Below are 72,089 nucleotides of genomic sequence, written 5' to 3'. Positions count from 1 at the left end.
TTCCGTGGATTTTGAGGGATGGTCGAGTCGAGCCGTACTTGAAGCTCGAAGGGCTCTTGGTGCAGATCGGCTTTTGACCATTGCCATCAAGTATGGAGGGGCTGGTCCGTTCTTGGCTTTGTAGGCCAGCGTCAGGGTTTTGAATCTGATGCGGGCAGCAGCTACAGGAAGACAGTGGAGAGAACGCAGCAGTGGAGTGACATGGTTGAATTTAGGGACATTGAAGACTAATGCATCCATGCATCGATACTGGGAGTTCTCATGAAAGGATTGATATACTCCATATTTCCAATTCCTACCGACTAGCTATGACTCCCCATCACATGCTGCAACCAGCACTGGGTGGGTGAAGGCCAGCATTTGCTTCCAAGTCACATGAACTGCTGCTAACATGTTACTGGACAGCTGAACACGCTTGCTGCCAGTTTGGTTACATCAGGTAACAAATGTCTGCGCTGGCTAGTATGGTGCCTAGCGATGGCCTAACCTATAATCTCACAGAGATCCTCAAGCAAGTTATTCTCTTAGGCTCTCTGGGACACCAGGACCAAAGAGACCAAATGCTTAATCGCCTGCAGGTTTATTTAAAGGAAAATATCATAGTGACAATATTAGCATCACTGCTAACAAACCTTTTAGGTGTTTGAGGCACCTTTATGCCAAAAGAGTGACATTTTGACCAATATGTGCTTTTAACAGTGGTTTTGGGGTGGAAACCAAACATCTGGCCACATACTTCTTTAGGCACAAACTGCTCTTTATAGGAAGGAAGGAAGACACTGATGAACATGAAGCCGAGTGCAGAGGCTAAATCCACCCAAAGCTTCAACAAAGAACCTCTGCAGGTGCTTTTGTTACTTAATCGAAAAAGGATCAAGGTGTCCCCAAACATTTGCCAGACAGGTTATGTGTGAGCCAGCGCTTGTGAATGTACGAGTATGTGTGTGTGTGAGGTCAAACGAGTGTGTGCGCATGTGTGCGCGTGTGTGAGAGAGTAGTTGTTTATCTAAAGCCTGGCGCGGTGTGCAGGTGATAATTACAGAGCAGGACAGGATGAGGATTAGCGCTGGCAGCGAGAGCAAGACTTATCAGGGCACTACACACACATACACACACACACTTCCTCCTCATACTCGGCTAAGATCAGCTCCTCTTCTCCTGTTTCAAGCTTCTCAACTTGCCCAATCTTAAAGTGACACTGAAATGCAGTTCTCTCATCACCAATAAACAGGAGGAGGCGGAGCTGGAGATCCACAGAGATGATGATTGGTAAACAAACTAACAACTGACAAATGAATAAGTAAATACACAGATCAGCCATAACATTAGTACCACACACTTCACTGACAAGTGAAGTGGAAAACAATGTGGCTTCATCTGTCAAGTGATGGACAAATTAGGCAGTCAGTGAACTGTCGGTTCTTGAAGGTAAAGAAGGTGTTAAAAGCAGGAAAAATGGGCAAGCATAAGAACCTGACCCACTTGGACAAAAGCAGATTGTGATGGCTAGACGACTAGGCCAGAACATCTCCAAAAAACATCATGCAGGTCTGCTCTGATATGTAGTGATCAGTACCTACCAAAATTGGTTCAAGAAACTACAACCAGTGAACCAGCTACAGGGTCATGGACACTTAAGGCTCATTGATGTGATCCATGAAGGCCCCACCTCACAAGGATCTGCTGCTAACGTCTTTGTCCCAGATATCACAGGACACCTTCAGAGGTCTTGTGGAGTCCATGCTTCGAATGCTCAGATCTGTTGTGGGAGCACAAGGGAAACTTGCTTAATATTAGACAGATGGTACTAATGTTATGGCTGATTACCACCCACCTCATCTCCAACTCCCTATCTCATGCCAGAATATTGGCATATATAGAGCACAACCATCATTCCAGATAACACAGTCCACTGCTCCACAGCTCAATGCTGAGAGGATTTATACCCCTCTAGCCCACGCCTGGCATTAGGCAGCATAGTGCCAATAGGTTCATGTTTATCCGCTCCAGAGAGTCCTATTCTATTGGCAATACTTGTCTATAGGTACTAGACAAGCTGCATGTGGGCTAATTTGCACACTAGTTTCTGCAATTGGTAAGGTATGGGTAAAGTAGCTGAATGAATGGGTGTCCGCAAACATTTGGACATATAGTGTATGTTCACGGGACCCAGCTGCCTATCTTTGCCTTGGGCAATGACTTCTCCTTGTGAGTACAGTATAGCACCCTCCCTTCCTCTATTACATGATCTAATTTTCCAAATCTGATGCTCTGGAGTTGCAACCATCATGCCAATGTGATATACACCATACGTTGGTGGTGTGACTTTGTGGATTGAGATCTTCACATGACCACGTCCATTTACTAGTAACTAATAACTTTCACACTCATTAGACATGATTAGGTTATATGACACAGTAATTACACGGTAGCTTCCACAGTCATCCAGAGAGAGAGAGAGGGAGAGAAAGAGAGAGGGAACGATGCAAAGGAGGTCTGTTGAAAACTGGGTAGCTGTGTAGGTGGTGCAACGCCCCGTTAGCTTACAGGAAACACACCCACACACCTACACCTCTGCACCTGCACGCATGTGGGTACACACTCCCGAAGTCTTGTCACAAACTGATGGTACAGAGCTCTGACCAGCCCCATTTTTATTTCAGCCGGATTTACAGTACCAGCAACTTCCCTAAATAACCATTCCTCCCCCAGATGACCCTACTGATGACCTCAATGCCCTTATTCTCATTATATTAAAAATTGATCACTCAGTTCTCAGTAGTTTGATGACAGAAGTTTTCTTCCTTAGTTTTGCACGGGTTCGATACTTGGGCTCGGCAATGGCTGCCCACTCCTCTGGGCAGGTGCGCTAACTGTCACTGTGTGTTCGATCACTAGTGTGTATGTGTGTGTTCACTGCACAGACGGGTTGAAGGTGGATTTAAACTGACTTAAAAATCCTATTAAGGCCAGCAATTTCAAGTTCAATCATCAAGGTCATCAGAAGGGTCATCTGTTGGAAGGAATGGTTAATTAGGGAAGTTGCTGGTACTGTAAGTTCGACTGAAATAAAAACAGGGCTGGTCATCCACAAGCTGATGGTGTTTACAGGCTCTCTTTAATTGGTCTCACCCAACACGATTTTGTTTGAGAGATTTTATTCAGATGTCAATAAATGAATGTGAACACTAGTGAAGCTTCTCAGGTGACATGAACTCATGTGAACCTACCCCAGTGACATGGACTCACTCGACCAGTCCGTGTTCGCAACAACCAAGCTGATGGACCGGCTGTGTCTCAGCAACTAGAACTTTTTCACAAACATCCAGAAGGATTAGTGTGTCCTCTGTTTCGTCTCATGTGGTGCCGCATCTCCAAAAGCAGCTTAAACTGAGGTAAGGACATCCGAGCTGTGTGCGAAAGCACTCATCGAGATTCATTCACCAAAGGAGGAAGCGTGAGGAAACATTCTACTATTGCTGTTCCAACATGGAAAATAGTCTGGCTCATATCACCAGTTGTCTGTGTCACGTTTGTTTGTAATAACATTCATTGTTACACATAGTCCACAAACTTTTAATAAGTTACCACACACTTGTCCACTCTTATACAGATTGGTTAGGCCTTCAGGAGATGGACTGAAGGCTTTTTGCTATGGTTTGGTTTCCAGTGGGACTATTTTTAAAGGCAAAGTGCTAGCCATTCTGAAGGTTCAAGACATCACTGAATTTCATACTGCGAGACAAATAAAATCATCTCTTTAATGTATTCAATATACAAATTAATTTTCAGTTTGAGAATATTGTAAGTATATTATAAAATAATTTTAAGATAAATTAAACTATTAGAATTATCTGCCAAGTCATGTTCACCAGCACTAAGGTACAGTGCTACCGAAATATCAGCTCTGTATGTTAATGTTGCCAGTAAAATTCTAAACACATTATAAAATCACCATGAACGCTGGTATGAGGACGGAAATAACTAAAATGTAATAATAATAATAATAATAATAATAATAATATATAATAATATAATTTATTCTGATTCTGGTTTCTGATGTGCATAAACAGAACTAAAACAATGAATGGACTGGCTTATTAGGAAAGTGCCCAGCCAATCATGTCCATGTGGGATCTGTATGGGTAGCCCAACTGGGAACCAGAAGGTTTTGTCCTTGGGTTCCACATTAGCCGTACAATACACATGGGGCCTAGATTTGAAGCCCAGCTGGGTCCCAAAAAACAACACCTGTACAAACCCACTCAGAGTCCATGCCCACCTGGAACCCACCTAGCCAACATTCCATTCATGTGAGCGTCTGCTAAATTCTGTACATGTAAATGTAAATTCCAGATCATTTTTGGATGATTTCGATTGGCCCATTCAAGATAAAAATGGCAAAAATGGAAATAAAGGGTTTTTTTGTGATAGCAACATTACAAAACATGCTGGAGTATGGGTTCTAAGGGCTGAGCGGTCTAATGAACTAGCACTATGGCCCGTGGCAGGTTCTAATTCCGAGCCATGCCGCTTTGCCATCAGTGGAGCTCTCTCCTCCTCTTAAGTGATGTTCGCTGGCACAGGTGTCTGTTAGCTGGTGCAGCGGAGCTGGGGACCCAGCACTGTCCTCCGAGTGTGTCGGCTGCCCGACAATGCTGCATGAGTGGCAGTTTGAAAAGAGTCGGTGGCCGGCTTCACATGTATTAGAGGAGACGTGTTAAGTTCTTACCTTCCTAGTGTCGGGAGCATTGCTACTGCTAGGGGTAGCTATGAAGGGGTGGGTTAATTGGCAGCACCAAAGTGGGAGAAAAACAGGGAAAAATGATATTATAAAAACATTATAATTACACATAAACATACAAAACGTGTTAATTGTATATTAAATAAAAACTATTAATTGTATATTAAATCCCATATACATGAATATTTGATATATTAATAATTCATAATTAAGTATTATAATAACGTATTATATGATCTAATTTAGAACTGATTTTTACAAAAGTATTGAACAACTGTGTAAATCATAAATGATAAAGGTATTACTGAATTTTCTGTCCCAGCTTCTTGGTCAGTTTCTACCCGGAAGACCACAACACTGCACCGGTCAGTTTCTGACCACCATCATGTAGTTTTGGGTTTCATTAAAATCTGTTTGGTTTGATTTGATCACTTTGAGATGATTCAGGTTCATTTTTGCGGCACTGAATACACTGATTCCACAAGCTGTTTACACAGCAGTGAAAGCTTTGTAAAGCCAAACCTGTCTTGGCTGATCTACCTGGCTGTCTTGGGATTAATAGAGGGGTTGGGGGTGGGAGGGGGGGGTGCTATTTTGATATCTGACCAAACTCTACTTTGACTGTGACTGACTGAGATCAGAAGCTCGAGGGAGTTTATGCAAGTTCAGCATTTCTCTCATCACTCGGGTACATTAGTGATGCCTGACTGCAAATTCTTTCACTTTAATACTGTCTCTCTCTCTCTCTCTCTCTCTCTCTTTCTCTCTCTCTCTCTCTCTCTCTCTCTCTCTCTCTCTATCTATCTATCTCTCCATGTTATTTACTCACCCCCACAAACTATCAAGATACATTCGAGAAACACATGTTCTCTCTCCCACGCAATCACTCTCTTTCACTCGTTTTAGTATCTCTCTCACACACACACACACACACACACACACACACACACACACACACACACTCTCTCTCTCTCTCTGTCTCTCTGTGTTGTATTGGTTTCAGTAAGCTGGCCCTGTTGTCATGCTTGAAGACTCGCTTCCAGCACAGTTTATTTTACCGAATGCCGCCCTGCCGAGCAGGTTCAGCATTGCGTGTGTGTCCACAGCAATTTGCAGAGTGGGTGTGCATGTGTGTGCGTGTGTGGGGGTGTGTGTGGATGTGAGCTACAAGACATTGTAAAAGTGTGTGTGTGTGTGTGTGTTCAGGACATTAGGAGCACGCACATATACACCGCCCTAGTGTGAGTATGTTATGAAATAGCACCTGGAACATTCTGTAAATCATTGTGCATGAATGTGTGTGTGTGTGTGTGTGAGGAAGGGTTTCACAATATGCATAATATTTGTTAACCTCCTTTTCGGATTTTATGGTTCTAATAGTAACAGCTGATACGCATATTGTATCCTTTAGACATTTGACAAGCCAACAAACTCATTCTGGATAGGTTAGACTACCATGTTGCTCCCCTCAAGGCATGTGAAGCAGTAGCTGCCACTGTAGCTTGTCAAAGTGCCACTAACACAATGTCTTCGGAGCTCAACATGCTTGAAGGAGAACACTAACTCCAATTCCTTTAAACCAGGTAAAGCCCCTGGGAGCACTTAGATTTTTTTGTAAAATATTAAACTTGGGTGTCGAGTAAAGCGCTCAGTGAAGTTTCAATAGAAAACACAGAGCGTTTCTTTAGCTTTTTAAACTGGGGGTGTTTAAAGTAATACGCAGATACAAGTTCTAGAGTGGCTGCCCCAACGTCCCTCCCATCTCTCAATGACACGAGCACTGGGAGAAAAGAAAGCATGCAGTTCTTCACAGTCACTGTAACTATTAACTATTAACTATCCATTAAATAAACTAACCTAGATAAGCATAGTACTGAGTGATGGAGAGAGATGGAGAGAGAGAAGGCCGTGTATCCCACCCTGGGACTCCAGGCCTTGGATGGCTGTGGCATGTCTGGAATCTGTAATCTGCGGTTGAAGCAACTCACTACTGACTGCACAGATGATAACGTCTACAACACTAAAATGACTGCAACCTGAAAGCTTAAACCCATGTTTGACATCAGACAAATCTGATCTAATGAAACAACACTAATACATAATGTCATATAGGAGCTGTGTGGAAATGGAGTGGTGGTTGTGTCCATCCTCAGTGAGGGTGGCACATCCATCAACCCCAATGAAAAAAAAATATATTCCTCAGGTCTACCAGTGGTTGGTCTCAAAATTAGTGAGGCACATCCATAAGTCCCATGGTACATGTTCAAAGTGTGGTGTGTCTGACTGAATCCAGTGGGAGTGAATGAGTGAGGAACCGGAGCTGTGAAGTAAAGGCTTGTTTACAAACGTACCTGGCAGAAGGGTTGAAATGCAATTAGTACAAAGTACAACTCCCTCTTTCCCTGCCCATCCTCCACTCACCGCAGGCTTGCATGACAGCAAGTAGTTCACTGTGGTTAGCTTATCACCTTGCGTGTGTGTCAGTGTGTGTGTGGTGTGTGTGTGTGTGAGTGTGTGTGTATGTGTGTGCTTGGCTGGTTGGAGTTTCTCAGACGCTTTGTGATATATTGCCTTCCTTTGTGCTGCAACGATAAAAGGCTGGGGTGGAGATACGGAGAGGAAAGAGATAATGCATCTCTCCTAAGCACGACATCGCTCTCTCTCCCAGCTACTGTCTGTCTTCCCCTCTCTCTCTCTCCCTCTCTCTCCCTCTCTCTCTCTCTCTCTCATTCATCTCACTTGAAATCAAAGTAGCTTTAATGGCCTGACAGTAAAAAGCTGCAAGATGTGGTTGAACTGTAAGATCACAGGAAACATGATACATATCACAATATTTACTGTTGCAGAAGTTTGTAAACAAAGTATGTAACGAACTCAACACACCAGCTAAACGATTCAAAATGAATACTTTTGGTACATAATTAAAAAAATTAATTTAATTCAGTTTTTGCACAAATGAGCTACAGTGAACCAGATAAGGCAGATACGTGTTAGTGTGCAGTTCATGCTGCTTGTTTTTGTTGTTGTTTACATTCCCCCTGTAATTGGCCACACTAATGACTATGTGTAAACTAGTATATAATCTATTTTGCCTGTTGAGTAACATTATTTATATATATAAATATATATATATTATATATATATATATATATATATATATATATATATATATATATATATATATATATATAAATGCCAAGAGAGTAAATGTATTAATGTTTATTCGAGAGGTTTGAGAGGTATTTGCACCCTAACACATACACTTTGCCACGGCCCCACAACTTAGGCCTACTTTAAACCCCCCAGCCACGAGGACCAAGAAGAAACAAAGAAGAAGATATATGGATAAATTAGAAATACAAAACAGTGTGTTATTCTGTAACGCTTTGCTGATTTTTTTATACAATATCACAAGGCATAATATTGCGATATTTGGATGTTCTTACACCTCTTTAATCCTGTGCTGATAAAATGTCAGTGTCTATAAAGAGTCAATACAGCAGAACTACATTGTCAGCACAACAACAGTACACCAATGTGGCACAGCGTGAGGCTGCATGGCATTGGTGCTGATGCTGTGTAGGTACTGTATTGATGCTGTACTGACACTGTACTGTACTAATGTGCTGATTCTTTAATGATGCTGTCCCGACACTGTGCTGATGCCGTGCTGATACTGTGCTGATGCTATACTGATACTGTGCTGATGCCGTGCTGATGCTGTGCTGATGCTGTACTGATACTGTGCTGATGCTGTGCTGATGCTGTGCTGATGCTATACTGATACTGTGCTGATGCCATGCTGATACTGTGCTGATACTATGCTGATGCTGTGCTGATGCTATACTGATACTGTGCTGATACTATGCTGATGCTGTGCTGATGCTATACTGATACTGTGCTGATACTATGCTGATGCTGTGCTGATGCCATACTGATACTTTGCTGATGCCATGCTGATACTGTGCTGATACTATGCTGATGCTGTGCTGATGCTGTACTGATACTTTACTGTACTAATGTGCAGATTCTTTAATGATGCTGTCCCGACACTGTGCTGATGCCGTGCTGATACTGTGCTGATACTATGCTGATGCTGTGCTGATGCTGTGCTGATACGGTACCGATGCTGTGCTGATACTATGCTGATGCTATACTGATACTGTGCTGATACAGTACTGATGCTGTGCTGATGCTGTACTGATACTGTGCTGATACTATGCTGATGCTATACTGATACTGTGCTGATACAGTACTGATGCTGTGCTGATACGGTACCGATGCTGTGCTAAAACTGCACCGATACTGTGCTGATTGATTTTTCCTACAAATTAAATCACTCATGGGTGGAGTAAACTAGAGTAAATGGCACACTGAAATAAAAAAATATTGAGTTTACATGATTCAGCTACATCAGTTCCATGTGAACGGCATGTGCTACATCAACACACTTTCTTTGAATAAGTACTTTATTTAAAAGACTGTAAACCGACTGTATTTCACTTGCGTTTTTACAGCCCTGTGTCCCAGGTTCTCCTGAAACATCTCCGGTGTGACTTACAGGAAACGGTTTGATGATCTGTTACATGACCAGAAAGCAGCACTTTCAGTTTGATTACTATTACATAAATGCAAAGTGTGTCTGGATGTGTGTGTGCGTGTGTATATTTCACCCACATTTCTCCTTCCCTGTCCTGTGTGATAAAGATCTTCTCTCGGTTATTTAACCTGAACAGGAAGTCTCTGATGATGGATAGGTGACCTGGTCCAGTTCAGACTGAACAGTGTTAAATGGTGAACTGCTGATTAATACAGAGTCAGTACTCTATGTGTGTGTGTGTGTGTGTGTGTGTGTGTACATTTATATTGCTTTGTAAGAAAACCACACTACACACCCTTTAAATCGTATAAAAGCTCATATTATCCATCTGCTTTAAGCTTCAGTTCTGAATGTAATAATAATTAATAATTAATAATTATTTCATTGTTTAATAAACATAATCCCCTGTTAAACTCCACAGGTAGTTCCAGACTTGTAGCCCTCACTCCTGTAACGCAAGACTTCAGTGCCAGTTTCCACTGTTTTTTGTATCAGTACTGTAGAATAATCTTTAGCATGTAGTAAACGTCTCCCCTAAAGACCCCCATCTAACAGATGATTCTTTAGAGTTTAAGAACCTCGCATGTAATGTAAAGGCTCTGAGGAATCCTATATTGGTAAAGAACCTTCAGATTATGACAACGTGTAAAAGGTTATTTACACGTACATTAAAAGTGGTTCTTTAGGGAAATAAATGTGAAAATGCTCAATGAACCATTTCATCAGTTACATTTATAAACATTACATTTATCAGTTTGGTTGTTGATCAATTTAAATAAATAAAAACAAAGCTGTAAAAATATGAGATGTCTCCATAATGATGAACAGCGCTATGCTGGTGCTTAAAAGGAAGAGTGAAGCTATAATAACAGTAGTTTACAAAATGCCCTGTATTTCAAACGTGACTGTCAGATCCTGGGGTTAGAGAACTGGACAGAATGATTATATATGTATAATATGTAAATAGATCAAATTTAAGGATCAAATGTGGTATCTGTCATTAATAAAGTATTTACGTTAATCTCACAATACTAGAAATATCTGTATTTTTAAATGTATTTAAATCAACATTATATCAATTACAGCATACAAAATAACAAAATCAATACTATGACACATGATTCCAAACTTTTGAATGGTAGTCTACTTTTATTATGCTGCCCCTTACTTATTATATGATGTTTGTCTGCCCCCTGCTGGGTAATTACAGGCAAAACTGTTGGCTGTTTCTGAACTCCCTCCTCATTGCCCGAGACCTGCCAGTGACCCTAGTGGATCAACAACTGCCTGCTCTGCCAAACTCTGAGAAGACCTTGACATCAAAGCACCCTGACATCCCAAATGCATCATAGCACAAAGGAGATTCTTGAAGGGTCAAGAGCAGGCCTTACACTGAACACTCTCTCAGCCAGTTAAGATGACCGTAAGACTAAACCCACAGACTCTCTGGGTTAGGCAGAAGTCTGGCTTGTGAGTTCATTATGTCCTGGTTTGGGGTGTGATGAATTAATGCAAATTCATATTTGGATTTGATTTGTTTTTCATGAAAGTCTAATATTGGAAACCTGAAAATGGCATTGTGGAGATTAGCCAGACCAGGGGCTGGATTTACAAAAGCTCTCCTAGGAAAAGGATCTTTAAATAAATATTAAGACATTCTCCAATATTCTCGTTAGAAAGTCTTAATTATTTTCTTAAGATCTTCATAAGACACTCGTTGTTGCCAATTTTAACATAGACTTTATTTCACAGCTTATCATAAATACTGCAGAATTACATTTTGAATTTTCCAATTTTCAGTTAGACTCGTGCAGTGGAGGCAAAATGTAGGAAAAACTGAATCAATCTAAGTGTTCAAACATTTTCAGAAATCAAGAGCTAGAAGTGAATTATCCTCATGTAGAAGCTAACAGTACTTTAATAAGAAACTCCACATTTAATCCTGTTAAATTCAGCTATTCAAACTGATCATTTTAGAGGCTGACCTTCTGACCTCTGACCTTACAGTCTTACACGCTCTGATGGTGCACAAAAGGAGACCAGCCAGAAAGGAGGTGCAGTAGTCAGGTCTTGAAATAACAAGAGACTGAACGAGCACCTGGGTGACCTCTCCGGAGAGGAAAGGTTGAATTCTCTGGATGCTGAAAAGGAGAAATCTGCTTGACCGAGTCAGATTTGCAGCAATATGTTTTGAGAACGATAACTGATCATCCATGACTCCACCAAGGCTCCGTGCTTCTGCAGATGGAGTGACCACTGAGTTCTCGATGGAGATGGCAAGATCATGGTGAAATCCAGCAGTTCCGGGGATGTACAGCAGTTCGGTCTTGCTGGGGTTGAGTTTGAGGTGATTAGCTGTCATCCAAGACGAGACGCCAGCGAAATGCTGAGCTTCTGAGATGCAGGTTGAAACCTGAATCTGTGTCAGAAAGAACACATAGTTTTTGGAGAATATCAGTTGTTACTAGAATCTTAAGTGAAAAGTTAAGTAAGTAGTTCTTAATATTATTAAAATATGAAGTTAAGAAGAAAAGCACATCTAAGAAGAATTTCTCTCTTAAGACACTTTTGAATCCAGGTTAGCAGTGAAACAAGACCACAGTCCAAACATTTACACTGCCCAAATTTACTGAGAGTGGAAATAGAGGGTATGAACTGACCTCACGTTCCCGGTGAAACACTCGCTCCCTTTAGTCTGACTGACTGGCAAAACGTTCTGCAGGCAGCAGCGTTTATTAGGAACTCGGCCAAACCAGGAATGAAACCAGTGATTATCTGCTCAAGTTAAAGGCAGCTGGACTCGACAGCAACCCATCCAACTTGCCAAAGAACAACATTGCAAAGCGATGTGCAGACAGGAACGTTCAGATAACTGAGGCTCAAATCACACCCGTTTAGAGGCTAAAACCTCACATCTGAAGAGCACAGAGTGGAGTGAACAGTCTTAGGAGTGTTTTCCACTGTTTTCAGGGTCATTTAGTAGAGATGTTTTAGCGTACAAATTCAGCGACATGCTAAGTTCAAGAAAAAGGGGACTCTTATTTGAACTATGTCACTGAATTCGTAGCTACAGTGGCTTGGTTTTTCCCTGTCTGCTTTCAGAGTGTTTACATTCGTTTCTAGCTGTACTTTGATGAACAAATGGTAAAGTTGTTATTTTGGCTCAGCATGAAATATGCTGAATGTCTGCTAGCTAAAGAGATGTAGCTGGCTTAGCTTTTAGCCTAGCATCCCTGGCATCCTTTTCACTAGTGGGCTGGGTGTGTATACATTTTTGGGAGGCTAAAAGGCTTTTCACTAGTGTGCTGGGTGTGTATACATTTTTGGGAGGCTAAAAGTGTGTGTGAGTTGTAAAAGCTGAGTTGTATAGCTAAGCTGTTTGGGGGATTTGTCATTGGCCTGTTTTACAGCTTTGTTTTGGTTATGCTAGATTTCCTCTTTAATGAGGGTCCGACAGTGTCTGAGGTTCACGGTTTGTCACTATCATATAAGTAGGGTCATCAGACCCCCCCCCCCTTTTTTTTGGGGGGGGGGGGTCTTAAAAAAAGTGCCCAGCCAGGAATATTCCACTGTGCAAAATGTCCAGAGAGAGAGAGAGAGAGAGAGAGAGAGAGAGATAGGTTGTTGATGTATTTTTTTTAGGAAAGGACATATTGTAAATGAACATATGTGCATTTAATAATGTAGCTAATAATGTAGTTAAGTCCCTCCCACCCTCCCACTCACACATTGCTATGGCCCTACAAGTTATTTATTTATTAATTTATTTTTAATGCACACAATACAGTGTATAATGTTTTAAAAAATCGCTTAGTATTGCTTAGTATCGATACAATGCGCATTATACCATTTCACCCTCAGGGGGGCGCTCGCCGCTTAACCTTTTAATAACGCATCTGAGTTTGTACAACCGACAGGTGGCGCACCTCACCAGTGCTAAATGAGACCTTAAACCATGTGTTCATCCATGCAGAAGTGTGCAGCACAGAGTCAGACCTGAACATTTCACCTAGTTAATAAAGCTGTGCACTGTCTGCTTAAAAAAAAAAATCAAATTAATCAATAACAATTAGCAGCACACAAACAGAACACCACCACCACCACCACCACCACCGTGTTGAGTGTGTATGGGTAATTAAAGACCCCAGACACCAAAGAATAGCCTGTTTAAACCTTAAACCCACTACATCACCCTTCCACACATGCATCGCAGCAAACGCCACTGACATGCTTTCGGGTGTGCGCATGCGTGAACGGAGCGCCTGTGACACCGGGCTCTGGCATGTCGAGGGTTTGCGCATGCGCGCTCAGCGCCTGAACGGAACGGAGACCATTTCCTCCTCTGCGGGCCTGGGCGGCGGAGTCGGTGCCTTTTCGGGCTCTTCAGTCTGTGGATGTTACTGCAACCGAGCCCTGGTCCACGAAGCCGTGTTCAGAAACATTTAGCCACCATTCCTGAAGACATAGTCCACGGTGAGTTGCAGTAACCGAGCGACGTGTCGGCCTTTGCCGTAGCTGGCGGTAACGGCACCGTTACCGTTACTGGCTGTGTTTTGAGTCAAGCCAGTGAAGCTGCTGCTGCTGTAGCTCCAGTATGCGACAACATACCGACCCGAAAAGCAGCGCAATTGTTCACAGTTCTGGCAGTTAGTGTGTTTATGCCCTTTCTAGCCACACTTTTGCCCATTATTGGCGGTTGTTGGTTTAATAGACTAAGACTTTCTGTCAGTAGTCAGCGCCGTGTTATGGTTTATTAGCCTGCTAGCTAGCTAACCACTTCCCTCCGCTTCCCACGAGCGGTATTTGACAGATTTTGTTGAGGTTGCTCTGCCACATTTATGGTGAATATTTGAGTTTATCTTTAGCAAACGGACAAAAACGTGTAGTTTCTTTTTAACCACAGTCGGGGACTCGAAAGGTAGGTAGGTAGCTAGCTTGCTAATGGCACTGTTGTTTCTTTGGTATCTAACTATAGCTAAATAAAATAAATCAGCTCAGATTTGTCAGGTTTATGATTTGCCCAGAGCAGCAAGACTGGAAGGGTGTGCATAAAACTTGCAGTGCTGCTGAATGTGCTGTGTGTGCATGTGTGTGTGTGTGTGCGCGCGCGCAGGTTTGGATAGACCGAGGCGTGGCTGGACTCAGCAGCTCGGTCCTGATCGGTGCAGAACCACCTAAGCCCTAAATCTATAATCTGTGCTTTCCTATATTTCTGCAGCTGTTTAGCCAGTGCTAGATATCTGTTTACATGCATCATCACGTTAGCTGTTAACCTGCTGTGCAGTGCATTGTATCCAGTGTCAGGTATTGCCCTGCATTAAACATGCTTCAGTATTCAGTATCAGTGCTTCAGGTGAGCTTTTGACCCCTGTCCCAGGTCGCCCTTACCCCAGGACACCTTTCTAAGTCACACACACACAAATTGAAGGCATTTCTTCAACCTGCTTTGCAGTTGAACCATTAATTAATAATCGGCTGAAGTCCATCAGGTGATGTTTTTAGTAACTAATTTTTTTTTTAAAAATTACAGACAAACATGGACGGAAATGAAGCGAGAAATTCGTAGAGTTGGTCTTGTGTGGAAAGAGAGGGATTCAGTTTTGGCATGCTGGAATCCCTGGAGGATTTAGAGGAGCCAGACAGCAACATGTGAAGGGTCCGTATGTTGTGTCTGAGCCGGCGTGTCCTTATGCCAAGCCCCCCAGGCCCCACCTGGTGCATGTAGACTAGGCCCAGTTATGGATCAGGTTGAGTGGTTCTTCTACGGCGATGCACAGAGATTGGGAAATACATATTAGTTTAGTAAAGACGCAACGGATGTGGTTTCTTATAGCTGGTTTATGAGATGAAATACACAGAGGTTGAAGCCACATAGGTCCTCTCAGTATTCCTCAAAATGCAGCATAAGGCTCACATGTCTGAACATTAGCACTTTATTATAAGTATTAACTTCAAGCTGAATGTAAGAGGTGAAATGCAGTCAGGTTTTGCTTTTGCTTACAAAAATATCTAAGGCTGTTCAGATGCTTTTTTTTGCCCCGATGCAATATGAGCACCGCGATGCTGAGTATCAGCCGATTCTGATCTGATCTATCTTTTTCTACATATAATACAGCAAAACTGTTTAGGTAAGATGTGCTTCTAATAAAAACCGGGCATCCTGCAGTAGATAAATTTTAAACTAACAGCAGAAAATAGACAAACGTCTGGAGGAGAAGCAGCCCAACACAGTCAAAGCACTAAAACTGCAGACGTTACCTTTTCATGTGCCACTAGATTATACCAGATTATAAACTGGTGTTACCTTCTAAATGTACCGCACTGTCCGAATAATGTTCATTGATGGCTCTGTTAGAAGGGTACAAAGAAAACACTGAATTTGTAATCAGATTGTTTTGGGAGATTTGCATCCCTTCTACCGCTCTGCACAGTTCTCTCATTTTACACAGTTTATTTACAGTCTGTTCCAGCTTCAGTATCACTGTGTTTACTGAGGTTACAGTACATAATCGTGAATACATTCAACCATGATGTCAGCAACACTTTTGAAATTGCTTTCTGCAGCTATAAAATATGCCACAGTGACGAAAGGTCATCTAAGAAACTTTGCGCGAGTGACTTATTCATGCAAATTCGTTCTACATATAGCTCCTGACTGCTGCACGCCCTGCAGAAGCCAGAGCTTGCTGTCAATATCCAGGCTGTGGAGGCGCTTGAGTGATGTGTGGATAAGGAAGCGAAGTCCAGGCTAGAGGCCCCAGCAGGGCAGATCATGTCTAAGCACTGCGGTCATTGACGAACCTCTTCTTTATATGTTGAAGTCTTTTCATAAGGAGGCTTTGATGGACCTCGTTAGGCTGTCTCTGTCATTTCTGTTAGTAATTAGAAAGTCTTCTGGTTATTTTGTTTATTTATCAAGTGGTTTTTATTAAAGACTATAAAGTAGAAGGTTAATTGCACTGTATGAAACCATGCATAGGCTTTTTAGGGATTCCAAGTTGCTTATAACATTGGAAGCATTTTAAATACTTTATTCTTTAGGCTGTTTAAAACTTATAATTATTAATTTGATAAGTATAATAATTTCATTTAAAAGTCTTAAGCAAAAATGCACAAAATTGGCTTTGTCCTGGCTGTTTCTTTTAATAGTAATAGAGTTTAATTGTGAAAATTGTGGCACGATCAGGGCCTGACTGGTGTATCGATATCTGGCATTGACCGGTAGTGTCAGTTGACATATACGACCTGTGGTTTGAGATATATATAACCGGCAGTTTTGTGACCTCCCTAGAACAGAGCAAAACCTTAGGCAGTTGTGCTACTGGAGAACTCTATCAATAACTCTTATCAATATCTGTCAGTAGACCTGAATGTCATTATTGTTTTAGGCCGGCAATTTCCCTACACCGGTATAATTGGCTAGCCCTGAAGAAAGCAAGTTCTGCATGCTTGCTAGGCCTTTTTTTCTCTTTATTTTTGCATCTTTAATTCGGGGGATTGGAAGAAATGCATGTCTTCTGTAGACTGAAAATAGGCCTGACGTTTTGGTGAACATGAGTGGATTGTATGGCTAAAACTGGGCTCACCACAACATCCAATACACTCTGTGGCCGGCTTCACCCATTCTTTTCTTTTTATTGGAGAGCTGAAAAAGGCTTACGGATGCATTTTAAATGACAGCCCTGTCTCTGCAGAACATCGAACCTTACATGTACGATATTGATTCAGTAGGCCTGTCTTCTAGTATCTTTTTGCAGGGTATTAAAAGCACCAGATGACCTCTACCACAGAAACACCTCGCACACTTTTTGTGAGGTGATTGGCAGAGGTCTGAGAGCTGCATCAGAAATGGAAAAAAGATTTGAGACAGAAAGCCCCGGGAATGTATATATAAAGGGCAAAAACAAGGCAGAAAATGTATCTGCCTTTTACTATTGTTTCTTGTTCCCTTCTGAATTTGACATGTTTCTTTGTTTGATTCACATACAGTCGACACTTGTTAGTAGTGCCTTTGCAAACCCTGTAGAAGTGCTTTGGAGGATTCTGTGACAAAAGAACCCACTGGATTGTTCTGTAAAACTTGGTGAATCAACTGGATGACAACTAAACCGGACAGCATAGTTAAAAAAAATAATAATAATAATAATTATAATATAATTTATGACACATTAATGACTATATGTGACATACTCATGATATTAATGCATGAAAATGCCTTAAGTTTTTTTTGTTTGTTTGTTTTAAATGGGAACCCCCATTATTTTGGGCCAAATTATATTTAGTAAATGCAAAAATAAGATTATAGACTGTAAAATAAGAATTTGGAAGTAAACAAATTGCTGCATAGATTCAAACGTTTACTGCAAAAAGGCTCAATACCGTAAATCTTGGATGCACCGAAACCATGCTTTTTTTGTATCTTATCCCTAAAAAAAGTGGAAAGTGCTGTTAATATTAAACTATTAATAATAATGTAAAAATTCTATTAAATGTCTGTTTAATGGTAATAACTACTTATGACTGGCTTTTACTGGTTGTTTTAATGTTTGGTTTCAAAACAAAATAGACAAACAAAAATGTTCTTTGTAAAAACGAGAAATATCAGGTGTCGGTAGAGCTGTATTCAATATGACGGTATTTTAGTGTATCGTGATATTTTGTTATCGTGGTAGACAGTGTTCTTTTCTAAGCACATTAAGGGTATCATCAGTGCTTAAAGGACACTGATTAACTGCACATTACGTTGCAAAGAATGTATTTAGTCATTTTTAATTAAATGCAGTGGAGCTGTTTGAAGTTTTAAAGAATTTAAAGTGTTAGTGTATCTTAATTAATATCATGCATCGTGAAAATGGCTTATTGAGATATTATTAAAACCATATCACCCAGCCCTAGGGGTCAGTAAGCTTCATGGTATCGGTGCTCTCTCTATTGCTGATACCGATACAGTATCAGTATGGGTGCAACGTTACAGTAAACCGTCTGATCAGAATTAATCAAGGTGAACACAAGGACACATTTATGACTTGACTGTGATATTGATGCTGCCTACATTATAATAATCAATGCTAACATATAATAAACATTTGATATATTTCTTGGCTATAGTTGAAAATGTGTGTTTGTTCCTGTAGTTTGGTGTTCTTCGTCTGGACCAGAGGTATTCAGGTATAGACCTTGAACCCAGTTTCCATGGCTGCTAATGCTGGTAGATTCGTTCACCCACACGGATGCTTACTAAAAACAGACCGTTTGACCTCCTGACAACATGAACACAATGTTTTAGGTCTCTGTAAATGGGGCTTTAAGAAGATGCTCTTGGTGTCTGTGGTTTTATGTAGACCTGTAGTATCTTTGTGAAAGTGCTGTGGTTGTTTCTTGTGATGAGCTGCTTTAGGTCTTCGGTGTGTCCGACGTGGCTGATGACCGACTGTTTGGGTTCTCAGTGATGTTAGATTTGAGTACATAATGTTAGAAAGCACACACACTAGTTCATTTCTGTTTATTATTAGAGGTGAAACAGTTTGAACAGAGTTGAACTGCAGAGTTAATCAGATTAGAGTATCCAGGGACTGTCATGAAATATTCATTTTTGTTCATTCCACACTCTTCACACTTTTTTTTTTCTGTGCTGTGCAAAGTCTTCACATCGACGGGGCCCTAATCCCACTGAGTGTAATTGTGCGGATGGGCTGAGCTGATCCCAGATCACACATCTTTGGTTGAATTGTGGAGCTTTGTGTTAGTGCTCAACCCCCTTTATAAAATGTCAGAACATTCCAGAAACCTCCTCAGCCTGTGCTCTGGATCTGTCGTTTTATGTACATCAGGGTGTTTGTTGTTGGATCAGTTTGAGTTTGTTGCTCTCTGAAGTGTACCTGGAGGCAGGGCTTTATTTTAAGCGCAGTGTGTCTTATGTAAGTGGTCTTAGATCCTGGAGCAGCTCTAGGTGTGAATGATTACATGATATCCGTCATCCTCTGCTTTTGGATGGTTGGAAACTTTGCCCACACAGCCAAACCTGGGCTCACAGTGTCTTCTTCTGTTCACAGTGTGGTTTAACCAGCCTCATCACTGTTCTCCTCCTGTTCCTCCTGTTCCTCTCATATACTTTGGCCAAGGTGGGCAGTGCTGGAACAATCAAGAGTAGGGTTCTTCAGTTTCAGTACTGGGGGCCAGTGTTCTTGCACGGTTTGTTGGTTTCCTCTAGGTACTCCAGTTTCCTTCCACCTCCCAAAAATAGTCTTGGCTCCTATTGGTTATGCTAAATTGTGAATGGATGTGTGGTTCCCTGTGATGGACTGGCACTCTGTCCTGGAGGTATTCTCACCTTCTCGCCAATGATTTCGGGTAGGGTGTGGAAGACACAGCATCTCTGACCTGGATGAAGCAGATAAAAAGAAGGATGGATGGATGGATGCTACTGTACCATATTAAGATGGATAAACATATATAAGACAAATAAGCTCTGTTCTGATTGGCTGGCCTATGTTTTATTCAAGAAGCACCTAGAGATGAATACAGCACTCCTGAGAGCTATGGTGACAATGAGAGGGGCTAAGCGGTGGTAGGGTGAATGGGTGTCGATATTGACCCTATAATAAACTCGTTGCAGCATAGCATTTGGCTCTATTTAGGCTAGAATTAGGTGATAGGATGTTCTTCTACCATGTAGCACCATGGAAGTCAGTACTCTAGCACACCAGACAACTGCATGGATCATAATTGCTATGGTTTTACACCAATTACAGAGATCCTGTAAACGATAAGTATGTGTGTTTTAAGTTAGCCTTCATAAGCAGAGGTCGACTGATGATTGGCACGCTCCCCTCACTCTTGCACATGCACACAACTTGCACACACAGTTCCGTCGGTGGGTTTAGTCTGCACAGTTGTTGCAGCACTGCAGAAGTTCAGTGTAGCCAAATAATGGGATTTGTCCATGCAGCACGAAACCTTCTCGAAAACGGCAGCCAGCCATTTGAATGCTAGTGCTAAAAGTGCAGAGCTTGGCCTTTAATATCTCTCTCATTATACGAGAGGAAGTTTGCAGTAACTGTCAATATGTGTGTCTTTTAGTTATTAAAGCAATGATTACGTGAAAAATCTAATTTTTACAGTCCATCAGCCAAGACATGTTGGGTGTCCAGATTCTGCTTCTTCAGTTGTGCACTGGAGCTACGAGGCTTGCGTTGCTTACAATGGTGACCCATATCTTTTCTGGTAGTACCTGCCCACTCACGTCAATCAGTCTGTTCAAACCACATCCAGGTCTTCACTTGAAATGGAGACTTGTCATTGTGGTAATAAACACGTTGTGAGCATAATGAAGATTTGATAATGTGTATTGTTCACGGTTAAACCTAAACTGTCTCCTAAACCTCACTGATGAGTCTACAGCTGGACATTGTTTGACCAGGTTAAGGCGAGCAAGTGGTCCTGAAAATTTACTGAAAAGATTTGGGTGAGTTTTGACTTGTAGTGTTTGTTAGCGATGTTAGTCTTGGTGCTGCAACACTAATTTACAGATGCAAATTTAATTCACCGAATTTGACTGAACTGTATCTCTGGCAGTTTTTAGAGTCGTTTAAAACAGAACAATTTTATAAAAATAACAATTACATTCGCAGATTAAAATAGTTTTAAGGCTCATTTCTTTATGAACTCAAAACCAAAGGATAGAAATCAAGCAGAGCAGTTATCCCAGCACTGGATGGTTAAACTGTAATGGGCACTGTAGTTACAATGTAGACACCCAAATTGTTATTTTTAGACCAAATTAAAATATATTAATAAATAGACATTTGGGCATCAAAAGAAACATGTCATTTTATTACAAATTGAAAACTTATTTATTACATATTTAATGTTTCAAACAAAAAAAATATATACCTAACGATTAAGCGGTATGACCAAAAATGTGTATCATAGCAAGATTTCGGCAGTTTCACAGTAAATTATGGTATGTTAATTGACTGATTGCATTTTAAATATTGGTTTGTAGCTTATTCTAATGAAGGATACATTAAAAAATACAGAGTACATTTTCATTTTATCATGAATGTAAGGAAGACTTTGAGTACAACTGCTTTGGACAGTTTGTCCAATGAAATGACACTGTATGAAGAAATCTGTGCATGAAACAGACTCATGATGTGTTTTAGAAAACAGTAAGCCTGACTTTGTAGGTTGACAGTGGCTTATTTTAATATAAATGCACATATTTAACAAGTGTATATCAGATATTTTAATGTACACAACAGAACTGAATACATTGGTAAATCAGTCCTTTTTGCAGTGTTATTAAAACCAGCAACATTAATGCAATCTTGCACTTAGTCTGCTGTTGCTGTTGCTGCTGCTGCTGTTGTTGTTTCTATAAAGAAATCTCTAACACAGATTTTCCTTGTATTTAATCAGGTGAAGAACCATTTAGTACTGAAGTGTACTGTTCGAAAGTTTGGAGGGTTAGATCCATCAGCATTAAGTTATTCTACATGTGCACTTGTCGACCATTACCATGATGTAACATATGCAGCATATTATCATGGAGGATTTGAGCCATATCACCCACTCCTCCTCTTAAGCTCTTAGGCTGTTAGCATGAATCCGCAAGTGTCCATTTTAGCTGCATGTGATTATTGTATTGAGACAAGAGTGTTCTGTCCCCAGTGAGTCCGGCAGTGGCTGAAAGCCATAACTCTTTCTTCCTGCTCTTTCTGTCTCTCTGTGTGTTTGTGTGTGTGTGTGTGCGCGCAAACCCACAATAACCAGCGTGCATGTCTGCGAGTGTGTGTCCAGCAGAATGGGGGTATTGTGAGTTGATGGTGGGGGCAAGATATCCAACGGATGCCTCCATCTGGCCAGCGCCTGGCCTACCATACTGGCCACTCGAGCGTTTGTTCTGTGGTCATGCGGGAACACGTGTTTGCTAAAGCAATATGGTAAAAAATTAAAGAAGCAGTTTGGTGAGAATTAATTGTGCATGATTTTTCTTTTAAGCCTGATACAGTTGATCAGCTAAGACATTTTTGATATCTGATGCTTGCTTCTTGAGTTTAAAATGAGAGGCTAGGCTAATATTGCTAACACACACTGTACTTGGACTGTCACCAATCTCATCTCTGTAAATACAATATATATATATATATATATATATATATATATATATATAGTATATATTTATGTATAAATATGTGTGTGTGTGTGTGTGTATATATATATATGTATGTGTATATATATATATATATATATACACAGTGAGTCCAAGAAGTATTTGATCCCTTGCTGATTTTCTTCGTTGGCCCACTAATAAAGACATGATCATTCTATACTTTTAATGGTAGATGTATTCTTACATGGAGAGACAGAATATTAAAAAGAAAATCCAGAAAATAAATCTAAGGAATATATATTAATTGATTTGTATTTCATGGAGTGAAATAAGTATTTGATCCCTTAGTATTCATTAGCAGTTCTGGCTTTTACAGACCAGTTAGACACTCCCAATCAACTTGTTACCTGACCTGAAGCCACCTGTTCTCACTAATCACTTGTGTGAAAAACACCTGTCCACAGAATCAGACAGATCACACAGATTTCAAGTCTCCAACATGGGTAAAACCAAAGAGCTGTCACAGGACCTCAGAGTCAGAATTGTTGACCTTCACAAAGCTGGAATGGGCTACAAAAAGATTAGTAAGGTGTTGGATGTGAAAGTAACAACTATTGGTGCAATTATCAGAAAGTTTAAAGAGTATAACATGACAATCAACAGACCTCGGCCCGGTGCTCCAAAGAAGATTTCGCCTCGTGGGGTGGCAATGATGCTGAGAACAGTCAGAAATCGTCCTGCAACCACTCGGCAGGAGTTAGCAAATGACCTGAAGGCAGCTGGGACCACAGTTTGCAAGGAAACAATTGGCAACACTTTGCGCAACAATGGATTCACATCCTGCAGTGCCCGAAAGGTACCCCTGCTGAAGAGAGCACATGTGGAGGCGCGCCTCAAGTATGCCAATGATCATTTGAAAGATGAACCAAGTTATTGGGAGAAGGTTTTGTGGTCAGACGAGACCAAAATTGAACTTTTTGGCCTCAACTCCACCCGCCATGTGTGGAGGAAGAAAAATGCTGCCTATGACCCCAAGAACACTGTGCCCACCGTCAAGCATGGAGGTGGAAGCATAATGTTTTGGGGGTGTTTCTCTGCCAAGGGTACAGGGCTACTTCACCGCATCACTGGGAAGATGGATGGAGCCATGTACCGCACAATCCTGAGGGACAACCTCCTCCCCTCTGCCAGGGATCTGAAAATGGGCCGTGGTTGGGTCTTCCAACATGATAACGACCCTAAACATACAGCAAAGGCAACAAAGGATTGGCTCAAGAAAAATCACATTAAGGTCATGGAGTGGCCCAGCCAGTCGCCAGACCTCAATCCGATCGAAAATCTATGGAGGGAGCTGAAGGTCAGAGTTGCCAAGCGACAGCCCACCAACCTTCATGATTTAGAGAGGATCTGCAAAGAAGAGTGGGCCAAAATTCCCCCTGGTGTGTGTGCTAAACTTGTGGTTAACTACAACAAACGTCTCACCGCTGTGCTTGCAAACAAAGGCTTTGCCACTAAGTATTGAGTGTGTTTGGCAAGAGGGATCAAATACTTATTTTCCTCATTGAAATACAAATTAATTAAAATATATTCTTTAAAATTATATTCTGGATTTTTGTCTTGATATTCTGTCTCTCCATGTTAGAATATATCTACCATTAAAAGTGCAGAAGGATAGTGTCTTTATTAGTGGGCAAACAAAGAAAATCAGCAAGGGATCAAATACTTCTTGGACTCACTGTATATATATATATATATATATATATATATATATATATATATATATATATATATGTGTATATATGTATATATATATATATATATATATATATATATATATATATGTATATATATATATATATATGTATATGTGTGTATATATATATATATATGTATATGTGTGTATATATATATATATATGTATATGTATATGTGTGTGTGTGTATATATATATATATATATATATATATATATATATATATATATGTATATATATGCATACATACACACACACACACACATTGTAGACCATTGAAGACCAGGGTGAAAGGGGGGTATTAAAGTATACAGAGAAACAGTCTGTAATTACAGAACTAGAGTGCTCCTATATGGTCGGTGGAGCTGATGAAATGGGATTAGTCATGTATGGATTATCTGTGTTCCAAGTATTGCTAAACTCTTTGGTGAAATTGTTATTAACAAAACCGCTAATGTTCACCCTTCCCCTCCAGATCCAGAGCCTGTTTGGCCGGATACAGATGTTTTATCAGAATTTACCAGCTGATGTTAAATGATATCACTGTGATAGCTGATGTGAACTAAACTCGGAGCATTTTTCTGTGAACTCCTGTGAGGGCTGACTTACAGTAAAATACTTTACTGTTGTTGGCAGTGCTAATGAAACAGAGTCGAGCGGACGAATGAATTTATAGAGGCTGCATGGCATTCCCTGGTTTGACTGGTATCACAAGAAAAGTGAAGTAACTGGTTTTTCGGTACTGAAGTATTCTTATACATTGAAAATATAGCTAATATTGCTGTCAGAAAAACACTTTTGAAAAAACACAAAATGGCCACATTACAAAAGGAATCACTAATAAATATTGTAGAACAAAATCGTATTTCAGGTAATTTTAGAGCATTTCAATTGGTCCATCTTTCAAGAAATATAGACACAATGAATATACTCAAAATACTGCTTTTACAAATTTTACTGGTATGTTTCTTACTTCTCTGAATTGATATTCCCTGTTGCTGATGCAGTTATTTAGATTAGGGCTACAGTGTTGAACAATGATAAGACACTGAAAAATGGGCTGTTGTTCAACAGTCAACATATACGATTCTTATTATTAACTTTGTAATTTTGGCGAACAATATATTTGCCCTGGTGGCCTCACTGGCCACTGAAAATATCTGCCAACCTCTGCTGCTACGCTGAAGATAGCATCTGTACTGCCTTTGAGGTTTAGGCTGACCGATGTTCTCATAAGTTCGGCTGCACGCTCTTTGTGTGTCGCAAGAAGATTAACCTGCTAAATTAACTTCTTAGGATTTAGGTAAGAGCTGCTAGTTAGAGAAGTTGGACCACTGACCTTAGCTCTGATGTTAGTTTCATTATTTGAAATTGCCAATGCCTTCTCAATATTACAGTCTTAGAATTGCATGAAGGTGTATTTGCAAAAATAACAATACTTTTTCTTCACTGTGGGTTTAGGCTGCTCTTTACACTTCCCCCAAGAAATGCGTAGTGTGTGCACTGTGAGGTAATTTATCATGATAAAGATAACATAGTTATAATGCCTACCTCTAGATATGGGTATATTGTATAAGACTGCATATATATATTTTTAATTTTTTTAATAATTTTTTATTTATTTTTTTTTAAATACATTATTTTTGGCCCTGTCATTTTCAAGCTGCAGGCCAGGAAACTTTTGGAGTTATTGGGTGAGTTGTGTGTGTGTGTGTGTGTGTGTGTGTGTGTGTGTGTGTGTGTTTTCTGTTTCCTGTGCTGCTCCTTCAGAGCCTATGAGAATAGTGGCCTTATTACAATACAGGGCTGTTCACAAACCCCTGTGTGTGTAAATGGGAAGTGGAAGTGACCGATACACCCTGCACCTGTATGTAAAAAAAAAACAAAAGAAGAAGAAGAAGAAGAATAAAAAAAGGACACAGCTGAGCTGCACTATATGAACGCAATACTGCTTTTCTACAAGGGATGCACCAATATCATCTTTTGCAGTACTGATCCCTGATCTTCAAGCATCTGCTGATACAGAATACTGATACCAATACCTCTATAATCGAACCTGACTGCTCGACAGTAGCCTGTAAATCCTGATATTTTAGTTAGGCTGTTCACATTATCTCTTTAATGTGACACTAGTGAGGACGAGCCCAATGCACGACCCCCCAGTCGCGTTTTTCAGAACATGGCGCAGTTCTGATATGGGCCTCTTTATGAGGTCTGTTACTTCACTATCCTGCCACTGAAAACCTCCCTCACTGCTGGCGTCCATTTTCCTTTGTCCTCAGTGAACATCTAGTTGGATTGACGTCGAGGTCACATGAACATGATCTGGCTGTTCAGACTGCGTCGCTTTGCTGCATATCGATTATGTGTCAGATTTCAGTACCACATATGGAAGTCAGAACAGACCCAAAACAGAACTGAAAATGTTCAGTTTAGTGTTTTTGACATTCATACTCCCACACAGAACACGTCTGTGTCCCATATGAGATCGGATTTGGGCATTTTTTTTCAGCAAGGGTTTCTTTCTTGCACAGCTCCTATGAACTTCTCCAGTCTGTTTCTGGTGGTAGATGCTGTACTTTGACATGGGCCGTGGAAAGGCCCTGCGCTGACAATTTAGCGTTGTTGGAGATTTCTTAACAAATGTACGTATCTTGTGGTCTGCTCTTGGGCTGAACTGTCTAGAATGGCCTGAACTGGCCATGTTCACAGTTGATTCACAGTTGACCTCTGAACAGTTAGAAACCAGCTGTTCCACGATTTTTGTTTTATTTCACTGAATGTTTGAAGTGGCTAAAAAAAAACTTATTATTATTTTTGTCAGGAAATTGTGATGTTTGAGGAACCTACTGAAAAACCAAAACCCTTTGGATGTGAATGTGTGATTGGTCAGTATTCTCACAGTATAAAACCAGTAATAAATCATTTGTTAGAAGCTCATTTGCGCTATTAGAGCTATTAGAGCTATCTGCTATTGAAATACTGGCAGACAGTACATTGTGCTGCCTTAAGAAAAGCTAAGCTTTGGATTAAATGGTTTCATAGATTATATTAATATTTAAATTCTGTATAGGCAGACTTAAGCCTGTGCTGCCAACTTAATTCTGATTATTTCGACGCAGTAACTTCTTATCAACTTCGTAATGAATAATAAATGATAACTTTAACTGTGAGTGGCTGCTGCCGAGCCATTATAGCTGCACGTTGGCTGTGTTTGCTGAGGTTTTTTAAGGTTAGTAAAGCAGTGTGTTCAGGACAGGGTGTGGTATTCAAATTTTTGGTCCCCTGTCTGAAACACCTCATTTGAATAATCAAGTTCTAGATAACTCTTCAACAGTGTCTACTGGGGTGTGTTTCCTTCTCTCCGGGCAAGGCGTGGATCAGAGGAGTGGGATGAACTGACGTTGCCTTTACATGCCCACCCAATCCCTCAGTCTCACCTTTGCTCAGGTACGCTGCAGTGTCTGAACTGTTAATACAGGACCCTAGGTTCTGTTACTGGAGAAAGGCTGGAGTGTGTAAAGTGTGAACACCATGACCAACACCTGCACCTCTCAGACATGTGGTGTTCCTGAGGAGTGTCAGACATGTGGTGTTCCTGAGGAGTGTCAGACATGTGGTGTTTCTGAGGAGTGTTTTGTGTGTGTTTTGATTAAACAAAGCATTCGCATGATCCGAGAACTGTAAATACTTTTAGTCTAAATAGTGCAGGTCAGTATTGGACTTCTTGAACTTGAGGCTTATTGTTATTTTGAATCTAGCATAAATGATTCATTTTCTGCTGTGAAACTAATAAATGCAGTTATCAAACTGGAGTATGTTGCCTTGTTGGGGACGGGGTTTTTTTGTGTGTTGTTTTTTGTAATTTCACAAATGTTTTCTGCATTTTCCCATCAGAATAAATAGTGACATTTATGCAGTTTTATGTTGTGGACATTTTGTGTGCACCGCTCTCGTGTGCAGTAGCAATACCCTTGCACCCATGTGGAATGCCAAAGCAACCTCGTAGCTACCACCTGGGATACCCCAGAGCTGCAACCGGGGATACAAAAAAAACTTAGACTAGAAACTAGTCTTGTAACATCAAGGCAACCACTGGTTTCTTTTGGCTCGTGTCAAAGTTTATTAAAATTGTGTACCCCGAGGCTGCACTTTTACAGATGATCCATAGCATGAGACCGTCAGAAGCCTCCCTTTTTGCTTATTCAGCTAGTATAACTAGTATGAATGTCCTGTGTTTGCACTAGATGTGAAATTATGAGGTTTATTTTTGAAGTGCATCCCAATTTCCCAGTCGTCTGTTTAAGCCTGTATCATTTTATCTTGATAATTCTGCAGATTAATGTTGTCAAATTAGCTCGAGAGAGGTCAGCAAGGTTGCTGCACTCCATTTGTACACAGAACACAGCATTTGAAAGGGAAATGTTTACACTGAATTAAGAGCGTTTCAGTTTGCGTAGGTCCTCCAGTATCAAATGGCCTCCGATAAGAAGCGAAATAAACAGCATAAATCACGAAATGGAAATAAGAATGCAAACCAAACCGTGTGTCTTCATTTGTGTCACATCAGCCCATAGCTGTTGCTACACTGAAGGCCTCGACAGTCAGTAAAGAACCTGCGCTCTTGGTGCCGCGGAAGCTGCTTACATCAGGATGGCACAAAAGACTCGTGTCCTCTGTTGCGTGTCGAAGCTTCTGATGGATGGCGGCACCTCGAGCACAGCCACACATCTGCAGCACCATCACTCTGGTGTGTGAGTGGAGTGCAGTTATATTCGTGTGAAGCATGAAGGAGTCTCATATGGACACGGGCTGAGTGTTAAGGGGGTATGGTCCAGGTGGTCCAGCGGACTAAGGCGCTGTCGCTATGATAAGATGCATGCTGGTTTGAATCCCTAGCCATCAGCAGCCAAGGGAGCACAGTTGGCCTTGCTCTCTCTCCATTCTGCGGTGCTGGCCGGCACTGGCTTCTGCGGGCTGGTGCGTCTGAGCCAGGTATGCGGCGCTTCCCTCCAAGAACATTGGTTTCCCGATGGTGTTGCATCTGCGGTGGCCCAGTTTACTAGAGGCAGTCCAAATTGGGAAGGAAATGGGTGAAAAATCTGATCAGATTGACATAAAAAAAATATATCACTAATACAAACGTACCACCAAATAATTTAAGACTGAAAGCTACAATTACCTTTAAGTCTCATTTGTTTGTGTTTTTGCTGAATTAAATTTTTTATAGGAAACTAATTAAAGGGTTTACTTTTGTTAAATTTGATTGCTTCTACTTTGCACATCCTTGGTTTTAAGTTTTGATGGGAAAAATATATTGTATTGATCTTTTTTATGAACAGAAAAGTTAATTAAAACGATGAATCTTTTAATGAGGTATTCATCTTCATCTTTAGTTAGCAAATGGATAAAAAAACCTCAAATTACAAGCTAAATTTAAAGGCTCAACTCTACATAAGAGCAATTTGGTAACTGAGCAATAATCAATAGAATCAGAAGAATGCATCGTTGCAGCCCTGCAGTCAAACCACTTTTTTCTGGTATGTGCAGAGCACTGTGCACAGAATTTATGCGCTCTGCTTGCGTGAAATAACCCTTTTATACAGTGCTGTGAAGACACTATGATTGCATATTACCCTAACCTGTGTTCACTGGTTCTCTCAGTTTCGAATGTGCTGTTAAATACTAAGGAACACCAGTAAAGCAGAACGTCACTGTGACACTTCTTTTTAACCAGCTGGGAGTTATGGGTGTTATTATTATTCCATTCCTGGCTCTATGACTGCAGCACAAAAGAGACACAAAGGGTCGTAACGGGATCAGGCTTGTTGTGGTCTATTCCCTGTTCCCTATCCTTATCCCTAAATGCTACTCCTTGTAGAAATGGTGGTGCTTCTGTGTACATCTCAGCATCTAGTACGTATACTTTCCTTAAAAGACTTATTCAGGAATTCAGTTTGCTTTTCCTCAGCCTAGCAGGCAAAGCGTGTTCTGCAGAACCAGAATCATTCTACAGTGTATTTTCTGTTACTTCCGAACACACCTGTGGTATAAATGTTTAACGGTAATAAATCTAAATAAATGGTTTAGTGTGTTTACCTTGAACAGCATTACTTCACTTGTTTAACGAAGCTACTAGTCAACTGTAAATTGAATAAAACTGCCCCTTTACTCCAGTACTAATTTTTAATGGTTAATAAAGTAGTGGTTCTAATTGGTCAGAACTAACCACGAAGATCTGTGAGTGTGAGGAGGATGAGGAGTTTCCTGTGTGCTGTTTGGGGTTCTTCTCTGGCCGTATTAAGCAGAAAATCCTCACATCTCTGCAGCGCTCTGCGGCCCTCGGGGGCTTTGAGCGGCTCTTTTTACAACATTAACCTTGGAGCGAGCATGAGGCAGCTGCACTACTGGGCTTGATTTTTTTCACTGGATGTGTGTGGGAACTCTCGCTGTGATTGTCTAAGGATTGTGCTTTCTTTTTTTAATGGATTAATTTAGCTTTTAAGCTTATGAATCGTCAGGTGAATGCCTTTTAGAAAAGGTGTGATTCGAGGAACAGTTCTGATAGACCTGCTTATTTGTGACCTGAGGTGTGGAAGTATGATGGTATTTTGAGTGTGAATTGCGTTGCTGAGATGTTGTTGTTCCATCATTTGGCTCGAAAAGAAGCTTTCTTGAAATATATCAAGGCCCATAAATAAATGGGTATGTATTAAAGAAGTGCAGTATATTGTTTATTATTGTGATAAGAGCTGGCGGTAAAGGATAACCGAATCTCTGTGAGATCCTGGTGCTAGCTGTGGGCAGAGTTTTTGGAGAGCCTGGCTGTTTCCTACTCCTGCCATTATACCAAAAATATGACTGCAGAGTGCAGGCGCCCACGTGCAAGTCCTCAATGAATGGGGAAGTGAATGAAGCTAAACAGCTCAAAAGTAGAGACGGCATATCAAAATTGATGTTTTTAAAGATGAAATTACAGTTCTTCACAGAAGCTTTGTAAGAACCCATGCATTTTAGACTGCATCAGCAGCCGCCTCTAGCATCTGACATACGTAGAAAAGACCTGGAATGGCAGTCCCTCACTACTCAAGATCTGTCCCAAGTGTCTTATGGTCCTCACGTGCATGTGAGAATGTGGACTACTGGGTCACAAAGATGTGGGGTGTCCTATTTATCATTTTGCCGATGGAAAGGGTGCTCACAAGGACCCTCATAGTGGTCTCTGGCATTTACACAAAATTCCTTGAGCTACAGGTGAGAACCAGTCCCAAAGAGGGATTTGTTTATGGCGGTATGGAAGTATTGGATGGAGCACCGACTATCATTCCCGAGAGCATAGTCCTACCACTGCTTCACACCTCAATGCTGGGGGGCTTTATACCCCTCTAGCCCATGCCTGGTACTAGGTATGATGCCAGTAGGTTAGAATAGGCTCCTGTGAAAAGAATAGGACTGTTTGATTGGCAGTACTTCTCTACAGGGGCTAGACAGGATGTGCGTGTGCATCTGTGTCAGCAGTGGGTTGCAATTTAAAGTAGCTGAATGTATTCATTAGAAGGAGTGTCCATAAATATTTGGACATAAATTGTGGGGCACCTCAAATATCGAATAACATGTCTGATGAGTTTCTTTAGTTGTTTTTTTTGTTGTTGTTGTTTTTTTTGTTTTCTTTCCCAGGCCCGTCTTTAACTGCCTCACGTCACATCAGTGGTTCACCAATATGGTTGATATATTGCAAGATGCATCTCAGTATGGTGTTTTATCCAGCCCTAAGATTTAGAAACAGTGTGGTTTACTGGTGTACCTGGTATTAACCTCTGTTTCCAAGTTCAGGTGAATTTTCAACTCAAGGCGTAGGACCTTTTTATTTTCTCGCTTTTTCGCCCTCTTGCTCGGCCTCGCACGCTTCTGCGTTCCTTTTTCTCTTCCTTCCTTTTTTGACGTTTGTTTTAATCTCTTGATTTCTGTTGTGAACCGCAGCTGCTGATGAACTTGCAAAGCTGCATATCTGCTTTTGCACCAGCTTTGCAGAGATCCAAACTGCTGTACAAAGAACAAATCAAGAATTCTCTCCCTCTGTCTCACTCGCGCTCTCGCTCTCACTCCCCCTCGCTCTTTCGCTCTGAATAGCGCTTGCATCTCAGATGAGTTCATGCTGATGACATGAATTCATCAGGGTCGTGTTGCCTGAGGCTCTTTCTAGCAGAGGTAGAAGCTTGATAACTTGGAAATGGGCTTGATGTGAGTGATGCGGCAGAGCCGGAGCACAAATGAGCCAGATTTAAGGACCTGATAAAGCTGAGCTTCACAAAAACCATACTATAGAGCTCTTAGTAAAACGCAGTTCTTTCAGAATTTGCTGCACTGCACTCCTGAAAATAAAGGTGCTGCGAAGGGTTCGTTAAGCAGTGGCATAGAGCAACCACTTGAGCAAGATGCTGGGGGGCTTTATACCTCTCTAGCCCATTACTGGTATTAGGTATGATGCCAGTAGGTTCACGTTTATCTGCTCCAGAGAAAAGAATAGGACTTTTCGATTGGCAGTGCTTCTCTGCAGGGACTCACCTCAAATACCTAATAACATGTCTGATGAGTTTCTGTCTGATGAGTTTCTTTGGTGGTTGTTGTACAAGTGTGGGGAACCTTTTAAGGACCTAATGAATCTTCACACCTTTGTGTAAAGGTTCCTCACACTCACACTTCTCTGTTACAAAAATGGTTCAGGGAGCTGAAAGTGTATCATCTACGGCATCACTCAAACAATTTGTAGCACATTTATTATCAGACCATCATTTTCTGGTACTGACGCTCTGAGGACTACATTTTGCCACAAAGCTAACAAGTATCTGTGCGCCTCAGAGGGGATGTATTCTTAGGCAAGCTGAGGTGGTGCGAAGGCCTTCTGTTGCATTAATGAGTGTGTCAAGTCAGTAGCAAGAGCACCTTGACCCTGTGTTAGCATCGGTACCGTGCACCTCGCCCAGCATCGCTACTGTCCCGCCGGCAGCCACCATTAGCTTAGCTACCACGCCGCGTCACACGGCCTCACCCAGCATCGCTACTGTGGTGTTAGTCACGAGCCATGTTCATGAGGTCCTTCGGCTTTCACATCTAAACACTAGTAAATATATGGTCTACATCTTAAGGCTCTGAGGGTAAGGCTCGGGTTCTTTACCAGGCAGGGTCTCATGAAATGGTACATGCCACAGGTCATTTTCTGCCACAGAACCTTTTTCACAAAAAATTGCAGATATTTTGGTCCCAAACTTCCCATTAAAGAAATTCTATGCAGCTAATGGTGCGCCGGCAAGACTAGGCTGTGCTGTTTTTCTTGTTTTTATAAGTGTACATCCAGTTTAAAAACAGCAATTGTGCTTTTTTGGTTAGTAAACCTGTGTTTTTTGCAAGATGCTTTTAACAATATCTCAATCATTATAATAAAATAATGTCAAGACCAATCTCAAATACCTATACCATGTTTACATTTATGTTCTGGCTTGCTTTTTTACCGTTACAGAAGAGAAGATGAACGTGTTGTGTGTTTTGTCAGATTTTTGATTCATTAGATCAGTAATGATTTAATTTAACTAGTTCATATTAAAGGGATCAGCAGTATTGTTTTATGTTGGCTGCGTTAAGCCTTTCTTTTGTGTTTTGCTGTTTCCAATGCTTCACAGCCTCTCACTGACAGTCCTATTAATGACTAATGTTTATGCTTTCGAGCAGAGAATCTCTCTTGCTCTCTCGCTCTCTCACTCTATCATTTCCTTCTCCTCTTTGATTGCATCCATTTATGTTTTATTATTTAGTTGTCGCTTCCATTTATTTGTAATAATGGCAGTGCATGTGTGCGCAGATGAAAGCAAGAGATTTGCTGGGAAGCATCACTAAAAGGATTGGTTTATTAGAGTAAGAGGTAGGAGTGGGCGATTATGGAGGAAAACAGAACATCACTATACTTCAGGGTTCTTCTGTTTTAGCCCAGGAGGGCTGATCTTCAGCACAGTTTGGGGAGCTTACTGTGCAAGAAAATCGCCTGAACATCAAGGGCCAGAACTGAAAAACCATGCAATACCTATTCCTTTTATACAGGTTTCTATAGGACATGATATATAAATTACAAGATTTAGTTTTGGGGTGGATAGAAAGCATCAGCAAACTAGTGAAGCCTTTTTTTCTGCCCTCTCCCCTTGACCCTGACCCTGTTTACACCTGCTCACGTCATGTGACCGGTATCTGTATTGTGTCTGGATTAGATTTGAGCCACATGCGTTTACACTTGGTAGTCAAATGTGTCTCCGGTTAGCCAGCCTGAAATCAAGTTGCTGCGTGGGACGGTTCGGTCGTCGAGTGGCAATTACTGCTGGTGTTTCGTTTGTTACGGGAAGGGATTTTGGTTGTCGAAGGCATCTTGGAAAGAGTGATGCCGTAATGTGATGGATTTGTCTGTTTTAAATGTGTTTTGGGTGTGTTTACACTTTGTCTAAGACTCCACAGCGTCACCATGAGTTGAACGTTTCTAACAACGAACATGGCGACGGTGAAGGACATCGTGATCATGTACTTACCACAAAAAGACGGAAGGAGGCAGCGGTGTAAACGGCTGTAAATGGTGTAAAAAAAGAAAAGTTTCGTTTCTGTTGTCTTCTGTTGTCTTTGTCATGTTTCGCTTGAAATATTGGCTACACTGCCTCCACGATTACTAATGGTACTGCTCCGTTCCGTTCATATCGCTGAGTAAGATTTCAGAAAGAACATGACAAATACCGACGCAATGAAGGCAGAATATATCCCTATGTTTAACATATGAGCCTTTACAAGCAATGTTTCATCCCAGAGTGCTTTTTGAATGAGACTGCCAATCAGAATGAAGGGTTTAACTGCTTTCGTCGTACATAAATGCGCACAAGTGACGTAAGAGGACATCAGTAAAAGAAAGAGGAATATAAAGGATGGCCCTAAGGTACTGGCGACACCCGTAACATGCACACAGTTTAGTGTGACAGCGACATTGTGTTGTTAGATCACTCAATGTAACAGTTAAAGCATGAGCATAGAAGATTGAGTCCAGACTCAATCTTTGAACCCCCTCGGGTCAGAAGCCGGGGATAAAGGCAAGAATATACGCCTGGTGTTGCAGGTTTTAACATTAGAACAGAATGCTGAGAAGCCGATTATCCGCACCATGTCGACTGCGTTTGTAGAAACGCTGCGCAGCTCTGTAATGGAAGACTGTTGTAGCTTTGTTAATTATTCACGTTTTTATAGCACTGGGGAAGTGTGCCACAGGGATGGCAACTTTATAATTCATGGTTGCTGTCACAGCAGTTTGGGCTAGCAGCTAATGTTGGCATGCTAGCATTTCAAATTGTGTGGCATTTGCTCATTCAGTGCTTCTGCTGAAATTTAGAGGTTTAATAAGAGGTGTGACACCACCTCCTCCTCCTCTTCCTTCTCCACACCCTTTGCTGTTCCTGTTCTTTTCCTTGGTCTGGAGTGCAGCTGGCACTTTCCCTGACTAATGACAGCTCCTTTAGTAAGCTAGGCTGAAGGCCGCTCTTGCCTCTTTACACACTGTAGCTCACACAGCAGCCCGTCATCATTCTGCTCATCGTGTGGAGCACAACACCCCTAACGTCACTTCCTGCAGAATCTTGCAACGATTCAATTTTAATATTGCTGGAATATATATCTACACCGTATGGACAAAAGTATTGGGACACTCTTAAGCCTCATTAAATCATTGAATTTGGTTGTTTCATGCAGTCCCATTTGGTGTAGCCATGCAGTCTGCCTTTGCACACATTAGTGAAAGAATGAGTCTTTCTAAAGAGCTCATTGAATTTCTTCCCTCCTAGATCTTCCACCATCAGCTAAGAGTGGTATTATTATTGAACAGTGGAAGCGTTTAGGAGGACCCACAGAAAGCAGCTCAGCCCCCCAAGTGTCAGACCACGTAAAGTTACAGAGCTGGGTCGGGGCCGAGTGCTGAGCTCAGAGCATTGCATTGCAGAAAAGTCCCCAACGCTCAGCTGACTCAATAACTGCAGAGCTCCAAATCCAGCCCAAAGCAAACCAGGACTAAATTCTTGCTTGGTCCAGACCAGGGGAACCAGACTACAGGTATTAACACACACTTTGTTTTTAGAGCTTCTGTGCTGTTGAGAACCAGCCTGAATGTGTCAGGCTAAACATCACTGTGATTATAAATGCAGGGAAATCTGTGATGATCAGCCGTTCGCCACAGATTCAGTAGAACGAGGCTGGCTTGAAAACCACTCAAGTTTCCCTTTAACATATTATGGATATTCCTTTTTAAAGAAGCTTGGCCGCGCCTTTTTCTTCATTTTTCTATGGCTGCTCTCTCATTGTAGTGCTCTCTTGATTTTCTCTCACACACCACGGTGGCGCATGGCTATTCACTCTCTCAAATCCCTTGTCACGGCTCATTCGCTTAACCCAGTCTATTTACGGAGCTCCTTCGTCACACACTCCAGCATTCCTCTCTTCTCCTTTGACAACTTGCATTCTTTTATTTTTTCATTCTTACATCCCCTATTTTTTTCTGACTCTGGCCGCAGCTCTCGGACTGTCTGCCCCTCTTTTCTTCTCAGCAAGAATTTCCGTTGTAATGTCTGCATGCGTCCCTCTCTCGCGCCCCCCCACACCTCCTCCTTCTCCCCTCAATTCAACTCTCTACAGGCAACCCGCACACACAAAAGGATCAGAAATGTATGCCAGCATGGAAATTAATGCTTGTGTGAACGTGTATAGAATATCCTTGTGTGTGATATAAATAGAAGAAGATGAGCTGCCTGCTGCCGGTGCTGAGGCGCTCCAGCTTTGTGTGTGGTTGATTGGGTTTGTTGGGATGTGCTGAATCTGCCGTGTTTTCATCGCCGCCACCATCGTCGTCGTCTTCTTCGCCTTTAAAACTGCAGACTATACCTCCTTCACAAGGTGATGCCTTCATCACTCAAGTCACTTTTGTGTGCGTCATAAGAGAGGAAACCCACACCAACAGGATCTCAGCAGTGCAATCATAATTTAGTTGTGTATGAAGACAAAGGCATATACGCCAATATACCAGTGAGCCATATCATTAGCACCACTAACTGGTGAAGTGCAGAACTTTTGGATTGTCTTCATCTACAGTGGCATCTGTCAAGGTGTGGAAATGCTGGTATGCAGTGGTCAGTACCTTCCAAATGTGGTCCAAGAAAGGACAACCTGTGAACCAGTGACAATTTACAGGACTTAAAGTATCTGCTGCTAGGTGTGTCTTGGTGCCACATACCACAAAACGCCTTCAGAGGTCTTAAATTCCTCAAATGGTGAGTTCTGTTGTGACTGTACAAGTGGGGCCTCAATATTCTAATTTCACCAAAAGGAAAAGTCATCCATTCAGAGTCAGCACCAGAATGCTTCATTTCCAAATTGAAAACATTCCCCTGCCCCCCCGTGGACCCCCTACGGGGAATTGCTTTCTGAACTTGTCATCTTCTTCATGCTAGTAAAATTCCTGCCATTCCTGTTACTGATATTCCGGACCCGTTTTGCATGCCGCTGGTAAAGAAGCGGCGGGAGCTACGTCAAAGCCTTCTCTGTTCAAAGGCACAAAAAGGCACATTAGTCATTAATAGAGCTGTCAGTGAGAGGTTGGGGAACATCCACACAAAAGATAGGAACACAAAAGAGAGGCTCAGCGTGACTTTTGGGAAACAATAGCGCTTGATAGTGCTGATTAATTTAATATGAAGCAGTGAGATGATCTTACAATATAAGGGAGAAGAAGAATGACGCTCCAAAGCCCTGTTTACAGAGATTAAAGGAGGTTGAGTTGGCCAAGTAGAGTAGAATATGTAAATTTCCTCTCCTCTAAATGTAGTGTTTTATCCAGTCTCAGAGACACAGTTTTCGTTATTTAATGAATAGTTTGCGTGTTAAGTTTGGTGTCCGACAGTGGTTCAGTTTGTGTTGTGTTTTAAACCCCGACCACTAGATGGCAATGTTGCTTTGTTGTCTCCAGATCCCACAGCTCCGATCATTCGTGACTGGAATCCGTATGATCAGCCTCGTATAACCAACTCTGTGCCGGTCACATTTACACTTGTGCACCACACAAGGGCGCCAGTGGCACACACACTCATTCCACTGCTGAAATGTCTCCCTATTGACCTTTCTCACGGTCATTGCGTCGTCTCTATATAGAGCCGTTATCGAACTTCCGTCTGCACTGAGCTTCAGCACCGCCGACAGGAGGACCATGAACATGTATGGAAGTCCCTCCAACATGAACCAAAGGCTAGTGTGTCTTGACCTCCTGAGCTTCATTCTGGAGGAGGAAGGAGAGTTGGGCAGGTTTAATTCTTCCACCAAGTCTTTGTAAACATTGGCAATATTTGAGAGTTTAGCATTTTTATTTACAAGCATGAATAAATCGTCATTTAATTGGTTGCCTCATTGAAAATGACAGTTTTTTTTTAGCTTGATGGGTGGAGTTTTTCAGTTGGAGTTGGGCGTTTTTGAACTGGGTGGAGTTTGTGTTTGGAAAGTGTGTTGGTTGTATTTTTGACGTTTTTAGGAAAGGGCGGTAGCCTCAGTCATTGTTTACATCACAACTCGACACGGTTTAGCGCTACTATTTACTCTTGCGCATTAATATTCGTTACATGCTTTATGTAAATAATAATAATCATATATATATATATATATATGTGTGTGTGTGTGTGTGTGTCTTGTTAAATATTCGAATGTCTGTGCTTAATGTAGAATAGCTAAAAATGTTTCATATGCATGTTTTTTTATTTATATATTCAAGTTGAACAAAATTGCTCCTGTTTTTGACATTTATAATTCCTAGAAATCAGAATCAGCCAAGAAAATTGCCATCAGTGCATCTCTAATGAAAAATTTCTCATACTCAGATTTTCCTATGCTGTATATCGCAGTATATTGAATTGCAGCTTCTGTATCGTGCTGCATATCGGTTTGCCAGGTTCTTGCCAATATGCAGCCATTTCCTGCCACGCAGGTAGCTGAGCTGAGTGCAGCTAAGTGCTGTTACTCCTGGGCTGGTGGCTGTTCTACAGTGAGAGACAGATCCACAGCAGGTGGCAGTTAACCACAGCTTACCTGAGAGAACACAGCGAGAGGAAGAGGAATCCCCTGCTTTCAGTCGTTCATCTGCAACCTCAACGGTTTTGTCTGACCTCAGTTGACGGTAGGGAAAACGGGCAGTTTGTCATCCCTCCTGAAGCAGTCTGTGCTTTGGGATTTGGGAGGTTTTTTTTTCTTCTTAGGTCAGCAGAGTTGCAGGTGTGCACAGGTGCAGGACGCTACACTGCAGAGGGGTTAGTGACAGTCTTCGGACTTGCCTCTCTGTCACTCTTTTCTGTTTATCCTTCACATTTCTCTCCCCCTCCCGGCCTGTCCTCTCTGTCTTCTGTCATTTTCCTGTCTTCTCTTGCCGTCTTGTCTTTTCTCTCTCTCTCTCTCTCTCTCTCTCTCTCTCTCTCTCTCTCTCTCTCATTCTCCTCATTCTCCTCATCCTTTCTGTCTCATACTCTCCATCATTTCTCTCTCACTTTGTTGTGGAGTAGAACAGAACAGCAGATGGTTTCTGCGCTTTCAGAGGGACGATGAAGAACGGACAGATCGGGGAGAACGAGTGCTCAGCTAAACAGATAAAAAGAGCTGGCGTGTAGCAGATGGCTGAGACAGGCGCCGGGTTTTTTGGGGGAGGCATTTCTCTTCCCCATTCCACCCCAGAGACCATAACACCTGCATACAATACAGGAAGATGGAGATGGGGGGAGAGAGAGAGAGTGAGAGAGAGAGAGGTGTAAGGGAGGAAAGCGTCTGTAGAGAAACACTGGGGATGAGAGTGTAAATCAGTGATATCATAAAAACTTGAGTGATGTTTGTAAAGAAAACCGTGCTTGTCCAGAGCATCGTGAAGTGTCACTCAGTTTGATTGTTTATATGCAGTGTCTTTTTCAGTGTTTTCCACTGTTACATCTGAATTCACAAACGTGACTGGAATGTTATAAATTAGCTTGCATTTGGGAGATCATCGGAAGGTCAGGCACCAGATGGCTAACTAGTAAATATTGCTGAACTCAGGGGAGCAGAGAGACAATCCATATCCAGCCTTTTCTTTGCTATATAAATATCCATGCAGGAGTTCTGTATAGGTGAATCAGCGATACTCCCCTCCAAAGTTTGCAGAGAAGATGCTAGGGATGTCCCGATCCTATCCAGGCGTGTTTTAATGGATCAGTAGAGTATTGACTGTTAAATCCAATCCAGTTCAGAGTTGTTGTTTTAATAAGGTGTTCAGAGCACCATCTGTTGTCCTCCAGGTGCCGAACATTACCGGACATCATAGCCCAAGCAGCAGCAGTGCGGGCGCTCTCAGAAGGTAAATAAAGGAAGTGAGAGTCAGTCAGAGCAGTGTGGAGCTATTTTACAGAGTGTGGAGCATGAAAACAGACCATAATATCTGACGCTTTTATAAAACCATCACTGAAACGCTCTGTTTTACCAGCGGGAGAACCGCTCGCTCACTCGAACTGAGTGGAGGCTAATGCGCGCGCACACACACACACACACACACACACACACACACAGACACTATCGAAACCCAAATCACACAAAACACATTCACCCACTATAAACCAGTTGCTACACACCAGTAGACCAATAACCACGGATACCATCCAGAGTGTGTAACGTTACCTCCACACACACAGGAAGTGATTAGACTGCAGTGTTGTAAATGAGCTGGGAGCTGATTGGTCAGGGAGGAGAGTCAGACTGAATTACAAGATATTAAACACTTAAACAGTCATTTTAAGAAAGATCTCTACTAAACTAAATCAGTCAGTCCAGAATGTCTCATCTCTGGGATCAGATTGGGGGCAAAATAACCTGATTTAGTTATAAATCACATCTCATCTGTTGCCTTTCTGTTTTCTCCTTCTCTCATTCTAATCATCTAAATCATCCATTTACTCTCTCTAACTTCTTTCTCTCATTCTCCTACAAGTTTCATCTTATGAACTTATCTGTCTTATCTTTTCAAAAATCGTGAATGTCCCCCCTTGTTGAAAATTATATTTGCTGGACAGTTGCAATTCCAGACACCGGTCCAACTAGACGTGGACCCCCTAAAGAAATTTCCACAATGCTGAATATGCATCATGATATTTTGACAGATCTAGTGCCAGTAATTTATCTACAATCACTTTTACACACAATGCACTTTGGTACATTTTGCAAAACCATTTGATTTATCCAATCCAAACCTGTTCTGTTGAGAAACCCTGCTTTCTCTGTTCAAGCCCCAAAAGGTTGCAAATCCACATCCTGCTGAGTCTTTAACGTTGCCTTAATGGATGAAAAAATAGTGAGGACTGCTTTTCTCATGTTATATATGCAACCTCAAATCAGAATCATGACTAATTAAACATTGTACGTCGATTATGATTACTGAGCGATTAAATAAGCAGCTTGTGTTCCTCAGTTGGCTCTGTGTTTGCATTCTCCTCCATGTTGCTTCCATGTGACAGGCTGGAGGGGGCGGGGTCACGTCACTACACAAAATCGATATGGGCAAGATTATGATGATTTAAGGTTCTGAATTTCTGTATTGATTAATTTTCGAATGAATTGCGCAGTCATAAGTATGCGGTGACCTTTTCAATTTTGACTCTTAGTGTATTTAGCATATAAGCCTCTAACTTCCCCAGTCCTGCCCTAACTAAGCCCTGCCTCCCTGCTTGGTGTGTATTAGGGCTTTACAGTTATATCAGGCATGTCCTGCTACAACGTTTTTGCTGCTGCGTGCCAAACCAAACATCTGCACGGATCCCATTTTCCATGACACTTTTACTATAGCGCAGTTGGATTGTTGACATCTGGTCAAATCTGGTCATTTTATTTTATTCCAATAAATATTGCAGAAAAAAATATTGCATTTTTCCCTGGTCTGCGTCCAAGTAAACAAATCTGATTATGCTCTTTGTAACAAAATATTGGTCAGTTGGTCACTGTTCTTGCTCTGCCATGCAAGTCAGCCAAATCAGATTCCCAGAGAGTCGTGATGAGAGGGCATTGGCTGCCTCGTGCCGCTGTGCTTCCCAGAACAGTTGAGTCTCGCTCCACTACAGAACTCTCTCAGACACAGATTTAGTGCTGACAGCGTGTGTGAGTTTAGTCTGATGGAGGGTGTCCTGCGGTGCGCTGTCCAGCCCTGCTGAGTGCTGTGTGGGAGACAAAGAGAAACGTCACTTTTAATAATCTAGAAACGTCTGTCACATTTAAAGGCTTCGTTACAGCTAACCGCCTTCATCCAGTAGCAGAAATTGAGAAATTACAATATTATTTGCTATGGTTTAATCTTTTAACCAAAGAACCTTTTAAAGATACAAATTGCAGTTCAAGTTGTCAGGATTCTGTATAGAACCGTTGTCTGAACAAGGACATATGAAAACCCCCTTTAAAAAAAAAAAAAAGGCATGGCGTTCTGCGTTCTTTGCATGATATTTGCTTTTTACGCAGCTGCCAGAAAGTCAGAGTTAATACTGTTCTGTGAAAAACCAGCCTTCCTTGATTGTCAGCACAGGCCAAGTAATCAATTACTCATTTATACTGACCACTGATTACTGGACCATGAAAAACCCGACCCGTGAACCTCCTTTCTCTGGTTCATATTGGCCTCCAACCCAGCAGGCAGCAAACGCAGCGCTAACTGCAGCACTAGCTTCTCCACAGTTCCTGTCTGGATTTGCATAGTCATTAATGTCACATTTTCATATTTTTGCCCATGTGGATTTTTTTTTTGGACACAGACTGTAAACTTCACAATGCTAACTCTGTGCATGGTCTTTTATGCCTGGCTAAGCTGATAAAAGTTTAAACATCACTGAACATAATAAAAGGGAAAGTTCTCCCCTCCTTTGATTTTTTTTTTTTTTTTTTTTTTTTTTTAAATAACCAATATTTCATACTCCTAGACGTCATGAATGTTTGCAGATAAGGACGGTTTTGTGCAGTGTGGGGTAGACAGTGCTAGTTTACAAGTAGGACTGTGCAATATACCTTCTGTTAATGGCTATTGTAAGGCCATGAGGACTGTACTACTATTAGGGGAGGTTTTAATGTGCAAAGGAGGCCTGAACTAGTCGCCGCAACATGAATGTTGGTGTATATGTTATGATGGATCAAAGAACTGATATTTATGTTAAAGGCATTTAGCAGACGCTTTTCTCCAAAGCGACTTACAAAAGTGCTTCACTGTTCTCTCAGTAAATACCCAAAAGATCCCTCTAAACTTAGACTCTACTAAATACAAAAGTCAGTATTGGAGACCACGATACTCAACACTACACTTCACCTAAGTACCCTTGGAAGAGGAGGGTCTTTAGTCTGTGTTTGGAGACAGTGAGCGACTCAAACGTCGTTCGAACACCCAGGGGAAGTTCGTTCCACCACTTCAGTGTCTGTGTCGGGACAGAAAAAAGCCTGGACGCTTGTCTTCCATGGATCTTGAAGAATGGCGGGTCGAGCCGAGCCGTACTTGAAGCTCGGAGGGCTCTTTGTGCAGATCGGCTTTTGACCATTGCCAGGTACGGAGGGATTTAATAATATAATGAAGAATGTATAAAGTATTTGGTTTAACGTAATTATAAAATGTAGCAAAATTACAGCAAAAGTCCCCTTTTTCTTTACCCCCAGTGTTTTAGATTGGACTTTGGCTGGCAGATGAGAATGAAAGGGTATTTTCTGCAGGGAGCCGGGGCTCATTTTTTAGTCCTCAGGAAGGAAGTGAGGTTATGATCTTGGCACAAGGCTTAGCGCTGCTGGGGTTTTGCTCAAGGAACGTTTTCAAAAAAAGTAGACGTTTCAGGCTGACCTAGTACCTGACCACAGATATGTATGTCTCACGTGTGGTTTCTTTGAGCTTTTCTTTTTCTGGGGTGGACGTATGTGCAACGTACATCGTTAACAGGAAAAAACAAGAATTGTCCCCATTTGCATTATTTGTCCCTATTTTGGAATGATGGCTGACCTCCATCAGCATCCAGTGCTTATTAACAGCATCAGAATTGTTGATTGAAGTGAAGTCTGCAATTACTTGAGCATCAAGTGCTGAATAGCTCTTAATCATCAAAGAGGCCTTCTGACCAATCACAGCAGTCTTTGCTGGACGTTTGCTGGCTGACTGGTCTGATGTCAAGTTGACATGGCCTGACAAGCCCTTGATGTTTCCTTGGAGATCACTGTGCACTGGTTGTGTAAGAACAAGCACCAGTCACCATTAGTGCCATTTAATAACCACAGTCAAAGCAGAGCTCAGAATAGTCACAGTTGTCCTAAAGTATTAATGAACGTGCTGAATAACCGAGATTGACGAGGTCATTCCAGTTCACTGTGATTCAGCAGCCCAGACGCACGGTCCAGGGTGTTTTTTTTTTTTTTCTGTATGTTGCCTAAAGAGATGGGTCAGGGTGTTTATTTGACATTTGTTTAAGTGTGTGTGTACGTAGGAACTGTGGGGATCACCCAGGTAAATTAATACAATCTTAAAAAGAAAATATTATCTAAACTTTTAGATATAATTATAATTTTTGTGATGTATATGTATAGAACTTTTGCTTATGTTTTCTACGGTTTGTTTAAATGTATATATTGTTATACTTAGATATTTCTAAGTTTCTAGAAATTTAAAGCTTCTAGGTTTAAAAAAAAATGGGGCTCACCTCATTATTTGTCCAAGTAATCAGAGCTAAGGCCATGGTTTGTCAACCAAGATGGACATATTGTTATATTTAGTTTTGCTATGAGAGCAGAAGCATCCGTCTTCAAATTAAAATGCAAGTGGCAATTATCGGGGTCCAAGCACTGTAAATCATTGTGGATCATTACGAGTCACTATATAGTTTCACTTAAATTTGCGTAGGTTTTTCTGGGCTTTCATTGCCCAGATGTTTTCATGTTTTTGCATAAAATAACAGGACTCATTTTATGTTTTAAAGACAAATCTAAACACCTTTTCTGTTTTTCAGATCCTAGGAAAGAAAAAGCTGCACAGGATTTACAATACTGTCAGATAATATATAAAAATACAGAGACTTTGATGTTGGTGTTTATTGTAGTGCATACTTTGTTGAATGTTGCTGTAATGGACTGCTTGTGATAGTTTGATAGATGGGCGAATGCATTTTTACACCCTAGTTTTATGTCCGACTGGTGGTCCGCTGTGTGTGTGATGTCAGAAAGGCGAGGAGGAGGAGGTGTTTGTAATGACTGTCATTTGGAAAGGCTGAATCTAACAAGCAAAAGAGATGGGTGTGTGATTTCATCCCAACTGTTGCCATGGCATCAGTGGCAGGCAGGCGAGATGCTGATGATGACCGTCTTGGGGGTGGATTTGGGGGGGAGGGGTTCTGTTAGAGAGAGGAGCTCTTGTTCATCTTCTTTCCTTCGTCAGACCATTAACTTGCAGGAGCATTGATGCACCCAGACTGTTTTTATAGGTAACATCGATGTCAAACCATTTGAACAAATTGACCATTAACAACAACTAATGGTCCATTTAGGGATGCACTGGCATTTCAGCTGAAAATTTAAAACCTTGATAAAACCAAAACAAGGCTGGAAATTTTCCTAAAACTGTATCAAGACTTATTTAAACAGTCCGACATAGCCAGTTAGATTGTAATGGATCATATTTTTTTATTATTATGTCATTATGGTGGCCCCCCCCCCCCCCCCAACAAAACCCAGTGCTTTAGCTTTAGCTACTTTAATATGAGCACTTAACCATGACACTACACGCACACACTGATGAGGGCACTGCTCTATATTTGGCTTCTGTCCGTTTGCAGCAGTCTGCAATTAGAACACTTCCTGTTTCGGCGCCGGATGCCACTGAGTGGCGGGGACACGCACACACACTCGCTGTCCATGTCTGCCGCCTTTGTGTGTGCCTGACATGTCATTAGTGTTATGTGGTGGGCTGTTTATGATTATATAACCGTTGCCTTGTTTCGTGATATTAGCCATACTGCTGGCTAATGGTCCTAAACACTAGTGCAGGACACTATGACCGTAGTTCTCATTATCGTGAGAACTTGCATTACAATATGTCACAAAATGCTTTTCTGAAGCTTTTCCCATCCACAAGTATTCAGATATTTTTGAAAACTGAGACGTTTGTCTGTGTTTTGTCCTCCGGCTCACACGAAAAAGCTGTTTATGGTCACAAAAAGCTGTCCATAGTGGAGCGTTGTCGTGTGTACGGGGAAACTGAGCTACATGTAAATGCTGGCATTGCAACACATGCCTGTTTTTGCCCCAATATCAAATACCTCCTTAATTCTAATATAGTGAACTACATAAGCCTTAAAGATGCAGTGTCCACAGGCAAATATAGCCCTAAATTTTAGATACCGCACATGTAAATTCTGTTCTCCTACTGATATGTTAATGCTCTGTTTAGATTTAAAATCCGTGATGTCTTGACTTGCGTAGTGCACTACATAGGGTGTAGTGTGTAATTTGGGATTAAACCTCTTCTTCATGGTGTTTTGATGTGTCTCTCTTTATAAGGTACTGTGGGCCCCATACATGGCTAGCATGCTCATGCCAGCGTTTTCATCTCTGTGTGGATATTCTCAAAAACGGAGGGAGGGAAATCTCTATTTTTTAAAAATATTAGGTTGTGTATCATATCTGGATATATTTAGTACTTCAGACCAATCATTAGATGTTATATTATTTGTAATTGTTCATTAATAGTCTCTCCTGAGGTGCTGGTCAAATTTATTAGTAATCAAATAAGCTATTGATTAAGTTCCTAAAAAAAACATTGTGCTTTACTGGACAAAGATAAACTAAGAAGCAGCTGTGCTTTAAAGACTAGACCTAGATGGGGCTGTCTGAACATAGCTTGTTATTTTTAACTGTAGAGAAATGATAAAGCACACTATCTACAAGTGTTTTCTATCATCTAATTTAGTGAACAGAGACAGTAAGCAATTGCAGTACACACACATACTAAGGTATGGTAAGTTAAGGGCAGCTACCACAGCACCCTGGGAGCAATTGGGGGTTAAATGCCTTGCTCAAAGGCAACATCAGCTGTGAATGTTGAGGGAGGAGAAAGTGCAGTTCCCTCACCCCACCCCATGTTTGTACTAGGGATGTAAAAAAAACAAATGCTATATAACAAAGTATCACTATGTTTTGCAGTACTTTCGATTCTCAAATGTAGTATTGTTTTTTTATAGATTACATGCAAATAACTGTGTTGTTTTGTCATAATGTACAGTATAAATTCTAAATTATTGGGACATTTGCTCATCTATTGTTTCTTCCAAAATCAAGGGTATTTAAATAGTTTATCCTGCTTTTTTTGGAGTAACTGTCTGTATTGGTCAGGGAAGAAGACTTTCTGACCAGTTCCACCCCCATTAAGAGACATTTTCAATTTCAACTCTTTAGGGTGATCTAGCTGTAGCTGAATATCAGATGATTACGACAATCCTTTTACTTTAATTTGTTGGTGTGAGACTGCATTAAATGTTTACATGTTTGCAGTTTTTGATTGCTGCTTGTATGTTTTACCAAGTTACTTATTTATTCTCAGGTTCAGCTGCTAGATTTAATGTTAAATTACTGTTCACACTAAATATTTAAAAATGAGAATGATTTCTGTTTGAGTGTTTGAGAAATTATTTTCAGTTATTGGCTGATACATTTTATTTATTTAAATATATTTTAAGAAGTTTGATTATTTTAGTAACAAATAAATAGCAATTTAGTACATATGTGTGTGTGTGTGTGTGTGTGTGTGTGTGTGTGTGTTATTTTGTTTTAAATCAATCCTGATACCTTAAGTCTCTCCCACATGGTGAGGTATACGGTCTATTAATTTAACAATGGTATCAGATCTGTATCGGGTATCGACTGATATGCAAAGTTTATGTATCTGTAACGGAACTGAAAAAGCCAGATTGGTGCATCCCTACCCTAAAGCAAGGCTCTTCTTCTGTTCCAGGGTCTCTGACCCAGCACACTGACCCCCGCTTTCTAAGTGCTCCAGGTGTTCGGATGGGTTAAATGCAGAGATTGAATTCCATTGTACTGTTGTGCAATGCCGATAAAGTGTGTATCTAGAAAACTGCAGATGTGGACGTGGTCCTCCACGTGAAGATTCATTTTAATTGATTATTTTAATTGATTTCCCCCCAGTAGAGATGTATTGATCATCAGTGTTCTATACAGTTACCAGTCGTTTCAGCAAGCACAGTCTTCAGCGATCAGTCTTTTAGTTTTCTAATCTCTTTGTAACCTTGAGTTGCTATGGGGAAGGAGCCAGATATACACCACAACGTTATCATGCCATCATTTTGGCTATTGATGTGGGGGGAAGCGGTTGTTAGGTGGTCCGAAAAACTGGCATAGTTCACCCCCCATACTCACACACTCCACCTACTCAACGCTGATGATGGAAAATCTGCGTCAGCTTGTTCTGCGCCCACTTTGGGGGTTTGCTTCACTCTCTGGCTTTCACTTCCTGTATTCTCAGCAGGACAAGGGCTTTGCAGCTCTTTCCCACAATGCACTGGAGGCAAGGGTAGTATTGGGCCAGTAAGGACTGACAGAGGACTCTTCTTTCTGTTCACTGACTGTCAACTAATCATCGGACCCTTGTGTGTGTGTGTTCTCCCCTCAGAGCTCTGATGCTACCTGTTACTCTGTGAAACCTGTCAGAGGAAACCACAGCCCCACCCCCTTCCCACACTCAGAATGTCTGGTCTACAGGTAAGCACACAGATGTGCACATACACTTTCATAACTTACTTCCATAGGAAGAGCACGTCATGCTTTAGCAAGCATGCATGAACCAGAAAGCTTGCATGAACCAGCCATCCACACATCCTTTACAACTGAAAGAGGAATCGGTACCAGGGCTCTTCCGTTTTAACTGTCTTATCTCATGGTTCATCTCTACGGGAGCTCTTTAGCTCATTTGCAGGAAAGTGCCCTGCAGTGCTTTCAGGAAATGCTTTCAAATCGAGGTTCTCACCATTTGCAGTTCTGCTGCTCTTTTTATGGTGGCAATCATCTTGTAATGCATGCTATAGTCTGCCTAGCCTGGATGTGATTGTCAGGATTATAATGTAAGTATTAGGAGTCTAGCGGTACATGTGTTCAAACCGAACAGTCACAGTACAGGCGTCACAAGTCTGTGCAAGCGGTCATACAGGGGATTCACGGTGTGCGTAGCATTATATGTATCGGTATGTGCGAAGATTGATGAACGTAATGCAAAAATCAAATATCACAATCTCAAGTTTCGCAAATCAGTTTGCTGCACTTTCAAAGCACAGCCATATACGCCATGAGCTCCCTGCTGCTAGACTTATGTCAGAACTAATCCTCCAGTGACTGGTTATTTCCCAGTAACACCCCAGCAAAACGAAAGACATCATGAGAAGTGAAACTACATTCAGACGAACAAGCGCTAATAATTGTCTCCCTTTCTGCCTTTCCTGCTACAGACAGCATGGCCGCAAGGCACAGAGTGTGTGGCTAAGTATAACTTCCAGGGCACAACGGAGCAGGACCTGCCCTTCTGTAAAGGAGACGTTCTCACCATCATTGGAGTCACTAAGGTATGGTATCACACTGGTGTAGAGGTATAAAAATGCACAATTATAATAAGCGTAATAATTTTTTTTTTTAAATATGAAAATATCTTTCAAATAAAAAATTAGCATTAGCGCTAATCTACACTGGGTTCGAAATGCACTCTTCAGTGCAGGTTTAAAAACAGAGCATTTCAGTGATCAGTTTTATAAAGGTTCAGATATTATAGTCATGCTCCACTGTAAAATGGCTCCATTTTGTAGACTCTCAACTCTTTTATTTATCTTCTGAGAACGTCCACACTGCTGCTGCTGGCTGGGCAATAATGTCTGTTAATGGAGCCTTGAGGCCTCCAGATGGTGCTCTAAACAGTGTGGTTAAAAAGAGTCGTAACTGGTTTAGAATTAAAATAGCCAATACCCGACTCATTCAGATATGCCTAAATCAGCCCTGATCCACTGCATCTGATCTGGACATCCCTAATTTACAGTAACAGAAGTATTGATTAGGGGTGGCCACTTTTTTGCCTGACTAAAAGGCCATCATGAATAAATTAATTGACTAATTAATTACTTAATTGAGTGATTGATTGCTTTATTGATGTTGTGACGGATTGACTTTATGTTGTTTTGATCCTTCCTTCTTTATCTTCCTGCAGGACCCAAACTGGTACAAAGCGAAGAACACAGTAGGCAGGGAGGGCACGATTCCAGCAAACTACGTTCAGAAACGAGAAGGAGTAAAATCAGGAGGCAAACTGAGCCTAATGCCGTAAGTACAGAGTGTGTCTCACTTTCACTCTCAGCCTGTACTGGAAAGCTGTGTGTGTGTGTGTGTGTGTGTGACTTGCATCTGCTCAATATTCCGCCAGATTTTTCAGTGTGATCTTGCTGTGATTGGCTGATTTCCTTTGGGTCTGTTTTCTGATTGGCCAAGGCAGGAAAAGGTCATCTGATCATGATAGGCCAATTCCATGGGCCTTGCATAAAGTCCTCATTAATGACCTCATAAGCTGACCATACAGATTTATTTTCGCTCTCCTTCAGACGTTCTGGTTGTATGTCTCCCCCTCTCTCTGTCTCTCTGTCTCTGTCTCTCTCTCTCTGTGTGTCTCTTTTTTCGCTCTGTCTTTCCCCCACCTCTCATTTTCTCTCTCACTCCCGCTCTTTCTCGCCCGCTATGGGGCCAGATTTGAATGGGTGTGAGTGATGGTTTGGCTGCGTCAGGAGAATGGGGGAGAGGGAGGGGAGGGGTGGGATAAAAGCAAGTGAATTATGCAAATGCTCTTTCACTATACAGCAGGAGAGAGAGAGCTAGAGAGGGAGGCTCTCCCATCACACGTCAGACCATCCCAGTCCCACACCGCCCATTGCTGCCAGTGCGCAGGTGGCTGTTTTATTCTAAAATGCAAAGCATCTTGGCATAGACTGGCCCCAGAATCCATTCCAAAGGCAGACCTCAGCTGTAGATTTTTAGTTCCATCACTGATCTAACACACCTGTACCCCATAAGATACAGTTACTAATACATTTATTACAGTTCTCTAAACAGATTGTTCAGTCTAATTGTGAAAGAAAATGTGCGATTTTTATTTTGACCAAAAAATCTTCAAAATCTGCTTTGATCCGTTAATAAATTACATGTTTTTTTGGACAAGCCTGATCTGAATGCAAGGTCGAAACTATCAATCGTCCAGTGACCAGAAGTTGGGCCTCATATAACTGATTCTGTGCCGGTCACATTTACGCTTGTGCGCCACACGAGGGTACCAGCAGCACGAACACAGCTACACACACACACACACACACACACACACACACACACACACACACACACCATACCACCGAAATTACCTTTCTAGCAGTCACTGTGTCCTCCGCCTGCACTGTAAAGAGATGGGCCTTGTCTCTTTTGTCCTTGGTCAACTTCACTCATGGCTAACGCGCTGTGGGGGAAGGCTGTGGTCTGAGTGGGCTGGACACATACAGATAGGAGAACTGAAGGACATGATGCAGCTGTAATGCAAGTAGCCCCACTGAGATAATACCCTGCTCTTAGCTGAGCTGTGGAATGATGTTGCTTTTTTTTGGTAGGAAAGCTAAGAATATGTGACAAGAAGAAGTGGCACTCCAGCATATCTCTAATTCATGTGAAGGACGCTCATTAAGCCACTAGTTCTAAATCCTTGTCCCTGACCTCTTGCCCAGAACAACCTCCTTCTCTTACACAAGTTATTTGACTTCTCTATCAAGCTCCACATGACCCGAGTCATTAGAGCACTAGAGCCGGAAAACAGACTGAGGAAATTGAAATCTCACGTTACATCACAAATCAGTCTGATTATTTTCACTGCAATTCAGAATTGTTTTTTAATTCACAAATGTTAGCGGAAGATCTGTCTACACAGTGGAGGAATGTACAAACAGCAGGGGAGGTTTCTTAAGCTTGAAAACAGCCTCGGGTGAATAAGTTTCTGATAGTATCTAAGGTACACTACACTAATATACACAGTATTTGAAGAACAGTGCTGAACCAGGAACCATTTAAGAACCTTTTATCTATCCCACACTTGGTGCAGTAAGTTTTATATAGTGAGTTTAGTGACATGCAAAGCTCCATTAAAAGGGAAAGCAAACACACCTGGGTGAACCAGAGTCTAAATGAGTCCGAAAACACTCCTAAGACCATTTACTCAACTTGGTGCTCTCAGATGAGTCTGATTTAACCGCACTAAAAAGTGCAGGTGTAAAAATGCCCTTAAATTTATGAATCTGGTCTTCATTGGGTCATATAGAACCAAAAGGGCTCTGCCATGGGTTACAAGAACCCCTTTTTTGCTAAGAGTGAACCCAGGAGTTCTTGTAAATGTTTTTAATTTTATTTATTTATTTATTTTATTTTAATAAATTAATTTATTTCTGTTTTTTGTTGTTTATTTTTTGTTCTTAACACTCAGAATAAAGGTTCCTAAATGGTTCTTAAGTCCAGTGTTTGGTGCTAGGAAAACGTTCTTCATGCGCGGATGTACATATGATTTTTAAAACATGGTCTATTAAAGAACTTTCCATTGAAGGGTTCTTTAGGGGACCAAAAGTGGTTCTATTGCATTTCTGTGCAACTGCTGAACCAAGAATCAACACAACTTATCTCATAGGTTTTGTGCACTGTGTCCAGAAATTTGTAGACACTTGCTTATCCAGCTTTTTTTCTACAATCATGGGTTTTTATTGGGGGGGGGGTTGCTGTTGACCTAACTCATCCTAAAGATTTTGGGTGGAGCTCCCTTACTCCAGAGAATGCAGTTCCACTGCTCCACAGCCCAGTGCTGGGGGGGCTTTATACCCCTATAGCTGACTGTTGGCACTGTGTGGGTGACCTCAGGCTCCAGAGCATCCCGTTATTTGTGCTGTTTTTGTCTGTTCAGAGCAGGATCAATTTGTAGATGATGGACCATATGCTGTAAATGCACCTCCGCGGAGCTCTACCCCTTGCAGGTCAAATCAGAGATTGAACTTGATGTATTACAGTCAAGCCGGAAAGTTTGCACACCCCTTTCACCTTCTCCATGTTTGATTGTGGTACAGATTCATTCTACAGTAGGTTGAGTTCAATTTTTGAGTTCACTTAGCCCACAAAATAGCCTACAAGAACAAAGTAAAAGCCGAAAAGCCAAAAGACATTTGTGCTAATTTCTAAAAAATGTAAATATCATTTGCGCGCACCCTTTGATATGATTATGATTATGATTATGATCATGATGATGAGGGGGGGGTTCAGCAGCGGGACCAGGAGACTAGCAGCTAAGTACACCAAGATCCTTGCAAGAAAACCTGCTCCAGAGCCGCCTCTCGTACTCGATTTTTTTTCTCTCTTCGTCTCTCGCGCTCTCTGCAGTCTTTTTTTTTTTTCTCTTTCCTCTCTCGCACTTGCTCTCACTCTCACTCCTCCTCAATCGTCTTTTTCTGTCTCTTACTCTCTTCTCTCTCTTGTAGGTCTCTTGTACTGTCTCATCTTTTCTCTGTTTTTTCCTTTTCTCCTTACTCATTCTGTCTCTCACTCACTCTCTCATTCTCCATTTGTTGCTTTCTGTTTGACTCTCATTTTCTCCTTGAAATGTCTCATTGTGTCTCTCTCAGTCTCTCTCAGTCTCTCTCTCAGTCTCTCTCTGTGTTGTGGTTCTCGGATGGCTCTGGCTCGGAGATTAGTGGGACTTTAGGAACTGCAGCCACACTGATCTAATCAACTCGAGCTTGCAGTAAGCAGCTTTTCCACAGAGCACCCAGTGTCTGAGCAGCTCCCGAAGGAGAGGCACACACACACACAAACACACTCCACACGGCCAGTCTCGAGCTTTAATTACCTTACACTGAACAGCATTGTAACTGAACGAGGGGTCATTCTGACCTCCGCATTCTAAAGCCACGACTTCTGCTCATTCCAGAACATCCGGACGTTTTTGTTTGGGTCCAACAGAAGCTTCTTCTGTGCTTGGGCAACTTCACTGTCCTTCCCTGTTCCTCCAGGCACCTCGCCAGCGTTCCAGAGATGGCGACAGTAAAACAGTGTGAATGGGGGCGAACGCTCGGAACGGGGGTGAATGGGGGTGAGCGCTCGGAACAGGGGTGAGCGCTCGGAACGGGGGTGAATGGGCGGATGTGGGTGAACACTCTGGGTGGGAGCGAATGCTCGGAACGGGGGTGAATGGGGGTGAGCGCTCGTAACGGGGGGGAACGGGGGTGGGCGCTCGGAATGGGCGGATGTGAGCGAACACTCTGAGTGGGAGCGAATGCTCGGAACGGGGTGGATGGAGGTGAATGCTCGGCATAGTTGGGGATGGGGTGTACGCTCTAAACGGGGTGGATGGGGATGAACGTTGTAAAAGATCTTTCTAGAATTGTATGTGTAGGGCTGAGCACATTCTAGGGTTGTCAGCTTTGTGATGATCACAGTGAATAACCTGGAGTAGCTGGCGTGGAGGTGAGCATGTTCCAGAACAGTGTAAAGGGGAGGAGAATGTGTAAACATTAGAACTGTGTAAACATTATTTTGTTCTGCTGAGGAATACTGACAAATGGGTCTTTGTTGCTGCAAAACCAGCATTTTCCACATGCTAGCGTCTGAGGTTTGCTTCCTTAGTTTTGTAGTGGAGCTATGAGGCTAGTGTAGCTAACAGTTAATGGGAGCCTATACCTTACCAAGTAGCATGGTGCTAACTGCATGGCTAAATAATCAAACGCTCTACGCAAACAAGTACCAAGTGAGTATGCCACACAACACTAGTAGGAGCATGTTAGGAAATTTTAATGTTTTTATCTGTACATGCTGTTCATTTCATGTAGTGTAATGAGTTAAGCTGGATGTTAAATGGTGGGGTATGTTTCCATTACTTATTAGCTACTTTAGGCTTGTAGCTCCAGTGCAGACTTCAGGCACCAGAACACGTCTTGTCTCATGAACTGCGTTTGAGGAGTGGGGTCATTGTGTAACGCTACTGTTAAATATAGACAGACGAGTTCTACGTCCTCACTGGCGAGAGCTAGGCTGGCAGCCATGCTGCAGTACACTCGTTTCAGGCTTTAACGCTCCACTGTTGCGTCTTTCCCACGGTAGGAATCGACTCCGTAACTAAACGTGCCGTTTCTGATGCTCTGCAGTGCAAACTGCTTTTGAGGCTCTTTTGTGTTCCATTTAAACCCTGTTCAGAGACAGATGAGTAGGCCTGGGAGAAAAAGAGATAAAAGTGTTTGATGCTTTGAAGCAAGGCTCGCATTTCCATTTTTGTTGAAGACCTCTTTATCGCGAACACATTCCTCATATGTTGCATCTGAAAACCCCTCGTTTGAATTCACTCGACGCTCGAGTTTCTAGAGCATAAGAGTATAAGTGGAGAAGACAATTATGTCATCCAAGGCCCTTGAGAATTTTGAACAGGACCCCTGATCTAGGTTTCCCTGCCAATAATATAAGCAGCTAACTTTTTCTCAGAGGAGTGTGCGGGTGTGAGGGCGTAGATGAGCGTTCAGACAAGTACCGCTTCCTGTTGGTTTAAGGCAACAGCTTGTTCTGACTGACCTGAAATACCACATGTAATCAAATCGAATGCAATCAAATCCTCTCAGCAATGCTCCAAAATTTAGTAGACTGCTTTCCCTGGACAGTAGAGACAGTTACTCAAACAAAATAAAATATTTCAATTTTCGGCAGAAACCGAGAATGAGCAGGTGTCCCTGCGTTTTCCCTTTTGTCCATATAATAGCCTTGTTCTCTAAAAATGCCTAGAAATGTCAACTGATGTTATTAATAAACAAATTGTCTATTGCTTGCTTTAATAGCATTTGCACATCCGCTTCACATCACATGACCTACAGAAAGTAAGAGAAACGCGCAGTAAACACACTGCATCCGTAGCAAGAGCGCATCAAAGAAGCATGGCTGGTGAGATAAGATGAAACTGTGGTAAAACATGAAGTCAACAGTGCGTCATTGTCCACTTTCCGCTACCTCTGTTTCAGTTGTGTGAACGGTATCAGCAGCCCCGGGAAAGAGAGAGATAAACCACACGCCTTAATTACCCACTTTCAAGGCGTCGGGCTGGCTGCTGCTAAAGCACACAGGCTAGCTCTGAAAACACGCTTGGTCTTTGGCCCAGTCATTTGACCAGCTCCCCGAATCCCCTCCATGTCGAGCTCTAATCAACCAAGGTATTGCGCAATAGTTGCTTACTGACCACCTCTTTCTCTCTTTCTGCAGATGGTTCCATGGTAAGATCACGCGGGACCAGGCGGAACGGCTCCTCTACCCGCCAGAGACGGGTCTGTATCTGGTGCGGGAGAGCACCAACTACCCTGGCGACTACACGCTGTGTGTGAGCTGTGAGGGGAAAGTGGAGCACTACCGCATCATCTACCACAACGGCAAGCTTTCCATCGATGAGGAGGAGTTCTTTGAGAACCTCATGCAGCTGGTGGAGGTGAAAACAACTTCTCCAGTGTTCTCCAGTGTGCTGTTAAGGTCTTTTACAGATTTAGTTTAATCAAAATGATTTGCTGGTGTGATTTGCTCTGTCACTACGGTTGGTTTAGAGTAAGTGTGAACGCTGCCTTTCTAACTCTGGTGCGCACCAAACCAGCGGGTCGAGACTCGCAGTTCATTTGAAATATGAACACAACTCGAACCAAACGCAGAATTGTAAACGAGCACCGGTTCGCTCCTGCCCACTCGCTCCATCACAGTCTGATCTTTATCACTGGTGAGTCTCCGTGCAAATATGTCAGATTTCAGTCCTCTGAAGAGGCGCACGGAGGCTGGATTGTGCCACAGACCCTTGGCGTGGCTAAGACCACTGACTGTAAGTGGATCAGGAACGCTGAGTATTCAGACTTTGACAGCCTGCTTGACGCAGTCAAATGTGGAAAGGCTTTCCTCATAGGTCTGAAGTAGAGGTGTTGATCTGCTGTTCAGTCTCTCTCTATCATGTATTCATTGGTTTTAAAACATTTACTAAATTGTATATATAGATTTGGAGCAATTAGAGAGCCTGTAAACCACAGCCAGTATGTAACACCTGCAGAGTAACAAACAGCTCCTTATCGGACTCCTGATAGTGTTTCTGTAGACTGTAAAAGTGGCACTGATGTTAGAGCTGGGTAATACATCTGTATCACAATATAAACAGACATTTTTAAGTTATTTATGTTGTCATGTAGACAGAATGCACCAACCAGAAAAAAAAACTGCAATCCAAATACTCTCCCATGTTGAGTACCGTGATTTTTACTCAGAATATGCTACACTTTAATTGACAACACCAGTTGTAAAAAGCGCTATATATATATATATATATATATTAAATATATAATTATATATATATATATTTATTTATTTTTATTTTTTTTTTATTTATTTATTTTTTTTATTTGATGTCACTCTTTAGCTGCGTTCTCTCTTCACTGGCTTCCTGTAGCTGCCCTTCGAGCTTCAAGTATGGCTCGGCTTGACCCGCCATCCCTTAAGATCCACGGAAGACATGCGTCCAGGCTTTTTTCTGTCCTGCACCGAAGTTTTAGAACAAACTTCCCCTGAATGTCCGAACAGCAGAGTCACTCACGGTCCTCAAACGCCCCTCCTCTTATGAGAGTACTTGGGCGATGAGTATTATGGTTTTCTCATTGACTTGTGTTTAGTCCTATCTAAGCTTAGAGGTATCTTTGAATTGTAGTCTATTCAAACTATATGGAAGCGCTTTTGTAAGTTGCTTTGGATAAGAGCGTCTGCTAAATGCCGTAAATGATCAATAAGACTGATTACACTCTGTAATTAATTGTTATTCTTTAAGCACTGACTATATCCACGATACATTCACAGAAGCATATTGTGTAACATGATAACAATGTTTATCACGATACAATAAAATAGTCATATTGCCCAGCTCTAACTGATGCGTTTCCAGGGCATTTTGTCCATCCTAGCGTGTTTACAAACTTATAAGTAAAAAAATATTAGCACCCTGATGGGCAACCCTCAGCCTGAAGTGTATATGGGTCATTCTGTGTGATTGCGGGAGCAGGACAGATACACACTATATAAGCATTAGTTTTGTGCAATCAGGCCAGATCTTCTCCCCCTGCTGAGAAATACTGTTTGCTTATGTCGTGCTCTTTTTCTCTAAGAATGCTGTCCACACACTGTTCTCACCATCTCCCTTGAGAGAGTGAGCGAGCAAGCGATCGTGTGTGTGTGTGTGTGAGAGAAAGAGTGTGTTTCACTTGCCCTTTCTGCATTACAGTCTGGAACAGAATTCCACGCATACTTTTTTTCTTCTTCTTCTTCCCCATTTCTTGTCATTTCTCCCACCCTCTTCCGCTCTGCTGCCTGTCACAGCAGGTCATTATCGTTGCTATCACAGTAAATAGTGCTACTCAGCAGCCTTGTGTGGATTGGAGCTGTTTTTTGGGGGGTGTATTTGGCCTGTTTACTCCAGATTTCCACGGCTTCATAGAAAAGATTATTTTCCCACTCCGACATTTCTACCTGAAGTACAGGTGCTGAAAACAGGTCTTCTCTTAACGTTGCATAAGGTGTAGCTTGACTGGAATGTTGTTCCTCGTCATTGTAACGCGTGTGTAAGCATGCATGAGCATATTGGTCACTGAGCTCTGCTCCAGTGCTGCCCCCTGCTGACAGCCTAAAACTACATTTCAGAATGTATGTGGAACAGGAACTGGCATGTTTAGTGCTTTGAGGCCAGAGCAGTATTAGTGATTTCTCTGCTACCCTTCTTAAAGTGCTACCAGGGGTTCATGAGCGATTCAGTTTAAAGGTTCCTTACTAATTTAAAGATGCTTCACACTCAAAACGCCTTTACAAAATGGTTCTTTTTGACCCCAAGAGCCCCTTATAGCACCTTCATTTTTTAGAGTGTATAGCTCACATCAGTCAGTGAAGTCCTTGAAGAATCTGGTGTATTCTTGCCTAGGATATTTTGTCAGTCACAGCCTTAACAGGTAGAACCAGCATTCATATGAAGATGAAGGACCTGTGTTTCTCAGCTTTGCTTCAAACGTAAATGCTCAAATTCCAGACGCACCAACCTATTTGACATTCACCACTGACACTAAATGCTAGTGTTACAAGTACATTGCTACATGCACTATAGGACCATTAGTTTGTGCTCATCCAATTTGTTTTTAAAGGCACACGGTTACGATAGTGGATAGTCCCTGTGTGCAGCTCCTGCTATTTGTGTTTTGATAGGTTGCTCTTAACACAGAATAACCATACTTCATTTTCTTTGTCTTTCAGCATTACACCAAAGATGCAGATGGACTTTGTACTCGGCTGATCAAGCCAAAGCTGATGGAGGGGACGGTAGCAGCCCAGGATGAGTTCTCCAGGAGTAAGTTGGCCACTCAGGACTTCGTCTCTTTCCATTAGATTGAAAACTCTTTGAAGACTATCTGAGCTGTATTGTTGCTTGGCCAAAAAATTATACCTTATATTGAGGTGGGTTAAGCACCTACCATTGAATCCTTTCCAGAATTAACAACGCCACACTTCAATTCCACACCAAAACTGGATCTTGCCAGCTAGCTTTGTGAAACCACCCTCCTCTAAAACCTGTTACATGACACACTTGTAGCGCTTCCATGCTTTCATGTGCTTATTCAGACTTGTAAAAATTAATAAATAGTCTTGACTCTCATATTCTAAAGTAATTTCCCACCCTCTTGTCTGATCTGTGCAGGTGGCTGGGCTCTAAGCAGGAAGGACCTGAAGCTTATACAAACCATTGGCAAAGGAGAGTTCGGAGGTACGTGTGGTGTGCTTACACTGATGAGCCAAAATGATGACCACAAATGAATGAACTTCTCTGTGTCAGATACCATAGATTCCACTTCACGGATCTTGTAAAATTAGCTGTTGTGATGGCACGCATACCAACAGTAAATTAAGCATTAAGTCATAATGTTTTGGCTCAGTGAAGCTTGAATGAAAAGTAATCTATTTCAGAAATTTGATCTGTAATTCTGCATTAAATTGATCACCTCCCAAACAGTCACAAATGCATCCTTCAGAGACTTACCACCTTTATACCTTTGTGTGCTTCTTTCAGATGTAATGGTGGGAGACTACAGAGGGACCAAAGTGGCGGTGAAATGCATCAAACATGACGCCACGGCACAAGCCTTCATCGCTGAGGCTTCAGTTATGACGTGAGTGTCTGTTAGCCCTTTACCTGTTGTTTAACCTTTACACTTCTGTCTGGTCCTCCCACACTTTTTCTATTACTTTTTTTGTCTTCTCAGTAGCTCTTCCCTCTGCCTCTTTCCCCTCACATCCTCCTCCTATCTTTTTTATTTATTTATTTATTTATTTTTTGTTTGTTTGCCCCCCCCCCCCCCCCCTTCTAACTTTACTCCATATTCCTGACCTTTACTGTCTTGCCCTCTGATACCTGGTCTGTATGTGTGCTCTCTGCAGGCAGCTGAGGCACAATAACCTGGTGCAGCTGCTGGGAGTGATTGTGGAGGAACGAGGAAGTCTCTTCATCGTCACAGAGTACATGGCCAAGGTCTGCCTTTTCAATGAGCTACTTTATAATCTATATCTATATTAATTGATGTGTTGAAAGCAATTTGAGAAATTCAGTTAACTATAACTGAGGCTAATTTTTAAGTAAGACTAAAGGCATTTTCTCCAGAAGTTACCAGACATCAGTGATCCAGCATGTTGTGACACTAATAACACACACGGTGTATCCAGGATTGGAGTCAAATAAATATTATTGAACAGATATAACTTGTCTCTAGTAGATATGTAATGGAAAATGTGAACAGTGGTGGTTTGTACATACAGATAGGGCGGAAAGGTATTGGGTGGTAGTAGTAATGTATTCTCATAAAATAAAATGGCTAACCAACAAATCTTTTTCACACAGTTTTCCCACTTAGCTCAAACATTTCCGATCATCCAAAATGTTTGGTGTCTAAAGCTTGCTTCTTTACATTTGCATTGATGCCAAAAGGCTTCAAGGTAGATGGAAGTCTCCCACTCAGTATTGTTTTAGGTGATAGACTCATCACTTACATTTATAGCATTTTGTTGTTGTTTTTTTGTCATTAAATTTATATTTAATTTTTCTAACTTTTCTAACTCATTAGGACTCATCCTGTCACTTGCAATGCTCCCAACACTAGCAGGGTGAAGACTAGCACATGCTACCTCCGAATACATGTAAAGTCAGCCACCGCCTCTTTTTGAGCTGTGCTAGCCAACCTCTCATTGAGAGAGGGGTGGGGAGAGAGTTCTACCCACCCAGAGAGAGCATGGCCAATTGTGCTCACTCAGGCTCCGGCTGCTGATGGCAAAGCAGAATGACCCGGGATTTTAGAGCATTTAGTAGAGATTTCATCCAGAGCAACAGAAGTGCTTAGTTGTCCACTCAGAAGTTATCCCTAGTTAGTGGGTAAACTTCCAACACCAAAAGACAACTATATGGAGCGGACATATGTTCAGACATTTTCTCAGAACATGAATAGGTTATTGTTCATTGAATTTGCATGAATATATAAAGTACTAACAAAACAATATTTGCTGTGTTTGTGTGTGATTGGGGGAAACAGGGCAGTCTAGTGGACTACCTGCGTTCACGAGGGCGCACCGTGCTCGGGGGAGAGTGCCTGCTCAAGTTTTCACTGTGAGTTCAGCTGCCTTCAAACAGCAGCTTTGATGGTGACTTCACATCTTTATTCTGTGAACTTCTAAATTCTGCTGTCTGAAGCAATTTTGAAGCCTTTAAAGGCATGTACCTCCTAATCCACTGTTTGATAGATCATGTCTTTATTCGGTCGCTCTTTTTTCTTCCTTCCTTTTCCCTTGATGTCCTTCTTCCATTCTTTTAATCTCTCCATGGCATCTCTGTTTTTTTTCTCTTGCTCTCGCTCTCTCTCTCGCTCACACTCATTTACGCTCTCTCTCCTTTTACTTTGCTTGATTTCCTTCTTCCTGTCTTTCTTTTCCTTCAGTGATGTGTGTGAAGCAATGGAGTACCTCGAGGCGAATAACTTCGTGCACAGGGATCTTGCAGCTCGGAACGTTCTAGTTTCCGAAGACAACATCGCTAAAGTCAGTGACTTCGGTCTTACTAAGGAAGCTTCGTCCACCCAGGACACGGCCAAGCTGCCCGTCAAATGGACATCACCTGAGGCACTCAGAGAGAAGGTACTACTACCATCACGATTACAATAAAGACCACCACTACTACCATCACTCTCACCACCACTACTTCTTTTGTTTCTTAATATCAACTATTAAATAAATCTAGAGGGAGTTCTTAAGGCAATCACACACCAGTTATGAATCGAAAACCATTGTTCTTAATGAAGATACATACACACTGTTGCAGTCATTTCCCACTACCATGCACTTTGAGTGCCACTTATCTTTCTATTAATATATAGTCTATATATATATATATTAATATATATTCTCTGTGGAATGTGTGGAGCTTTGTATTTTCTTAATAATGAACAGACAGTTAACGTTTCCACCTCAGAGTGCCCAGCTCTACTGCAGGTTTTACTTCCAGCTCGAGTTGAAAACAGCTGGTTTTATAATAGAAGTGTCTTATCTCCAGCAGCAGGAATGGCCACCCCTGTGTCTGAGTACTTGTATCAGCTGTGTTGGGTTTTAGTTCAGAAGAGGGCTATGAAGCTAGATCCTGCTGACTTTGGGCTCAGCCTTCAGTGGCCCTGAAAAAAAAAGAGCTAGACGTTCTGAAACGCAAGCAATAAAAACACCCATCTCTCCAGCATGTCCTCACTTAAACATGGTTGTTCTTGTTTCCCTTCTCACAGAGGTTTTCCACCAAGTCTGATGTGTGGAGTTACGGAGTCCTGCTCTGGGAGATCTACTCTTTTGGCCGTGTGCCTTACCCCAGAATTGTAAGAGACTCCTCCTGTTGGCTTTAATAGTTGACCCTGAGCGTTTTGTCACTGTTACACAAAAACATTGTATCTCCAAAATGGCAGCTTTACAGGAGTAAGGAAAAACTCCTAATAGAAGTCAATGTAAATAGTTATTTTTTCCAGGTCCTTTTGGAGCATCACTATTGGTCCATTCATCAATTTTGACAAAATATAAAGAGTTGTCAGGTTCATATTATGGCAAAGTGAAAATGGCAGGAACAGAGATGCAAGTTTTTTGCGTGACCGCATCGGTTTGCACATTTGGAAGTTGGAAGTTTTTCTTACTCTGAAACGAAATCATCTGTAGGTTGTGCTGTTTTTGCAACGTCCACCAGAGGGCAGTCAAAGCGTTATGATCTCTCTGCTATTCACAGTGGGCTGTAGTTGGTGAACATCTCAGAATAAGTATGACTGATACATCATACACTGCATACCTAATGAATCACACGCTTCTCATAAATTATGTGAGGTTGATAAATAATCGCACATAGACTTTTGTGATCTCTGATGCTGTAGGTATGGACAGATTTGTAGTCAAGGTGTCTACTAAAAACAAGTACACATATTTATTATATACCATGCTTGGTCACTGTTCTGGAAGTACTGGTAATAGTCATGGTGTGCCATGATGATATAAAAGCATACTGTATAATGATAAAGTAGTGTTCTGTTGCCCACCTCTAACTGTATAATAACATTCACATTCACACTTCACAATAGCTGTTACTGCTGGTTTTAGCTATGCCCAATGCTTTTGTCCATATTTATACATAGCAGTGTGTCATACCTTGTCAGAAACCACATAAGCAGGTTTAACAGAGATTCCTAAACAACCCCACACAGTTGGAGGCAGGTTTCACAACAAAAAAAAAGGTATTTAAAAAAACTAATATTTAAACCTTGAAAGAAAGAAAGAACCCGTCACAGGAAGCTGACCTCCACCGTTAACACATCTGTGCACACTAGGGGGGGGCAGTGAGCACATGTACCCAGAGCCGTGGGCAGCCCTAGCTGCAGTGCCTGGGGAGCAGTTGGGGGTAGGTGCCTTATTCAAGGGCACTTCAGTCATGTCCTGTCGGTCTAGGGGAGAAAACCAACAAATCTTACGGTTTTTAACCTTCAGGCCACGGCTGCCCCAAATTTCACATAACCCAGCTCTAAATTCCGGTGTCCCTGGAGCAGCGGGCCTTGCCCACGGGCAGCTTAGTAGACCTGGGTGTCAAACTCGTAACTCTGTTTTCAACAACTCTGTGCTCTAACCAATGAGTCACTACTGCACCTGCATTTTCTAAAAAAAAAATTTTTTTAATAAATAAAGAAAAATAATGTTTAATTTTTACGCTGAAATTCTAGAAGTTGACTAATAGACAAATAATAAAACCGTACTCTTGGAAAGCTGATAGACTCATTAGCCACACTTTACTGATTGTGATAGTACCACTTATTATGAAGGAATGTTTTATGGTCATCCATAAAACACCCCCCACCCCCCGGTTTGAACAGATCACTGAGAGCCCAATATTGCCAAGACATCCATGTACAACAACAAATAAATTATTGCTTATTTAAAGGACTGAGTTTCCTGAAGCATCCCTAAGGGGTTGAGCAAGTGTTGCACTGATTAAATGCTCTTAGATTAACGGAGACCAGAATGTGTGTACATACACCGATCAGTCATAACATTAGTACTACCTGCCTAGTATTGTATAGACCAGGCCACCACAACAGATTTGACCATTCGAGGCATGGACTCCACAAGACCTCTGAAGGCGTCCTGTTAGCAGGAGATCCTTTAAGTTCTGTCAGTTGTGTAAGTAGGTGGGCCCTCCAAGAATCACATCAATTAGGCCAGAGCATCAAAGGTGCCCATGACCTTTTTGCAGGCTTACAGGTGGTTCCTTTCTTGGAACACCAAAAAATGCTGTTCACTTGCTGCCTAATATGTAGATCCTACCCCTTTTGTCGAAATGTTTGTCGCATCACCTGTCAGTGGTACTAATGTTATGGCTGGTTGTTGTATGTGTGCGCTTATGTTCTATACAGTATTGTGTTATCTAGCATCACCATAAATAAATAAACCATGCTAAGGTTAGGTAATCATTCATTATCAGCTGCAGAAGCCTCGTAGCTCCAGTGCTAAAGCTGATGAAGCAAGCGTGTCTTGGCATGTTGGAAAAATTGTGGCTTTGAAGAGTGTGAGCCCGGACAATTACAGCTATGTTTGTTTCGCATTTCGCACTTCGCTTCACACTTCTGTGTGTCTTCTCCACAGCCGCTAAAGGAGGTGGTGCCGCGGGTGGAGAAGGGCTATAAGATGGATGCGCCGGACGGCTGCCCGGTCGTGGTGTACGACCTGATGAAGCAGTGTTGGACCCTGGACCCCGTGTTGAGGCCATCGTTTCGGATGCTGCGCGAGAAGCTGCAGCACATCAGAGCTAAAGAACTCTACCTGTGAGCTCCCTGCCAGGGAGGCGGCTTCACCCAGGAGGAGAAAGGGGGGGCGGAGCGGTTGCTGGGTTTAGGGTAGATAAGCAAAGGCCTCCTGGAAGCAGAACGTCCAGAAACGTCCAGGACGTGTCAGTCACCAACGAGCGGCAAAGCTTGAGAAGAGGCTTCGGGTTTTTGCTTTCGTTCCTTTCCGGACTTTTATCGGACTGTTGATCTGGACGCACTTGTGTTTCTGTAGACCAAGGAGGACCTTACTAGACCTCCTTGTGTGTGCGTGTGAGTGTGAGAGTGAACGCGTGTGTGTGTGTATGTGTGTATGTGTGTGTGTGTGTGTGTGTGTGTGTGTGTGTGTGTGTGTGTGTGTGTGTGTGTGTAAAAGCGTGTCATGTCCCAATATCTGTTTCTTCAGCCTTCTTTTTCTTTCTTTTTTTTTTTTCATGCCAATATCATAGTGTTGCCTCTCTCTCTCTCTCTCTCTCTCTCCCTCTCCCCCTCTTTTTCTTTCTCTCTCTCTCTCTCTCTCTCTCTCCCTCTCCCCCTCTTTTTCTTTCTCTCTCCCTGTCTCTCTCTTCCCTCCCACACACTCAGTTTCACTCTCTCTCTCTCATCTCTCCTTGCTCTCTCTGGGTTTTTTTTTTCTTCAGCATGACATTAATGGGAGAAAGGCTGGCCTTTTCTTCGTTGTTTTGTCAGGTGCTTTTCTTTATCTGTCTCAGTGACACTCTCTCAGTGACACTCTCTCTCTCTCTCTCTCTCTCTCTCTCGCTCTCCCTCCTTTTTTGCTCTTTTCACTTTCCTCTACTATCTCACACTCTTATTTTGCACTCTCTCATTCACTCTCAGGCTCTTATCACTTTCTTCTCTTTTTTTCTTTCTCTCTCGCTCTTGCTCTCTCTCATACACTCTCACATTCTTTCACTCTCGCACTTTCTCTTTCTGCTCTGTCTTTTCTCTCCCTCTATTGCTCGCTCTCTGTCTATGTACCTCAAGTTTCTCTTATGTTGTGCGGCACGGGTTCTATGTTTTAGCTACATGCTTCTCGTGTGGCGAGCATGAGAGAGAGGCGTTTGCTCTGTGCCAAAGTGCCTCCAGATGGCAGGGCTAAAGCATCTCGTTTCCCCTTCGCTGCCACACTGACTTGTTTGTTTTTTTGTTTGTTTTTGTGTGTTTTTATCCTTTTTTATCAGTTTTTTTATGGTCTTTTTTGCCGTTGTTGATTTTTGTCTGTTTGCTTATTTGCTGTCTCCATCCTTAACGGGTCTAAATAAACGTGTCCGTCAACATCGTACCGAGCGGGACAAGAGTGAAGAGCTGGAACGGTGCACACATTCTTATACTGTATACACAAACCCACACATTCTTTCTGACACACACACACGTCAGCGTGAGCACTTCCCAGCCGGGCTCAACCTCGCCAGCCAAAACCGGACACAGTTTGCCCACAGACCCTTCTGGAAGGAGGGGTAGACTCTGTGCGTGAGCTTGTTTTATATTAAAATATATTTTAAGGACTCAAAAAAAATAAAACAAAAAAATAAGAACCGTAGGAGAACACAAAGGAGACTCATTTAACTGAAGTTCTTGGACATGGAGCAAACGGAGGGAGGGCGCTACTGCATGCAAGGGTCGACAGAGAGAGAGGGGGAGAGGCCTTGGCTTAACTTGTCAGTGCTTTCAATGTTCATTGTTTTATTATACTACCATGATTACGAATAAATCATTCCATCAGATCAGAGCAGTGTGTGTGGTGTGGTTGCAGGGTGAGCGTCACACTCAGCGACTGACCTTATTTAAATGTCAGCAGTTGATGTATGACACATTGCTGTCATAGATTGACTTGGTTAATGTCAGATTGGGGTGTGTTAGAAGGTTGTTTGATGCATGCGTGTTGCACAAATGAAATGTACACTGGCCATAACATGGGGTGGGATGGATTAGGCAGCAGGTAAATAATAAAAGCAGAGAAAATGGTCAAGCAAGTAAGTGAGCGACTTTGATAAGCACTAAATCGTGATGGTTATATGACGGGGTCAGAACATCTCCAAAACATCGGGCAGGTCTTGAGGCTTTTTCTGGTATGCAGTGGTCAGTACCTATCTAAAGGGGGCAGAGAAACGACAACTGGTGAACTGGCGACAGGGTCATGGGCACCTAAGGCTCATTGATGCGATCTGTGGAGGTCTTACCTCACAACTTACATGACTTAAAGGATCTGTTATTGACTTTAGCCTTGGCTCCAACTGGTCTTGAGGATGTTCTTATGCTTTCCCATTTGAACCCATCACCTTCAGCAACTGTTCGCTTGCTGTCTAATATAGGAAGAGACAGGTGCCACTGTAGATGAAGGTAATCAATGTTTTTCCACTTTCACCCATCAATAGAGGTAATGTTACGTCTGATCAGTGTAAATGCACTGAATCCATCTCCAATCATTACATCACGGTCAGTCATTCTTGGTGGTGAACAATGTCGCCACCACTTCAGTTATCTACTTCTCCTTCCTCCTGCCAGGCCTTCGGTGAGCAATCTGGTAATCGTAGGTGTTGATATACTGTAGATTTACAGATCTGTTATGTCTGAAGTTTATGTTTCAGATATATGAAACTGCAGAAATATCCATTTGTAACTAATGCTCATCAGTAGTTCTCATTTTCGTCTAGAAAATAATCAGCTGTCATTTTCCTCTAATTAAGGACTGGATGGTTGGCTGGATGTGGGAAGTATGTGTTGGTGTGGCAGTAGGAGGTGGTAGGGAAGCAGCAGGCAGTTGGCAAGCTGCTATGAGATTTCTGTCTTTGCTAAAAACAGATGATTGATAAAAATTAGGTCACGCTTTATTGGGTCCCATTAAGCTTCTCTACAAATGCTCAAATTGCCAACAAACTGTCTGGCAAAACTCAGTCGAGCATTAAAGTTAGGACCAAGAAATTAGGTTTATATTTAAGAAAAAGGTTAATATTGACAATTGAATGTTTGTTTGCATTGCATTAATCCATGGGTTTTAGAAATCATTCTAAATCATTATTTCACTAAATAAAGAAAAGTAGCAAGGCAAATCCTAACTTTTCCTGTTCCCTTGCCGGCTTACCCCTTTACCTGTTCTCACCTGCCCTCATTTTCACTTTCTCACCTTCCTTTCATAGTCTCGCTTTGTCGCCTTAACATGATTCACCTCTGCTGGAGGAGAGGCGTCGTTTGAAGCCTGTCTGTCGTCTTCCGTCGACCCGAAATCAAGGCGACACAAACTGGGGCACAGGGCTGTCAATCAGAATCGCTTTCCTAATATTAGAATTTTTTTCAGCCAATCAGGTTCCGCCCCTGTCTGCTCCAAAGTGAATTACTTTCATGGGGATAAGTTTCTTGGGGATTTAAAGCAGGAGATGCCTCTCCCATCTCAACACCCACAGCTCCCTCTCGAAGTGAGAAGCTTTGGGAGCGGCTGACAGGTGCAGAGCCCGCGTTTCGTCTGGCAGTGGGTTATTTCTGGGAGTTTGCGCCAAACGGTTCCTCGTGCTGTGCTTGATTTTCTTGTGCGAGGTGTGATGAAAGTGTGATGTGATACACTATTATAGCGAAGGTGCCAAACAGCCGCTGAGAAGCTAAGTAAGCCGAGCGGGGGGAGTGAGAATTTGCTTCCTCAGGCCTGCGCTTCTCTGTAACCTCCAGGAAAACCAACTAGAAAGCCAAACTGGAGTGCTGGGAATCTGGATTCTGTGTGGGCCTAAAGCAGTAGTCATGCAAATAGGATTAAATGTGGCCAGTTGTCCCCTTTACACCAAACGTATTTGGTCGGCCAAGACCATTTTCTTGTTTACTTTTGCTATGGAACAGCAAAGGTAGTGGAGTTGAGAAGTAAGCCTGCTCTCCCTTTAGAACGCCAACAGTAAATACCCAGAACAGTGCCAAATGCTGCTAGAATCCACCCTCTGTTTTATTGTTGCTGTTTGAAACTGATTGTCCTGCAATATTTGATTCCAGAGACCTCTGTTAAGGATCCCTAATGCTTTAAAGGTCCAGTTTTGAATCTGTAAAGATCCACAGTTTACTTTCTTCTCTTCTCCAGCATTGTTATTTATTCAGATGTGTTGCAGCAGCATGTGTGAAAGCAGTAAGCCATGCCATTCTACAGTTTACCTGGTTTTCTGGACCGGAGTTCTTGATTTTAAATGGAGAACTTCTAGTAGTGGTGGACCACAAGATCCTCACCAGCCTTGGAATCATCTGCACTGCATGACGATGGTTTGCATCATACCTGGAGGAGCGCTCATACCAGGTAACATGGCAGGGGGACACATGCGCTTCATGTAGACTCTCCACTGGCGTTCCACAAAGCTCTGTGCTGGGTCCTCTTCTTTTCTCACTCTCTTGGCAAAGTAAAATCCTCTGATGTGTTCTCAACCTCAGCAAGACCGAGCTGCTGGACTTCACAATGATCTTGCCATCTACTTTTAGAACTCACTGTTCACTCCATCTACAGAAGCATGCAGGTTTCTCCTTTACAACATCCAAAGAATTGGACCTTTCCTCTCTAGAGATGCCACCCAGGTGCTTGTTCAGTCTCTTGTCCCTTCAAGACTTGACTACTGCAACTCCCTTCTGGCTGGTCTTCCTTCACGCACCATCAGGCCCCTGCAATTGATCCATAAAGCAGCAGCACTGGCCTTTCAACCATGTAACTCATTTGCTGTGCTCTTTTCACTGACGTCCTGTAGCTGCTGCCTGCATCAGATTCCAACCTCTGACGCTGGTCTACAAAGCCAAGACTGGACCAGCCCTTCCATACTTGATGGCAATGGTCAAAAGGCTGATCTGCACCAACACCCCTCTCAAGCTTCAAGTACGGCTCGGCTTGACCCGCCGTGCTTTAAGACCCAAGGAAGACAAGCATCCAGACTTTTTTGTTGTCCTGACACCGAAGGGTGGCTATTCCCAATATTGGGTAGGTGGTCATAATACTTTAGAGGACTGTGACAGTGGGCGAAAGGTTGTAGTGCTAACTTTGCTGGATGTTTTAGAGCCACCATAGTGAAGTTGTACCGAAAATGGACTTCTTGCACCCTGGGTGACTTCCAACGGCATGACAGTGGTACCCTGCCGGCCCCACGAGTGATACAGAGCAATCAATGCACCCCTGTGGACCAGTTAACCTCTATAATATATAGCTTCCATCACCTAATCTAGTCCATGCCACAACATCTCGCTGGCATTGTCCGAGCCAAGGGTGGTTGGTCCTACTATTAGGTAGGCGTTTGTAATATTCTGATAACTGTGATATAATATAAAGAAATAAGAATAGCTGTGCATAGATCAGGTTCTTGTTGGTTTTAAGAACCCTGTCTGCCTCTTTGTAATGTTTTGGGCTGCCTCTGCTTTGTAGAAGATTGACACGAAAGGGATGACTCACTATCCTTGAGAGAGAGAGAGCGCAACTAAGCAGTACAGGAGCGTATTTGGCTCCAGGGACCTCCTCCGGATCCCAAAGGCTTATTTGTCTTAATTATCTCTCCTTTTTTTGGCCCTTTTTTCGCTTGCTGCAGAATTTGGACTCATCAGTCGTCTCCATTTTGCCTTGTTACGAGTCGCCGACAGTTGTCCATGGTCATGCTCGGTTATTTGCTCACGAGGATGGTAACGACCGTGGCACGCTGCTAACAAAGGCACAGTTACGTAAGAGAGGCAGCACAGCCGACAGGCTTTCACCCAGGCTGGGGCTTAGTCATCCAGGCAGGCCGTGCCCAACAAGGCTGTATTCGGAGTGGCTTCATTGACCATGCACACAGGAGGCTATGAATCCCAGCATGACCCCAGTGCTCTTCACTTCTGCATTATTTCTGCCAATCAGACCTTCATTTTGGCTTAATTTTGGCCAATCATTCTGTTCTTGCCATTGGTGAAATCATTGCAGCAATGACCCTTTCCTAATGAAGGTATTTATGCCTTGAGTCTAGATTGCATGCAACCCCCCCCCCCCTCCCCCCATGTCTGATTCATTCATGCAGTCTGATCTGGAAATGCAATGGCTTGTGGCAACTTTAATGTCTGTTCCAATGTTGTTGAGTCGAGTCCTGTCCTACTGTTTACATGGATTCATTCCTTGCTGAAGGAAACGTCCAGCAAGAGCAGGTGAGGCATGGACAGCTTTGCATATTGTATCAAAGACCCCCTTTCCAATGAAGGTATTCATTCGGCCAGTAGTTGACGGGATACATTTTTCTGGGTTCTCTTACTTTTAAGCAGAGAAGCTTCATGATTTCTTTCATAACCTTCCATGTCTGATTCATGTAGTCCTTCAGGTTGCAATC

General features: G+C 42.1%; 1 protein-coding gene across 1 annotated transcript; it reads left to right on the top strand.

The window, feature by feature from the left end:
* Positions 1-13,658: 13,658 nt before the first annotated feature.
* Positions 13,659-67,522, top strand: LOC140575101 (tyrosine-protein kinase CSK). Its single transcript, XM_072695260.1, has 13 exons — positions 13,659-13,817; positions 48,957-49,045; positions 49,786-49,899; positions 50,532-50,644; positions 56,624-56,843; positions 59,675-59,768; positions 60,117-60,182; positions 60,486-60,585; positions 60,854-60,944; positions 61,996-62,069; positions 62,398-62,593; positions 63,229-63,315; positions 65,612-67,522. Exons 2-13 carry the CDS (start codon positions 49,031-49,033, stop codon positions 65,792-65,794), a joined length of 1,353 nt encoding a protein of 450 aa, XP_072551361.1. The 5' UTR covers positions 13,659-13,817; positions 48,957-49,030; the 3' UTR covers positions 65,795-67,522.
* The last annotated feature ends 4,567 nt before the right edge of the window (positions 67,523-72,089 follow it).

The sequence above is a fragment of the Salminus brasiliensis genome, chromosome 13, assembly GCF_030463535.1.
Source record: "Salminus brasiliensis chromosome 13, fSalBra1.hap2, whole genome shotgun sequence".
Lineage (NCBI taxonomy): Eukaryota > Metazoa > Chordata > Actinopteri > Characiformes > Bryconidae > Salminus > Salminus brasiliensis.
The sequence above is the reverse complement of the archived record's forward strand: the minus strand, read 5'-3'. Positions and strand labels throughout refer to the sequence as shown.

Coding starts and splice junctions, on each gene's coding strand:
- LOC140575101 (XM_072695260.1), top strand. Junction 59,769..60,116: donor CCAGGATGAGTTCTCCAGGA/GTAAGTTGGCCA, acceptor TGATCTGTGCAG/GTGGCTGGGCTCTAAGCAGG. Junction 62,070..62,397: donor TGCCTGCTCAAGTTTTCACT/GTGAGTTCAGCT, acceptor CTTTTCCTTCAG/TGATGTGTGTGAAGCAATGG.